General features: G+C 44.0%; 1 protein-coding gene across 1 annotated transcript; it reads right to left on the reverse strand.

Moving 5' to 3' along the window:
* Positions 1-360: 360 nt before the first annotated feature.
* golga7bb (golgin A7 family, member Bb) lies at positions 361-47,233 on the reverse strand. Its single transcript, XM_056272434.1, has 5 exons — positions 47,088-47,233; positions 34,429-34,554; positions 32,744-32,896; positions 19,098-19,199; positions 361-810 (listed from the first exon to the last, which is right to left on the reverse strand). Exons 1-5 carry the CDS (start codon positions 47,097-47,099, stop codon positions 727-729), a joined length of 477 nt encoding a protein of 158 aa, XP_056128409.1. The 5' UTR covers positions 47,100-47,233; the 3' UTR covers positions 361-726.
* Positions 47,234-72,089: the final 24,856 nt, after the last annotated feature.

Raw genomic sequence — 72,089 nt, forward strand, 5'->3', positions numbered from 1 at the left:
ACAAAGCAGGCACATACTGGTATAAACATAGATATCTATAGGTACAGTTTAATATGCGTCACATGACTAAACATGCGCTATCCTTTTCAAATACCTAAGATTTTACAGTTTACACTATAAAGTGAAAACTGCATTTTTACATTTATCTACTTGGCAGAGCATCTTCAGAAAGCTCTATTTAAGCGGGACAAAAACGCTGTCTCAGTGTGGACGAAAGGAACACACATATAAAAAAAAAATGCATTTAATGTACCCAGATTAGTGTAGACGTAGCCTGCAGCTATCAGTTGGTCATGCCATTATAAGGTTTCTTTTGGAACATGGTAAACCAGCTAATTGCCATCTTAGACTACCTAGACTACCTGTTGTTTCAAAACCATCTTAACCTGATTTTCCAGAGCTAAGGCACAGTGAGAAATCTGTAGAAAGCACTCCAATCATTTCTAGCCCTCTTTATTTCATTATTGAGGGTGTCTGATCAACTTATATCTGTCACTTAATAGAAATGCAGAGGAGGTTAAATTAAATGAGATGGGGAAGTTGTGTTTGTGAGTTAAAGCTCCTGGCTTTGCGCTTGTTGTTTGGAAGAAGCGAGTGAGTGAGCAGTACCTGTATCCTCTCTCTCTCACTCAGTATTTAAAATCTGGTGCTCTCATGTTTCAACATGCGGATCTTGGGGAGCGTACAGACCCCCCTGTACCCGTACCCCTGGTGCTGCTCCTCCAGTCATTGAGCCGTGCTACTGGTCGGAGAACTTCCACTAGAGCTGGAGCTGGTGGAGCCACTGTCCTCGAAGATGGAGATTTCGATCTGGACGGCCACAGTCAAGGGTTAAAATTTGCAATGTTGAAACATAACAGTGCTGGTATGAGAAGTCTAAATACTGCATTAAAAATGTGGGAGCGGAGCGAGGCCGGTGGAGCAAATGTTAAGGATAAAAGGAGGAGTGAAGACAATGGAAGACGAGAGAGTAAAAGGCCTGGGACTTAATGTTTTTTATTATGCTTACATGCGAAAGTCGAAAGGCTGCTGCTTACTTTCGTCTACTTTGTTTATTTTGTCATTAAAGTTACACTCATCTTTTGCCAGTTCCTGCCTCCTCCTTCCCATATCTATGCACTTTATTGCAATCAGTGTTCTTGTTTTTGTGGTCATATTTTAATTTGTGGACATTTGGGTGAATATATCAAAGCTTTCGAGCCTTGAAAAAAATTTAATCCAAAGTGACTTACATTGCATTCAAATACATTGTATTACTTCATGTGATTGAACCCATTAAATAGTGTTTCTTAAACCCTACTGTTTCATACAAGATAACAAAAAACAAACAAACAAACAGTACATTAGAGCTGCATATGCAATGCAGACACATCCACACATAATATCCAGATCAGATCTAAGTAACATAGTCCTTTAAGCAACTCTATATTAGGCTACTAAACATCACGTTTAGGTCTAGTGGTATGAGTGTGTGTGTGTGGTGAGCAGTGTTCTTAGGAGATGTTGGTGTCCATGGAAATGCAGTGAGAGGGGAAACATTCCATGTCATCATGATCATTCATTCCATGTCATCACTAAGAATGTATGTACCCAGCCCAAATCTTTTGGCAACTGAACTCAGTAAACTTTCGGTGAATATGCAAAGGATTCCATACCCTCACTTTATCCTCTTCCTGAAAGAGCAAGTGCCCCGCTTAAGGCCATTGCACACTGAAGTCCGAAATTTTTGCATGCGTTTTTCGTATTCGTGATTCGGTGCCTCTGAATTGTCAAAACACCATTCAAACTCCATTCAAACTGCTTGCTACGGATGCGAAAAACGCAGAAAATCGAACCCGATCCGATTTTTTTTTATGACGGACGAAAGTTTCGGAGGCAGTGTGCAAGCGTGATTGACTCAACGTGCGAAAATTTCGGATGCGAATTTCGGACTCAGTGTGCAATGGCCTTTAGCATCAGTGTACTTTTTCATTTTGTGTTGCAGCCACGTAAGCCTTCGACAAACAGTCATGTCCGTTAATGACTTCACAGGAGCAGATAGCAAAATAGACAGTTTTGTGCGCATTTGCCTGCTATAGAGTAGCGGAACAGGTGAAGCACCAGTTTCAGTATGTGGAGTGGAATGGTACACCTGTGAATGGTCGGTTACCACAGATTTCCATGGCATATTTTGCTGGATGGCCATTTGGACATTGTGTTTGAACACATGATTGAACCTCTCTACAGCACCATTAGCTGTCGGGTAGTATAGAGAGATATATACGAATATTCCTTCCTTCCAGACAAGCAACGAAAGCAGCAGATTTAAACTGACCACCATTATCAGTAACTATACTCAATGGATTTCCATGGCGACTGATGACAGAAACTAAACCACAGAAACTGTAGCAACAGTGGGAGCAAAGGAGACCTCAGGCCATTTGCTGTAATAGTCCGTTAAGGTTATAGCAAACCTGCAGTCAGATGCAGGAGTGTCAAATGGTCATTGAGCTGACACACGTAGCAGGAACGGACAGCATCATGAACCTGAGCATCCATCCCTGGCCACCAACAGAGATCACAAAGGTGTCGTTTGGCTCTCCCCTCTCCCCGATGTCCCTTGTGTGCTATGGAGACCAGCACAGACCAAAGAGAAGCAGGTGCAATCAGCCGTGAGCCCCGACATATGAAGCTGTCCTTAACAGACAGTTCCAGACAGTTTATAACACTGCGACAACTCAACGTCCAGTCCCTTTGATGATGAAGGCCATCCACTAGTAATCTGTGTACAAAGTTTGGTTAGAGCAGGACAAGAAGCACATGCAGCATCCACATCGGCAGCAGACAGAGAACCACAGGCGGCAGATAGAAAAGCAACAAATTTCTCATCAACATCATCAGCAGGAGCTGGAGCAACAGCACCATCCGCAGGAAAAGCAGGAAAGGGCAAACGTGATAGATAATCAGCAGGGGCATTTTGAATCGCCTGCACACGTGATTCATCAAAAAGAAGACCCTCTGCTGATACAGTATGACCAAAGAACACCAGGTTGGTTTGCCTGAAGCGAAACGCAGCTTCTAGTCGTAGTAAGAACGCTTAAAGTGCTTTGTCATGCATGTCATGCCCTTGGATGATAATGTTGTCCAGGATGACAGTCAGGATGATGGCCATCATCTTCTGAAATGCCGCAGGCGCTGAAGCCAATCCATAAGGAGCACGACAATAAAAGAACAGTCCGTTGTGAGTAATAAAGGCTGTGAGGTCACGACTGTCCTCATGGTAGTAATCATTAGCCGGGTTGATGGTAGAGAAAACAGTTGAAACCTTTAGAGCAGAGAGTAGTTCATCCATGTATGGCAATGGAAAAGAGTCCATACTCACTGCTTTATTTGGCTCTCTGAGATCAACAACAATTGTTCTGTGACGCCCATGCAGAGGTGTGAATACCTTCTATCACCCAAGTTGTTTGCAAGCGATTTAATTCCTCTGACACAGCACTACGAACAGAGAGTGGCAGACGGCGAAGTTTTTAGGGCATAGGTGTGACGGTTTCATCCAGCTTTACGCATTGTATAAAGTTTTTAGTACATCCAAACTCAGTTGACTCAGGAACAGTGCACTGAAAGACTGGCACAGGAGAAGCAGGCACAGGAAGGGCTTTAGGAGGCAGGACTTGATTGTTTTCAATCCTCTCATGCAGTGCAGACATTAGATCCTTCCCCAGGAGTGGTGTCCCTTTGTCCACAATGAAGAACATAGCAATAACTGAGTGGTCATGTAGGGAAACCTTTGCTGATAAACATCCAACCACCGGAATTTGGGCTTTTGAATAATCAGTCACAATCATTTCACTGATCACCAACATGAATACTTTAGTCAGTACTGGTGCCGAACACACATGAAGCAACTGTAAAACGTTCTTGTGAGTCGTGAGGCACCTGACAGCATTTACGGAAGGTGTGGCGTTCAGCTACTATGTTGGCTTTTGGCACAAAGTAGGCTTTCAATGGATCCTCTCTGTTCTTATACTGTACGTCGCACCTGTATCAGGCAATGAGTAGAAAATCCGTTGTCCATCTGTACTGAGGCAGTGAAGCTGCACTGCTCTCCGTCTTTTGTATGGCCAGACAACCCCTGTGGGATCAGTAACCCACAGATCATTTTCAAAAATCCACAGCCATGTGCTGAACGGCATAGCGGGCTCACAGGGGCAATGCTAGTCTCAGCCTCAGACGTCACACCCACGGACCGTTGGCTGAACGCCTGATGCATATGGCACACAAAATGGAAAACTCTTCAGAAGTTTCAAAGTCGTCATTTGATTGGTTGAATTCTACAGGATTTCCGGGAGATGTGTGTTCCACGTGTCTTTAACGGTCCGCCTGGAAACAAAGCCGTTGTGACGCCGAACCCCCTCATGGATTTACAACTGTGACAACGAGCGCTTATCAGGATCAACTAAACACTGGATTTTCAAAAGTATGTGAAGTTTGCGGCTCCATTGCAGTAAACATGCACAACATTCTTGAATGAATCATTTATTAGATGCACGCAATCAGTCATAGGGACATTGACTTTACATTGTCACGCCCCTAAACATGACGCGGAACAAAACAAACTGAGATTGGTTGCTTTGGTCAGACGTCAGACGTCCTCTTGGGTGGTCCTTGGCCAATGAAAGCTGCAATGGAGTCCAGACCTTCTGCGGTCAGTCTGAAGGACTAGCTACACAAGACTAGGGCAAGCCAGGAAAAAAACTTGTGAAAGGCACGTTAGCAACAGCCATCTTCATGACCAACGATAGCAAAAAAACAAAAAAAGTACCTAATCCTTGTCACCAATTTGGGGTGTCTGGCAGGAGTTAGTAAAACAGCAATAAAGCACATGAGACAGGAGTAGCAAACTTCATCCATCTTGTTTATTCTTCACTTTCGTTCTCACACACACTATTTCATTACACAACACTTTTCAAAATAGTAGTCAACACAATTCATAACAATTTTATAATTTTATTAAACAAAACCAATACGCCCATGAGTTCAATATCAATATTCATCAATATTGTTGGTCTAATTTCCCAGAAGATAATTAAAATGAGTGCACAACTGTTCAAAAGTGTAAGGTCAATTTGATTTTTAAAGAAATGAATAATTGAAAATAAAAGAAGATAGATTCAGGGTTTCCACAAAAATATTAAGCAGCACACCTGTTTCCAACAAAAATAAGTGTTTCTTGAGAAGCAAATCAGCATATTAGAATGATTTCTGAAGGATCATGTGACACTGAAGACTGGAGTAATGATGCTGAAAATTCAGCTTTGCCATCACAGGAATGAATTACATTTTAAAATAATATAGAAAAAACTAATTTTTACAGTGCAATGATATTTCAGAATATTACTGTTTTCTGATCAAATAAAAGCATCCTTGGTGAGCATAAGACACTTCTTCTATAAACATCGAAACAATCTTACCGACTCTGTACAAACTTTTTAACGGTAGTGTAAATCTGATAAATGTTTATTTTGCAAAGTACACATAACCTCAAAGCTGACAGACATGCACTAAATGCCACAAGACTCCAATCTGGATCCTAAAATGGATTTAGATGAGAGTTGGACAGCTGGTAAATGCATTCCCTCTCCACAAGAAAGTTAGACCTAATCAGATGTTGAGAATATGCAATATTTTGCAAACTCGGTAGCATGGCAATAATGGAATTTAACCCATCAACTGTTTCATTTAATTTAACTTGAAAATATCTTTCCTGTGAGCTAAACCAAAGCCCTGCGATGAGTTACTGGTGGTCAGTGTGGTAGGAACTGAATGGCAGCTATTGTTTGCCCATTGCTCCTAAGGTGACAGCTGGTTGGAATCCACAGGGCTGTGAGCTGACGAAGGCCTGCCAAAGCCAGACGGTCCTGCAGTCAGCAGGAAGGAGAAGAACCAGGATTGCCAAGCTAGCTTGATGGTCCACTGGATAGATTTCCCAAAAGGAATCACCCAAAATTATGGGATCCAAGAATAATATGTTCCTGGATGATCTTTTGAGGGTGCATTTACTGTCATACCTCAACAATACTGACATATATTAGACCTAGAGAGAGAGGAAACACACCCAGATCTCTCTTTACAGCAGGGTTTCCTAAAGTGTGGGGGCTGGTTGCTTGAAAGACACTGAAATTTCATTACATATGATAATTCTTTTTATACACATTCTGGAAAAAAGAAAAAAGTTTAAGCCAAAATAATAATCAAAAAGGGAATGGGTTGCCAAGGCAACAAGTAGGCTATTGGGGAACATGCTGTGTGTTGAGCCTGATATCTGCAAACTGACAAACTGACAAGTATTCAGCCATGCATCAAAAGACTTGACAGGAGCAATGCATCAACATCTCATTAGGTTAGTAGCTTAAACACAATTAGTCTAGTTCCCACTGACCCAACAACAGCAACATTTCAAACACTCCCATGATACCGGTTGGATTTATAATGTTGAGAAACATATCCATAATTTTCAAACAGCTTAAAAAAAAAAAAAAAAACAGGTTTTACACACTGATCTGTTGTGATTTGGTGTTTGTTGAAGAACTAGTCCCAAGGTTGCATTTATTTGATCAAAATACAGTAAAAACAGTTATATTGTGAAATATCATTACAATTTAAAATAACGGTTTTCTATTTTGAAATGTTTTATAATGGAGTTTTAAAACATGATATGGCAAAGCTGAATTTTCTGCATTCTTACTCAAGTCTTCGCTAGCTATGTTTTCATCCAAAGTTGCGAATTTAACTTATGTGCAAAATTGGAATATCACATAAAACATTTGAGAATAAAGCAATTTCCATCCCATGTGTTCAAGGGAACAAACTTGTCTGTAATATAAATGGACTGAAAAGCCACTGTGGCTCTTTTTGTCCTACATCATAAATGCAGACGAAACGCAATAAACGCTGTCATGTTATCTTGTGTTCGGATGCTTGGTGTTTGGGAACGCAATCATGTGAGACACTTTTGGGATGATTTTGGGACATTTTTATGGCTCCAGCATTTCAGAATGATCCAACCAACATTTGAGATGCTGTGCAATGCGATTGGTCCGCTGATTAGTCCAGTAATCAAATCACATCCACTGTTGAGGTTAAGTCAAATTAGTTTTTTTGTTGCGCATTGAGGGATTTATTTGGTAAATGTGTTTCCATTGTAGTTTATGCCCCTCTGGGGACCAAGGTGTTTTTGGGGTCCTTGAGATGTTTTGACATGCTCTGACATTTGTGCTTTTTTCAGTTGCTTATAAACATATTAATGGCACAGGTGAAATTACACTCTATTTAGCACAAACAGGACTACCATAATGTGTGAGCAACATGTATGTACATGTTTGTATTTTTGAGAGAATATTGTTTATGCGTGGTTATTGAAAAAACTAAAAAATAAAGTTTTTGAAATAAGGACACAAAAAACATACTAAATATGAGTCCACAAGACTTTTGACTAATGTACGTTGTCGCCTAGAGTTTTTGCTTCAAAATGATCTGAAAATCATCCTTCCTAATCATTCACATAAAACAATAGATTGTTTTAAATTGTGAAAAACATTTTTTTGTTTGCCAAGGCAATATGCGGATGGGCGGAACGGCCCAACCCCTATCATGAATAATTAAGTAGTTCTCAGACAGTGACCCTGCATAATAATGAGCCTTTCAGGGGTGTCACACAAGAAAGAATGTAAGGACAATATATATATATATATATATATATATACACACACACACACACATATATATATATATATATATATATATATACAAACAATCAAATATAAATGAAAGCCAAAAGCACATTTTTAGTCATACCTGGAAACAAATCCTGGTCAAATGCTATATGGGCCAGTCTACAGAATTGGTTCAAAGTTACAGTTGGAAACATCTTGAAAAGAAAATAGTCTTTTCCCATAAATGTCTTATAAAGTATTATTTTTTAAAGTAGACCAATACAATAAAAATAAACCAGTCGCATTTCAAAGTCGCTCGCGAAATGACCGCCAGGTGGCGCAAAGGGACATTTATCAAAACGTAAGTGGGGCTAATGTCAACTAACGGTAAGGATGAAATTCTACAAGTTATGGTAATTTACAAATAAGCCTACAACAAACATTTATTTTTAAACAAATATTTTTAAATATGCAACATGCACGTTTAAACAACAAACAATATAATCTGAACCAGCGCTTCCTGTATTGAGACATGCAGCGCGTTTCAGTTATGATCCTGGTTCCAGTGGCCTTAATACATTCACGGCTTTTTAAAATGTCACAAAGCGTTTTGAGATGGTTTTGAATGAAATATTGAAGTTTATAATTAGGGTATTTTGGCACACCACGCCGAGTGGCTATGCATTTTTCTAAAATCTGGCTTTATTCTGGCATGTTGAATTAGAGTTTGACAAACGCGGCGGCGCGTTCATTTGGATTTATTTTTCTCATAACAGCTAAAAGAACTTACTGCGTAATTGTTGGTCATACAGATAAGATATCATCTTTTAAAACTGTAAAAGGTCTACTTTTATTCATGTAGGCTAAAGTAGGCCTACACTCACAGGCTAACGACAAAACGTTTTCTCGCTCATGTGAGAAACAAACGTTTGGGCATTTCTCAGTAAGAAAATTCATAGCCGAGCGGTAGAACTTACGGTTCGATCATCAAGATGACACGGGTTCAAATCCCGATCAAACATGGTCTACTGTAAATTTTATATTTATTAATGCAGAGAGATTTGTCTAGCTCTAAAACTCTGTTACACCATACAGTTTTTTGCTTATATTTATAAAATAAAATTACCATGCATTTCCATTTTACACTAAGGAACAATAGTATCCAACAGAACGACGTTGCATCTGTACCAATCGTACGAGGCTACCAATCGTAATTTCAAAAGCAGTTCTGTAAAAAAAGTAATTTTACATATATAGCCTATATATATATTTTTTTTTTTATTAGGCCTATTATTATTATTATTTTGATTCCCTACAACCTACAGTTTTTAAAAACATGGTTTAAGTGTGATTTGCCAGGGGGGACGGGGATTTCCTTCTGGTCTAAACATCCCTGCTTCTGCTGAATTATTTGAATCCCCACACCCCTCCCTCCACAGTAATCAATGCTATAGGCTACTTCACCAATAGACCATATCAAATATAAAATAGAGATATGCAACAAGCACGTTTAAACAACGACAAACAATAAAATCAAAACCAGCGTTTCAGTTGTTCATTAGTTCAAGTGGCCTTAATGCATGCACGGCTTTTCAAAATTTCACAAAGCGTTTTGAGATTATTTTGAATGAAATATTGAAGTTTATAATTAAGTGTTTTGGCAGACCACGCCGAGTGGCCCTATGCATTTTTCTAAAGTCGGGTTTTATTCAAACTTTTGCTAACGACAAAAGTTTATCTGTCGTCTCTGTCTCCAGGAACTGCGCGTCACAAAAATTAACCGAAAGCCACTTCAGCTCAGTCACTATAAGAAATCGGCTATGTCTAAAGCCTTTAAATGTCTAAATATTCAGGCTAATAAATGTTATCTGATTATGTAATCCATATGAAAACGAGAGGTACAGAGGATGTACTCAAACGTGTAGCCTGTAAGCGCTTCCCAATGAGAAAATGACAAGGGTGAAAATCTCGCTCTAATTAAATGTAGCAGGCTAAATCGCCCTTAATTAAAATGTAAAAACAGATCAAATAATGTATTTGTCGAAATGTTGCGATATTGTTTCATTTAAGTTCATAATTATTCTATACATGTTATTTAATTTAGCAGCATTACCACGAAGCACCGTGGTTCGATATTTATTTGAATAATAAAAAAAATAAAAAAAACTTAATTCACAAATTGCATGCCTGGTTGAAAGGATCCAAAGATCCCTGTAGACTTTAATATTGAGTTGAACATTTTGTTCATGACAACAAATTAACATGCGTTTTTTCAGATTATATTTAGTTTTGCTTGGAAAAAGCTGGCCCAAACCAGTTTTATTTCATCAATTATTGAAATAATGAAATATTTAGTAATAAAATTTTATGACAGAAATATCACTAGGCTACATGTAACTTAAATCATTTAATTCCTTCATTATCAACACTGTCTAGAATAGCGATTTAAGTGTGAATTGCGACTTCTCTTTGTGTTAAATCAGCCTGCAGACTCGATAGCCGGTGGGGGGTTGGAGGGACAGTTCAGTGTATCGTGCGCGCAGGACAATAGGCCTAGGTGTTAATGTTCCTCTTTCATATGGAGAGCGAGGGAGACTAAATAAACTTGTTAAAAAGAGATTCAGCGCGAGAGAGGCAAAGAAAAACGCATGTTTTAATTTAATTATGTTGCTTTGGACAATTTTCGTTTTTTAGGCCTACTGTTTTAATTGTTTAATACAGCTGTCATTTCTTTGGCAATACAAATTTAAAATGTCGCAAGAATAAGATTAGCCTAGTGTTTCTTATTTGGCATCGCAAAAGAAATAAACTCCAAACCCGATGCAACCCTGTTTTAAATAATAAAAAAAACTGTCCCGACACTTTATTTAAACCTTGAAATGTTCGAACTTGGTTTCAAACTTAAGTAATTTTAGTGTTCTTTCACTTGTTGAATTCATCTGCTACCAGCTTTCAATCGCTCTGAATGAGCCGCGGTGCGGCGGCAGGCATTAGAAAGAATAAACGAACACTTTTCAGAGTCTATGATTGTAGCGCCTCTTAGCGGTAAAAGGCAGAAAATACACCCCACATTTTACCGCCGCGGTGGAACGGCTGATGTGTGCGTTGTCATGGCTTGCCTCAACATTTGCGTTTGAATAGCGCGCGTCCTCCGTGGGCGTGTCAGATTAACGCGTAATGAAGTGTAATGAGCTGGGGAAAAAAATTCTGACAGCACTCTCTTTTCATACAGATTACATAAACTGAGAATATTTGTTTTTTATATAAATTACTTCATTGAAAAGAAGAGAATTCAAGCTTCATAAAGAAAAATCTCTCGTGCCTGTATGACAAGTATTTGCAGAGTTAGAGTTAATTTTTCAGACGTGTTTCAGAATGGACTGCACTGACAGAGAGAAGGCAAAACTCGCATCATGTTTATTTTTCTTTATTTGACAAAAAGCACAAAACTTTGTTTTTATTGTGAGTATACAGAAAAATAATAGACAATTAACAGGATCGATTGATGTATAACACTTATATGTACGATCAAAATCAACAGAGTATTTTAAGTCTATTTTTCTGCTATGTGAAAAAAAAAACGGCAAAACGCGCCGGCGCTTTTCTGGTCCCCAGAGGGTTATGCGCATGTCTTCTTATCAGATTAAAAAATATTCCGCCTCAATAGAGCACATAAGTTTTTTATGCGCTTTTTAAAAATGTATGTGAATCTTCGCATTTACATAATCCATACAGTGTTTTTTATGTGATATACCAAAATGCATATTTTATAATAATATACTGTAATATACTGTATATTATATAATATACTGAAGCTAGAGTCACACAATCCTTCAGAAATCATTATAATATGCTCATTTGCTTCTCAAGAAACATTTCATATTATTATCAATGTTGAAAACGTCTCGGATACGTATGTAATCCTCGTTCACTGAGTAGGGAACGGAGATGTTACGTCGGATGATGACGAATGGGGTTTCGCTTAGAAAGCCTATCAACTTCGAGTATTACAAAATGAGCCAATGGCAAAGAAATGCCATGGGTCTGCGGAATTTGCATGGCGCAACTCCGCCCCACCTCGTGGGTATAAAAAGAGGACGCCGGCAATATGCAGATATGTTTCTTCGATGAGAAGCCAAGACTGAGGTCAGGTGATCCCCACGGTACAGCGGAAGTGGCAGGCAGACGTAACGTCTCCGTTCCCTACCTTCACAGCTGTCTTCCAGTGCCCTGCGTAAATCTGAGATCCCTGTCGTGAGACTAGCAAGGAAGAAGGACTCCTATTTAGCACAGGAATACCAAGGTACACTGGGGAGCATATCTCATATCTCAGAGAAATATGCAATTAATGCCAGCCCAGAGGGGGGGACTTAGAGAATACCCATATGGCCCAGAGCAGGGTTTCTCAAACTCGGTCCTGGAGGGCCGCTGTCCTGCAGAGTTTAGCTCCAACCCTGATCATACACACCTGAGCAAGCTAATCAAGGTCTTCAGGATCACTAGAAACTCACAGGTAGGTGTGTTTGATCAGGGTTGGAGCTAAACTCTGCAGGACAGTGGCCCTCCAGGACCGAGTTTGAGGAAGCCTGGCCCAGAGGGATGCATATGGAGAACACTGGGGTGTCCAGCCGCAGGTGGAATATTTCAACCTCAGGGGTGGCAAGGTGGCTTGCCGAGGGAAAGACACATGCTCAGAGAGGCTTAAGGGGGTCGCACACCGGACGAGAAGCGCAGTGCAGCGCCGCGCCACGTCTAGGACAACTCCAGGTATCACACACCGGACGCGCACATTCTAATCGCGCGAGCACAATTTTGAATCAACTCCTGGTAGAAGAGCTGCACGATGTGTGTTTTATCTTGATTTATTATTTATTTTTTTATGTTCATTGAATAATAGCTGATGTTTGAACGTTAATCAAGTAAAAGTGTCTATCACGTTGAGTCTGTTATTTTGTTGTAACGTTATCCGTTGTCTAGGCAACTATGTCACATAATACAATAGTATTTATTTAGCTAGCGTTTAGATAACCCGAGTGAAAACAGCACAGGGTGAAGCCATGTACATTAACGACGATTTGAGACAAATAAATGCAAATTTAATATAAAACTATGCAAATGGCGCTCTGTGGCGCGGCAGGGTTTTGAACAAGATCCTGAAGGGGGTCGCACACCGGACGAGAAGCGCAGTGCAGCGCCGCGCCACGTCTAGGACAACTCCAGGTATCGCACACCGGACGCGCACATTCTAATCGCGCGAGCACAATTTTGAATCAACGCCTGGTAGAAGAGCTGCACGATGTGTGTTTTATCTTGATTTATTATTTATTTTTTTATGTTCATTGAATAATAGCTGATGTTTGAACGTTAATCAAGTAAAAGTGTCTATCACGTTGAGTCTGTTATTTTGTTCTAACGTTATCCGTTGTCTAGGCAACTATGTCACATAATACAATAGTATTTATTTAGCTAGTGTTTAGCTAACCCGAGTGAAAACAGCACAGGGTGAAGCCATGTACATTAACGACGATTTGAGACAAATAAATGCAAATTTAATATAAAACTATGCAAATGGCGCTCTGTGGCGCGGCAGGGTTTTGAACAAGATCCTGAAGGGGGTCGCACACCGGACGAGAAGCGCAGTGCAGCGCCGCGCCACGTCTAGGACAACTCCAGGTATCGCACACCGGACGCGCACATTCTAATCGCGCGAGCACAATTTTGAATCAACTCCTGGTAGAAGAGCTGCACGATGTGTGTTTTATCTTGATTTATTGTTTATTTTTTTATGTTCATTGAATAATAGCTGATGTTTGAACGTTAATCAAGTAAAAGTGTCTATCACGTTGAGTCTGTTATTTTGTTCTAACGTTATCCGTTGTCTAGGCAACTATGTCACATAATACAATAGTATTTATTTAGCTAGTGTTTAGCTAACCCGAGTGAAAACAGCACAGGGTGAAGCCATGTACATTAACGACGATTTGAGACAAATAAATGCAAATTTAATATAAAACTATGCAAATGGCGCTCTGTGGCGCGGCAGGGTTTTGAACAAGATCCTGAAGGGGGTCGCACACCGGACGAGAAGCGCAGTGCAGCGCCGCGCCACGTCTAGGACAACTCCAGGTATCGCACACCGGACGTGCACATTCTAATCGCGCGAGCACAATTTTGAATCAACTCCTGGTAGAAGAGCTGCACGATGTGTGTTTTATCTTGATTTTTTTTTATTTTTTTATGTTCATTGAATAATAGCTGATGTTTGAACGTTAATCAAGTAAAAGTGTCTATCACGTTGAGTCTGTTATTTTGTTGTAACATTATCCGTTGTCTAGGCAACTATGTCACATAATACAATAGTATTTATTTAGCTAGCGTTTAGCTAACCCGAGTGAAAACAGCACAGGGTGAAGCCATGTACATTAACGACGATTTGAGACAAATAAATGCAAATTTAATATAAAACTATGCAAATGGCGCTCTGTGGCGCGGCAGGGTTTGGTCCTGAGCCGTAGCTGGGCGCCGCGGACAGACGCCGAATGGCGCCGCCGGTGTGTGTACACTCATAGAGAATAATGTGTTCGAATTTAAAAGATGTGGCGCTGCGCGACGCGGCGCTGCGCTTCTCGTCCGGTGTGCGACCCCCTTTACAGTGGAAATACACGTGGGGGTCGCCCAGCGCTGTCTTAATTGACAGGAACTTAAGCTCTACTGATTGCAGAGGCTCAAAGGGAGCACTCTGCAGAGCAGTTAGAACCACAGAGAGGTCCCAAGAGGAAACGAGAGGAGGGCGAGGAGGATTCAGTCTCCTTGCTCCTCTCAGGAACCTGATGATCAGGTTGTGCTTTCCCACGGACTTACCCTCAACTGCAGGATGATGTGCGGCGATAGCGGCAACATAGACTTTCAGGGTGGAGGGAGACAGCCTTCGTCCCAACCCCTCTTGCAGGAAGGAAAGCACGACACTGATCGGGCATTTTCTGGGGTCTTCTCGGTGAGAAGAGCACCAGGAGACGAAGAGGTTCCACTTCAACGCGTAGGCATGTCTGGTGGACGACGCTCGAGCGGAAGTGATGGTAGCCACCACCGCTGGTGGTAGGGTACTCAAACCTGCCTCGTCCCGTCCAGGAGGCACACGTGGAGGTTCCAGAGATCGGGACGAGAGCGGCATAGGGTGCCTCGTCCCTGAGAAAGGAGGTCCTTCCTCAGAGGAATTGGCCAGGGAGGTGCTTTTCGCGAGGAGTACAAGTTCGGAAAACCAGGTCCGGGTGGGCCAATTAGGCGTGCCTTGTTGCCATGCCCACCTCGGGACTCGATCGCGAAGCCAGTGCTGAAGCGGCCTCATATGAAGCAAACCAAGCGGCGTTGCCGTGGCTGCGGATGCCATATGCCCCAGGAGCCTCTGAAAAATTTTCAGTGGAACCGCACTCTTGCCCTCGAACTGTCTCAGGCAAGTAAGCAGTGACTGTGCGCACTCGCTTGTAAGCTGCGCGCACATGGCGACCGAGTCGATTTCCATACCGAGAAAAGATCCTCTGCACGGGGCAAAGTTTGCTCTTTTCCCAGTTGACCCGAAGGCCCAGACGAGCTAGGTGCCGGAGCACTAGGTCCCTGTGTTCATAAACATGGTCTCGAGAGTGAGCTAGGATCAGCCAGTCGTCGAGATAGTTCAGGATGCGACCTTCATGAAGACGCGTGGAGACAGGGCTAGCCCAAATGGGAGAACCGCGTACTGGTATGCTTGCCCCTCGAAAGCAAACCGTAGGAACGGTCTGTGTCGAGGGAGAATGGAGACATGGAAGTAGGCGTCCTTCAGGTCGATCGCTGCAAACCAATCCTGGGGCCGCACACATTCGAAAATGCGTTTGGCTGTGAGAATCTTGAATGACAGCCTGTGAAGGGAGCGGTTCAGGACGCGCAGGTCCAGGATTGGCCGTAACCCATCGGATTTCTTCGGGACAATGAAGTAGGGGCTGTAGAAGCCGGACCTCATTTCGGCTGGAGGGACAGTCTCGATCGCACCCTTCGCCAGTAGGGTGGCGACCTCCGCTATTCTTGACAGGGGCATTGCCACCGACCATAGTGAAGCGGACTCCCCTGAAGCGGGGAGGAGACCGTGCGAACTGAATCGCATTGCCGAGCCTGATGATTCGGGCGACCCAGCGGGACAAGTTGGGAAGCTCTAGCCAGGCTCCCAAGGACTGTACCAGCAGGGTCATGCGAACCACAGAGGTCCCCTCGGTGGTGCAGTGAGGCGGAATGACAGGCCCAGACATAGGTGGCATAGCGGCCCGGTGCGGGGGCACGGTCATTAGCCGCATCCTGACAGAGGAGGCCAGGGAAGGACCAGCATTCCATGGGGACCTGCTCTGCCAGGGGTCTGGCGACAGAGGGGGACGAGAGTGGCGAGGCCCGTGGGTGGCGCACACTGTCATCCGAGAACTCTGTCACAGAGGGGGACGAGAGTGGGGAGGCCCTTGGGCGGCACGCACTGTCATCCGAGAACTCTGTGTGCACAGAGATGGGTATGTCAGTTCTTTCTTTAACCACATTAGGGTGCTGCCCACCCGGGGGTGAACAGTGGGGAGTGGAGAAAAAAAAAGATTCTCCCCTATTCTCAAGGAGTGGCCCTGCTACCATCTCCTGGAAAGAACTGTTGGCCATCTCTGAGCAGCCCGTATCAGAAGCGCCGCTTGGCCTGGCGTTTAGTGGGGCGCGGGGCTGGAGAGGGCTGTGGCGCCTTCCTGTGGCTACCTCCACGACGTGGCCCGGGTGAAGGCTGCTGCTGGGGCCGTGCGGGAGGGGCGGGTGTGGCAGGAGGGCGCCGTCTGAGAATTCTGTGCCGACGGCTGGGTGGAGGCAGCAGCAGGCTGTCGGGGCAGAATATACTTGATATATATACAGAATATACAGCAGCCGAAGAGGCCAGCCTGGGATATGGGAGCGTCGAGCAAACGAGTTCGCTCGGTGTCCCGCATATCAGCCATGTTGAGCCACAGGTGTCTCTCCTGGACCACGTTAGTGGACATCACCTGACCCAGGGAGTGTGCGGTCACTTTCGTCGCCCGGAGAGCGAGGTCAGTGGCGGCACGCTGCTCAACAAAGAGCCCTGGGTCAGTCCTTCCCTCGTGCATGTCCCTGAGCATCTGTGCCTGGTAGACCTGCAGTGTGGCCATGGCATGTAGAGAGGCGGCTGCCTGCCCCACGGCTCTATAGGACTTCACCACCAGGGTGGACGAAAACCTCCAGGCTTACAGTGGTACTTTGGGTCACAACGGGAAGAAGTACTCTGCGGACACAGTTGCATCGCAACAGAGCGTTCCACCATGGGGACCCCAGTGTACCCTTTGGCAGCAGCCTGATCGTGGGGAGGAAAGGTGGAGGAGGTCGCCCGGGAAAGCATGGCCGTCAGCTCGGGATCTGACTCGGGCAATGCTGGCGCACCCGAAGGTGGCATCACAGCGGAATCATCATCTCCCGAGGACTCCTGCCCACCTTGTGATGCTGCAATCGACATTGCATCCTCCTCTGGAGCGCCGAATGACACCCGTGGCCTGCCCGTGTCATGTGACTGGGACGACCGCGGGATATCATCCGGACGGCTCGCGGGTTGCAACACTGGAGAGCGGGATGTGGCCCGAGGACGAATCGTCGGTTGGTTGTGCCACACCGTCACCCTCAGGTCACCCTGGCCACCAGCCGAAGTACCAGCTCCCGTGGGAACGGTAGATCGGGGTGTGGATGAGGAGACTCTCACTTTTGCAAGATCACTGAGTCTCGACCAAAGTGTTACGATGGCCATGTTTCCGCAATAAAAACATGAGTTATCCACAAGCGTGCTCTAAGCCCAAACACACAAAGCAACGATTGTGCCCATCAGAGTCGGATAGAAGTCGACCGCAACCAGAAGTGCACGGGCGATGCATCTTTAAAAAGACGTGCCACGCGCTGCTCTTTTAGAGAGGATTAAATCTCTGCAGAGTGTTGAAGCGACCAGGGAGAAAACACACACACACTGGCAGATCCCTGCACAGATCGCAGAGAATGTGCACTCGCTGGGAATCGCCGTCACACCAATACCTGGAGAGAAGCTCGTCTCGAAGAGGAAGAGAAGATCTCAGGATGGCTTTGGGAGTGAAGCATACACTTGGCTCCGAAGCGAAAACATATCTGCATATTGCCGGCGTCCTCCTTTTATACCCATGAGGTGGGGCAGAGTTGCACATGCAAATTCTGCAGACCCATGGCATTTCTTTGCCATTGGCTCGTTTTGTAATACTCGAAGTTGATAGGCTTTCTAAGCGAAACCCCATTCGTCGTCATCCGACGTAACTCGGAGTGACAACGAAAGGGAACTGTTTTTTTGAGGAAACTTTTTTTGCATTAAGGTACTTTGATAAAGTTGACTTTCAATCAATTAAATGCATCCTTTCTGAATAAACGTATTCATTTGTGAGACTATTAAAAAAAGAAGAAATTAACTTACTTGCCCAAACTTTAGAAATGGTAGTGTAACTAATTTATTTTAGAAGAAGGGCTTATGGGAATTCCAGCCTCAATTTTGTACTTAATTATTATGAGTTATTAAATTAGAAGTTAAAATAATGTAGATTTGAGTTATTATTACAAATACATACATCTCAAGTAATATTTAATTAGGACACATTTCATTAATGACACCATTAGGGTTAAATGTGCACTGGAAACAATCAGTTTGTTGTGATGCAACACAACTAGATTGTTCCCTTTTTGATAATATTATTTTCCCTTTTGTTTATATCGATTTGAAATGTTATCCCAATAAATCCCACTGACGGATGTTCAGTTTGGCTTAAAATATAAATGACTTCAAACTCCAGCTGTCAAAGACTTTAAGTTGTTTGTCTTGACAAACTTTCCTTATTCTTTAATCACACAGACAAAGTGTTTCCAATCAGGTCTGGCCTCAGGCAGCTTTTTGGTCTTACACAGTTTCCTAGCTACAACCATGGTGCTGGGAAATGGAAAGAAATGTCTACAAAATAAGGAAGATTTTCCTCTCTGCTTTATATCAACATATCAAAGTGTCACCTCTGCTGAACGGCTGAAGGTGAAGTTATATTCTTTGTATAGTATGTAACTCTTATGAAAGTGTGACTTCCCACTTCGGAACGAATAGAAGGCACACAATCACAACAGTGTTGACTGACATCATGCTGTGCCAAAGCAAATCAGAAGTGAAAGGAAAACATGGTCATGAGAAAGTAAGTGACAGCCAAAAGAACAAAGTCGTTTCAGCAAACAAACTGAATAAGTCATCAAAGTTCACAACTAGATCATGCTCAGCTGTTTGTGGCAGTGCCAACACTTCAAAAAAGCATAACATAAGACTGAAAACCATCCCGGACTGTTTACAAAGGATACCACTCTCATACCTCTCTCGATGGGGTCTGTGAGGAGCAAACCTCTGGGTGCATAGACCTTCTCATTTTGCTCTTGAATATACATGCTGATCTTTTTTAGTATCTGTGGGAGTCAGAGAAAGGACAGGAGTTAGGAGGACAAACAGAGGAAAAGAAAGGTTATCATAATTCCCTTACTAATCTAATTCCCTTACTCGCCATAGGCCAGTTCACACCAAGGCCAATAACTATAACGATAACAATATAGTTTTATAAATCGTTCTAAATAAAATAAATATTGTCCATATTTACTTAATACACTTTTCTGGTCTTTTTGTGCATGATTGAAACAACTTTCCTTGCTGGTTGAGATCATTAATCCCTCTTCACTTTTCATCCGCTCCCCTCCAATCAGCTGGCTCCATTTTGGTAAGCAACGCCCAAATTCCACAATCCATTCAATTACGACAGATACAAAGTTACTCCCTAAATTTATTTTCTAATGGAATAGCCTTTTTAAATACATTAAATACATATTTTTATAACTAGAATTAGTAATATGTTTTTTCTTTAAAATAATAAGTATTATTATTACTTTATAATGCCATATAAGCCATATAATCCCCTTGTACAAAGCCTTGATTTAGTTGTTGAGGTCTTCAAGAATGTTTTCATGTTTGAATGTTCAAAACACATTATTTTTCACATATTTTACATTATTGTAGAACCTCTCTTCCAAGGTCTGTTTGTACCGCTCAGGGGTGCGTTTCCCAAAAGCATTGTTAGCCAACTATGGTCGCAAGTACCGTCGTTATCAGCATAGTTCAACGAGTTAATGTTTCCCGAAACAATAGTTCAAATGAACATTCAAACTGAATTGCAAAGTTGTGTGGTTGGAAAGACAGCTCTTGACCTGTGGTTAGAAGCATAGTTTCTTGTTTGTATGACGTGGACTCAATAAATATTTATCTTGAGCCAAATAAGCAAGCTGACATACGGTACAATCTATATCTGTCATTTATAATACATACATATGTAATTTTCGTCGGTTAGTTTGTCAAGAGATTTAAAGCATCGTTTTTGAAGAGTGCACGTCTGCATAGTGCTCTAGTATGTGAAAACGAGCCTATGGTTGAAGCTGGAAATGAAGCAAAATAACTTAGAAAAAAAGAGAATTAGTTCTCAGATGTCACGTCCGTAATTTATAGAAAAAAATCTAGCATTATTTTGATCTCAAACAGATTCATTAAAATAAGTTATTACTCCACCACCTGTGTGACATAATTAACCAACATGGTTGAAAGACAAATTTGCGACAGTGCAGTTACGGGAAACAGTCGTGACTAGCTAGTTGATTTCTTCAATGATGCTTTAAATGATATGGTAGTTAAGCAGCGAGTTATGTTGTTGTTGCAGTGGGGATTTCTTTATAACTGCAAGGGAAGCTCGGCTTCCCCTATAATGTAAAAAAAAAATAATGGTCATATATGTACTATTGTGCTAACATTTTATTGACTAAAAATGCGTTAGAATACGTTCATCTTAAAGACGAGTTCGTTCAGAATCAGCTACATATAGCAGGTCGGCTGACTCGATTTCCTTCTCATACATTCCCGTACCGTCACAGTGGATTTCCCTGTTGAAGCCTATTGAAGTTTTGTTTCCATTGACTTCAATGTGGCTGCTTTGAATTTTTTTTTTCAGTGCTTCGAGACTAGACGTTCATTGGATAAATGCTGCGATTATGTCCCGCCCACGGACGCTCAGTGTCTCTGAGGGTTAATAGAGGAGTGGGCTGGCCTGGACCCCCGGGCTTCTGCGTGATGATTGGTGGGTCTGTCGAAAGACTGCATCTCCTTTTGATTGACAGCGATTTTGTACTATAAAAAGTCGCTGACACTGAAGCTATTCGAGTTCCATCGCGGATTTTGCAAGTGTAGTCGAAAGCCAAACTGCTGCAACCTATTTCTTGGTATTTGCTTGGCGAAATTGCTAGCCAATTTTCTTCATACATTTCACACAATTATACACCACATTCCTTGTTTCAGTTTAACCTAATTCCCACATTTCCCCCTGCTGGCCACTGAGAGGACACTGGTCAAGTCACTGACAGGGTCACAGAGCATTTTCCTTAAGGAACATAGGGCAGAATTTACGTAGGCCTATAAATAAATTGAATTTTTTTATGATGTAGGCCGAAAATGAGCTTCCCCTCTTTGAAAGACCAGCAGCCGCCACTGTTGTATGGGAAATGCACCCGTTTAGTTCCTGTCTCTATAAAGCCCATACTTCCGAAAAGTGCAGTGTGCTCTGATTGGACAGCTGGACCAGTGTGTTGTGATTGGTCAACCACTCTTGAGTGTGTTTCAGAAATGTCAAGCTCCTTACCATAACCAAAATGTTCAACATAGGCCTACTACTAATGCAACTCAACCAGGTCTTGCCCTCTTTTTTTGCGTATGGCTTGGGTGGAAATTTTTTAAATGAGGAATATTGTGATGTGATCATTCCCAGAAATAAAAATACAAGACTACAAACAAGGCGTTTCAGGGAGTTCAGCAACAGTGCTTACTGATATAGAGAATACCTCCCTTTGGAGTGATTTTGTGCTTTGTAACTTTGCAGACCCCTTTCATGCTCGAACAGCAACATTATACAATAAAGAATGTTGAAAATGTAAAAAAGCATTAAAAGGTCCTTTAAAAATAAATCTAATTAGTTAATGGGTCATTCCGTGTCAAATCAACCAGAGGTCCCCAGCTCAAATTTTTGATTTTGGTTCATATATTTTCAGTAGAAAGACAAACATGAATAGTGATGAAAGCCAAAATATTAAAAGTCATGGATGTATATTTACTGAGTAATCCACAGTTTTGTAGAGGGGAAGAAAGAAAGCAGCATCAACATTTTATTTTAGGTTTATTAATAAAATCTGTTGACTTTAGCCATCTTTGTTGCATTATATGCCAACGGTGACAGTTCAAAAATGTGAGAAAGCACTTCTGTTTTTTTTTTTTTTTTTTTTGTCTCAAGTTTGGCCTGCTCAAGAAGTATTAAAGGTATCTCAATATCCCTCTAGATTCTGGTTCTTCACAAACTTTCCTTTTTTAATATTTTCATTTTAAAGGCCCTCGATGGTTCAATCCCAGAGATATGGAGTTCTTAATGTGGCTTCATCAGTAAATTGGTAAATTGTACACATTTTCAGTGGTCGAAAACGTACTCGGTTACTAACGTAACCTCAGTTCTCTCTAGAAGAGGGAACGAGTACTGCGTAATATCTTACGCTCGGGGAAAACCTCTTTTCCTCGAGATATTGAAGCCAAAAAATTATCCTTAATTTTGAATTATTGCAAAACGCGTTGCAGCAGCATACAGACATAGGCAGGCGGCTCAGCGTGCCTATTGGCTGTCCTGCGGCAACTGCAGCAGCCTATCGAGAGCGGCCCTTTGGTGACCGTCCAATGGGGGCGCTTCGTGCCCATTTTGTCACGCTCACGCCCAAAGGGCGTGGTCTAGCCCTATAAAGATAGCTCGATGGGCTGATCTCACTGGTTTTTCATCACCGAAGCGAACCAGCACGTAGCAGGCACGGCAAGATACGCAGTACTCGTTCCCTCTTCTAGAGAGAACTGAGGTTACGTTAGTAACTGAGTACGTTCTCTTACGAGAGGTTCTCTCGTCATGCGTAATATCTTACGCTAGGGGAACTCTATGCAAAACGCGTGCATGCGGGGATCCAACACCAAGGTCCCAAGGGCAGGTGCCCTGGGCTCATATAGTGCATAATCACCATGAACTCGGAGAGTCCGAGAAGAGAGGCTAGAAGCATCATTCTAAATAATTTAGCTATAAGAAGGGCTATTTATTATAATAGTGCTACACACAGTTAGGGTGAAGAGAACTTCAGCCTGTACTGAGTGATAGTGTGGGCATTATTTTTCCTCAGGAAAAAACTCACAGCCCGTTGAGCAGTGCCCAAGCGAGTGCAGTACTCTGCGCCGAACGACGGGGCATGTGGTGCTTGACTTTAAACCGATAGCAATTTAGCTTGTAAGGCGGGAACTTCTAGGTTATAAAACCTTATAAATGTAGATGGGGAGGCCCAGCCTGCCGCCATACAGATATCTTGTAAGGAGATACCACTAGACCACGCCCACGATGAGGCCATGCCTCTGGTGGAATGTGCTCTAACACCCAAGGGGCACTCCAGTCCCTTTGTAGTGTATGCCATTGCTATGGTATCAACTATCCATCTGGATAGGGTCTGTTTCGAGGCGGCTAGGCCCCTAGGCCGAATGAAATGAAAAGCTGCTCAGTCTGTCTGAAAACAGATAAGCGAGATACGTAGGCCTTTAACGCCCTAACTGGGCAAAGGAGGCCTGTGCTCTCCTCATTATGAACCGGTAGGGCAGACAGGGAGATAACCTGGGGCCTAAACGGCGTGTTGAGGGATTTAGGTACGTATCCGTGTCTGTGTTTGAGTATGACTCGTTAGGCCCAAATTCCAGACACGTTGCGCTTATTGATAGCGCTTGTAGATCCCCTATGCGTTTTACTGACGCAAGAACCAAGAGAAACACTGTCTTGAAAGACAAGTGTTTCATATCCGATGTCCGAATCGGCTCGAATGGGGCTCCTTTCAGGGCTTCTAGCACCATGGAAAGGTCCCACATGGGGATAGATGGGGTTCTGGGAGGATTCATCCTCTTAGCTCCTCTTAGGAAACTAATGACCAGATCATCTTTCCACAGTGACAGGCCAGACATGGGTTTCGTAAACGCTGCTATGGCCACCACGTAGACTTTGAGCGTGGATGGGGACCTGCCCTTATCCAGTAGCTCTTGAAGGAAGGAAAGTACTTCCGTTACCCCGCTGCTTGTAGGTGGAAAACCTCGGGTTTTGCACCAGTTAACAAACACTGACCACTTGGAGGCATAGAGGCGTCTGGTAGACGGTGCTCTGGCCTGCGTGATGGTGTTTAGCACTCCCTCGGGGAGGTTTGCGGGTACCCGTTGATGGCCCATGTGTGCAGGGCCCACCGTTCCGGGTGAGGATGCCAAATTGAGCCCCCGGCCTGAGAGAGGAGGTCTTTCCTCGTCGGAATCGGCCATGGGGCAGTGCTCGTCAGCTGCATCAGGACTGGGAACCATGCCTGGTTCGTCCAGAGCGGAGCCACGAGGAGCACAGAACATCTGGTTTCCCTGATTCGTTCCAACACCTGAGGCAGGAGCGAGACCGGGGGAAAAGCATAGAGCGGGCAGCTGGGCCAGACGTGGGCCAGTGCATCCTTGCTCTTTGAGAAGAATTTCGGGCACTGAGCGTTCTCCTGGGACCTGAATAGGTCCACCTGTGCTCTGCTGAACATCTCCCACAGCAGGAGGATAGTCTGCGGGTGCAGAGACCATTCCCCAGCTGGTATATTGTTTCTGGACAGTCTGTCTGGCCCCAAGTTCAGAAGGCCAGGCACATGTGCTGCTCTCAGTGAGCGCAGATTGTGCTGAGCCCAGACCAGAATGCGCTCAGTCAGTCTGGAAAGGTTTCGAGACCTGACACCGCCCTGGCGATTTATGTAGGATACCATCGACATGTTGTCCGAGCGGACTAATACGTGGTAGCCCTTTATTCGGGGACAGAAGTGCCTCAGCGCGTTGTCGACTGCCAACATTTCCAGACAGTTTATGTGAAGGAGCTTTTCTATTTCTGACCATAGGCCGAAGAACGGTCTGCCCTCGTGCAGCGCTCCCCATCCCGAGGTGGAGGCGTCCGTGGACACCACCTGCACACTCGAGGAAGTCCGCAGGTTTACACCAGACTGGTACCAGTCGGTCGCTCTCCAAGGTTTCAGGGCTGTGATACATTCCTGATTGACCTTGAGGCGAAGTAGACCGGAAGCCCAGGCTCGAGGAGGTACTCGTGCTTTGAGCCAAAACTGCAGCGGGCGCATGCGAAGCAGGCCTAGCTGAAGTACCGAGGATGCTGAGGCCATCAAGCCCAGCATTCTCTGAAACCTCCTAAGCGGGACTATAGTGCCTCGGCGGAAGGATTTCGTAGAGCGCTGAATGTCATAGACAGCGAGTTCAGCTCTGTGCCCAGGAAAGTTATTTTCTGACTGGGGACCAGCGAGCTTTTCGCCCAATTGACTGTTAGACCCAGTTTCTTGAGGTGTTCGAGTAACACGGTCTTGTGTTCTATGAGCTCTGAATGAGATCGAGCTAGAATCAGCCAATCGTCCAAGTAGTTCAAAGTTCTCATGCCCTGAAGTTTCAGGGGTGCGAGCGCCGCATCAATGCGCCTCGTGAATGTACGGGGTGCAAGAGACAGGCCGAACGGTAGGACTGTGTATTGATATGCCTGGCCCTCGAAGGCGAATCTCAAAAATCGCCTGTGACGTGACGCTATTTGTATCTGGAAATAAGCGTCCTTCAGATCTATTGAAATAAACCAGTCCCCTTGGCAAATCTGCGCAAGGATTTTCTTGGTTGTGAGCATTTTGAACTGGCGTTTCATAAGCGCTTTGTTCAGCTGTCGTAGATCTAGAATGGGTCTGAGACCCTCGTCTTTTTTCGGTACCAGAAAATAATAATAATAATAATAATAATAATTCATTACATTTATATTGCACTTTTCTTGGCACTCAAACCGCTTTACATAGAAGGGGGGATCTCCTCAACCACCACCAATGTGCAGCATCCACCTGGATGATGCGACGGCAGCCATATTGCGCCAGAACATCCACCACACACCAGCTTACTGGTGGAGAGGAGACATAGTGATGAAGCCAATTGGTATATATATATGGGGATGATTAGGAGGCCATGATGGACAGAGGCCACTGGGCAAATTTGGCCAGGGGTTACACCCCTACTCTTTCGAAAGACATCCTGGGATTTTTTGTGACCACAGAGAGTCAGGGCCTCGGTTTAACGTCTCATCCGAAGTACGGGCCTTGTCCTGCTGTATATCTACTGTACATGCCCCCTTCGCTCTGAGCTTGAGATAAAGGCTCTATTGCCCCTTTGCTCAATAATGTTGCTATTTCGGCTCGAAGTAGCATAAAACATTTACATTTACATTTATTCATTTAGCTGACACTTTTATCCAAAGCGACTGGAGCAACTAGGGGTTAAGTGTCTTGCTCAGGGACACATTGGTGTCTCACAGTGGATTTGAACCCGGGTCTCTCACACCAAAGGCATGTGCCCTATCCACTGCGCCATCACCACCCCGATAATGTGATAGATGTGCTACTTCTGTTTTTACCGAGGATTCGACGCACGAGATTCAGCGTAGAGCGAACTGCAGCGAATAGCCTCTTTTTATAATGTTCAGCACCCAATTCGAGACCCCGGGAAGCTGTGCCCACGCGTTTGCGTGAATGGCTAGGGGTAGAATGGGTTTTGGGCTCTGATCGTAAAATAGTGACGACACGGGAGCTTTTGTGCGCTGTAACATGGGCACCGTGTTTACAGTGAGTGAGGCGGGGGGCGCGCCTGAAATGGCGGGCAGCCTGGCCGCGCTCGCTTTCATTATAGCAGTATGCTGTGTAAGAGTGAGCGGGGCGAGCCCCGTGGGGCTTAACATGTCTGTGAGTGAATGAGGGCGCAGCGAGGCGGGCACATTCACAGCACTGAAAACACCGTCTGCATGAGCTGACTGTAAATGTGTTAGTTTCGTTTTTACAGAAACCTTGCGACATGTATTGTGTAGTGTTAGTGGGCACTGGGGCGTGGGCACGTTCACTACACTTAATGCACAACCGACATGAGTCGATTTTATTTGTGCGAGCCCTGTATTGTGAAGGGCTGTGCTTGGGTGTAGAAATGGGCACTGTATAGTGGGCATTTTTATTACACTCATAACACCTTCGGCCGAAGCCGGGACACCAGAAAAAACATTCTTTTTGTGAGTTATCTGGGTCGCCGTGAAAACGGCGTTTGTGTGCAGGCAAGTGGGCCGTGTTACCGACTTGTTTACTGCTGAATACACTGGGACAGTCACAATTCCTGGAACTGAACGAGCGAGAAGTTTTGGTAAAAATCCGGCCGCGGCGGGATTTGAACACCGTTGTTTTCCTAGGAGAGCTAGGACGATTTCGGGGCCTCGGGCTTGATCTCGATCTTTGGCCGGGGCCCGGGCGGCGGGGGGCGGCAGCCAGCAGAGCAAGAGTGCAGTCTCTGATCCCTGTCGGCGCTGTGCAGCGGCGGCGGGAGATGGCTGTGGCTGTGAGCTGCGAGCAGGCGGCGGTTTAGGGCGACCTGCTGCGGAGCTAGAGCGCTTCGGGAGGAAGTGCTTCAAGGCCTGTGATGTCTTCTGGACTTCTACAAACCTTTCCGCAAAATCCTTGACGGAAGATCCGAAGAGGCCTGTCGAGGAGATGGGCAACGACGAGAGAAGCCATAGTCCGCCCGATGGCCTGTGCAGCGGATTTAGCAGCGCGAAGAGCGAGGTCCGTGGCGCTGCGCAAATCCGGTACGCTGATCACTTCCGGGCTTTCCTCGTCCATTTTTTTGAGAAGGTCGGCTTGAAGGATCTGCAGTATGGCCATAGAATGTAAGGCCGAGACAGCCTGCCCAGCAGCGGTGTAGGCGTGGGTGTGCATGGCTGACGTAGTTCGGCAGGCCTTAGACCAGGGGTGGGGAACGTTGATCCTGGAGGGCCATTGTCCTGCAGAGTTTAGCTCCAACCCTAATTAAACACACCTGAAGCTAATCAAGGTCTTCAGGATTGCTAAGGTTACAGGCAGGTGAGTGTTTTTTCAGGGTTGGAGCTAAACTCTGCAGGACAATGGCCCTCCAGGATCAACGTTCCCCACCCCTGCCTTAGACGGTAGCGCCAACTTAGCACGCGGTCCAGCAGAGGGCGGGCAAAGGTGGGTTGCTATGGCCTCTTCCGAGGGGGGGAAGCAAGAGGTATCCTCTGTCCTTCGCAGCGTCCACCCTGCAGGTGAGTGTTTTTTCAGGGTTGGAGCTAAACTCTGCAGGACAATGGCCCTCCAGGATCAACGTTCCCCACCCCTGCCTTAGACGGTAGCGCCAACTTAGCATGCCGTCCAGCAGAGGGCGGGCAAAGGTGGGTCGCTATGGCCTCTTCCACGGGGGGAAGCGAGAGGTATCCTCTGTCCTTCGCACCGTCCACCACGGAGAATGCAGCCGAGAGAGAGGAACGCACTCGAGCAGAGAGAGGGGCGTTCCAGGATTTCGCGACTTCTTCGTGAAGCTCAGGAAGAAAAGGCGCTGATCTGGAAGGCGGCGGGGCGCGGTCTCCTCAAAGAAAACACCCATCACCCATCGGTTACGCGCTGGCTGCGCGGGCGCTTCCCACTCGAAGCCGAGGCTCGCCACGGCCTGCGAGAGTAGACGCATTAGCTCCGACTCAATGCTAGCTCTCTTGCCAACTGACTCAGGAACAGTGGGGGGGAGGTCCGCAGAGCTCGCCCAGTCCTCACTGTCCGACGCCAGAAGGGAACAGCTAGCCTCCTCATCAGATCCAGCTGGCTCGTCGTCCTCGATGACGTAATCGGCGGCGGGCGGCGGCTGTTGAGCGTCCGGGAGAGAGCCGAGAGAAAGCGGCGAAGCTGGCGGGCGAAGCGGCGAGCTGTCGCGAGCTTGAGGAGGCTCAGGGACCCGCTGAGTGCGGCGCTTTTTACGGCGCGGTACTGCAGCGGGCGGGGTTGCAGACTCGGAGAAGGAAGCCAGGCGAGTCCTCAGAGTCACCATCGGCAGTAGCTCACAGTGAGGGCATCCGCCGTCATTGAGCGTGAGTGCTGCATGATCCTCACCCAGGCAGGAAACGCAGATGACATGGCGGTCCCCGTCGCTGAGTTGGGCTCGGCACGAGCCGCAGGATGACGGCTTCTTTAAAAAGACGCAGCTCTTTTAGAAAAAGTGAGTTGCGGGGGCGAACACACAGTGAGCAGAGTGTAAAGGATATGAATGCCGGATAGCGTAGCAGGAAGCGGCGACTGAAGGCGGCGAGATGAGGCCAGCGGCTTCAGGTGATGGCTTGTCCTGCAGAAGGCTTTTTCCACGGCGCGGCTTCTTCACTCGGGATCCAGCGATGCAAAGCTTAGCTGAAGAGATGAAAAATCAGTGAGATCAGCCCATCGAGCTATCTTTATAGGGCTAGACCACGCCCCTTTGGGCGCGAGCGTGACAAAATGGGCGCGAAGCGCCCCCATTGGACCGTCACCAAAGGGCCGCTCTCGATAGGCTGCTGCAGTTGCCGCAGGACAGCCAATAGGCACGCTGAGCCGCCTGCCTATGTCTGTATGCTGCTGCAACGCGTTTTGCAATAATTCAAAATTAAGGATCATTTTTTGTCTTCAATATCTCGAGGAAAAGAGGTTTTCCCCGAGCGTAAATATTACGCAGTACGAGAGAACCTCTCGTAAGAGAACCAAATTTAGATCACTTTGCACACAGCTGATACTTTTTTCATTTAAAAAGGAATATCTGAAGAACAAATAATGTTGAAACTAGAAATGTATCTAGTTTTTTGCTATCAAGTCAATTGCATAGAGCATACCTGTCTGAGTGCCATAAATAGTCTTTTTTCCAAAGTTTGAATGCCTGCATGTCTTCTTATCGTCGTCTTTATATATATATATATATATAAAAAAACAAAAAAACATTAAAAATACATTTATGAAAGCATCAAAGGCATCTAACAGTAGCTTATTTAGATTATTTGTTTGACTTTTCAAGTGAGCATTGCAAAGGCTGTCTGTGTTTCTCTACCCCAGTGGGGTGAAACTGTGCATCACTTTGCTTCGCTTTGCTTTCCACTCTACAGAACCGGCCATGAAAAAATGTTTGTAATAAGGAAAGAAAACGGATCTCTGTTCAGTGGAGTTCAGTGGCCATGAACAAACTTCCAAGATGACTCACAGGAGTAAATCCAACACATGCTGCTAATATGCTACTTGGCGCAACACAAGGTGAAATATGTTTTTCCAGAACAAAGTGTACAAGCACACGTTTATCCAAAAAAAAAATGACATTCATTTATCATGATAAAAAATTCCATGTAAATATGGAGGGAGGTCCAAAAGCATGAGACCACCAGTGGAAATGATTTTTCATTACAACTTATATCAGCATAATAAATTGAGTGGAAAGTTGAAGTGAAAAATTAACATGAATGTCTCAGTGTCTGGTACTGTTGCCCTTTAGCTTTATTGGCAGCAGCCCTAAAGCTGCAGGAGCTTTTACATTACCAAACTTTTTTTTGTTGTTGTTTTTGCATTTGCTTATTTCATTAGTGACTTAGAAATGTTACAGAAAGCTTAACTTTTTTTATTTTACATTATGATTTGAAAAACCATTAAAAATAAACCATTTTTTAAAAACCTTGAAACCTCCTGTTTATTTACAGATTTAAAGGGGTGGTATAATGCCCTTTTCACAAGATGTAAAATAAATCTCTGATGTCCCCAGAGTGTGTATGTGAACTTTTAGCTCAAAATACCCCAGATATTTTTAGCATGTTAAAGTTGTCACTTTTTTAGGGTGAGCAAAAACGCACCGTTTTTGTGTCTGTCCTTTTAAATGCAAATGAGCTGCTGCTCCCGTCACAGAGGGCGGAGCTACAACAGCTTGTGTCCTTAGCAGCTTCGATTACCTCACACAGACATGCACTAAACATTTCAAAAACTTTTAGCCTTTTATGTTCAAACCAGAGTCAGACAAAGATGGAGAGACTCAAGCAGAAGTGACAACATGTAGACAACATTTCTGAATGGTTAGTTGGTGAATTTATGTAGCTTTTAATATGTGTAGTTATCTTCTAGTCATTGATTACCATATTCTGTCTTGATAATCTATAAATCGTGTTGCGGGGGCAGGGTTTATGTACATTTTAGGGTTTGTGATGTCACTAACCCGGGAGGAATGTCGTGTAGTCCCTACCAGCCGTTTGTTGTAGTTCTTAAAAAGCAATTTCTTTAAAAGGAAATATCTCCCTTTGCTTTCAACTTTGAGCATCGTAACTGTGTTGTTTATGCTCAAACAGCAACATTACAAACTAACTACAGTTAGAAAAGTGAAATCATAATCAACCACCCCTTTATATTGATTTTCAAATTGTCAGTATACTCTTACACACACACACACACACACACACACACACACACACACACACACACACACACACACACACACACACACACACACACACACACACACACACACACACACACACACACACACACATACATACATAATATATATGTATATATATATATATATATATATATATATATATATATATATATATATATATATATATATGCATGTTGGTGCAAATATAATGAAACATTTTTTGCTGTAATATTTTAGTTGAAACTATGATATATATTTTTTCATGATTCTTTGATGAATAGAAAGTTAAAAAAGCATATTTCAAATACAATTTTTTTTTGAATATTTACTGTCACTTGATTAATTTAATGCATCCTTTTTAAATAAAAGTATTAATTTATCTTTTTTTTATCTTAAAATCACAGGAATAAATTACATTTTAAAACATATTCAAATAGAAATCATTTATTTTAAATGTAACTTTTACAAACGTTTGACCAGTAGTGCATGTATACACACACATTGTTAAACTTTATTATTGTTTTAAGTTGACTTTACAGTAAAAATGTGAAATGTACTCTTTCAAATTTCCAACTAGTGTACCACAGGTTGAAAACTGCTGCTTCTGTACAGAATGAAAGGTCATTCTGTGATTTACCGTCTCGAACCTAGACGTGTGACAGTGCAGCACGCTCTAAATCTTTGTCTCCGCTGCCCTGACTTGTGTGTGTAATCACTCGTCTTTGATGAGGAAGATGCTATTATGCTAGCCCGGGGCATGAGGGAACTCATCCGTGTCCACTCATGTGTGGCCTCCTGTCAGCTGGAGCAACAAACAAAACTGCTCATCATGGGTGGGTGCAGTTTATCAGAGTTCGCCATTAAGGTGGGCATTTTTATAGACTGGAGTTTACAAATAACTCTCTGAAAAAGCCTGATGTGACCTCAGAGTTGCACAATGCGGGTTAGGCATGAACGATGTCACTTCTCAAACATTTTAAAGCATGAAGATGAATATAGTATGAGAGAGAGAGAGAGAGAGAGAGAGAGAGAGAGAGAGAGAGAGAGAGAGAGAGAGAGAGAGAGAGAGAGAGAGAGAGAGAGAGAGAGAGAGAGAGAGCATGGACTTTACATCCGCTCTATCTCAGTGCAGGTGATGCACACCTGTGTGGAGAAATTAGCTGCCCTTTGGAAGTACGCAGCACTGAATGTCATGTTATGATTCGGTCAGGTTTTCCCATTGGTGGACAGGTGCTCACCACAATGGAACTATTGTCTAATTAGGGCATAAGCACGCATATCAAACCTTATCTCGACTTCGTTTGACTGCTATTCAAAGAAAGTGATTTCCATCTGCCACATGCGAACGTGTGTGGTCAGATTTAAATGGGCCGGCACATCAAAAATGTTCAAACTCTCTAATGTTTTGTTTCTTTGTGAATCCTTGGGTGACCAGGCCTGAATGCTCTTCTTTGATCTTCAAAGGCGTCCATGGGTTGCAGTTGTTCTCAATCTTACATCTCAGAATTGGCATCTTGATAAATGCTGAGTGTATTGTAAATGAAACAGGAGAAGATTATCTCGATACCTTTTCATAGCGTGTCTCCATGCACAGGAAGATGATGTAGGCCGTAGCACAAGCCAGGCAGCCTTCCAGGTAGGACTGACCGCCAATCTTTTCAGCCTCTGCATAGTAGCAGTTGAGCGTCTTCATCGTTACTTCAAACAGGCTCCTCTCGATCTGTGCACAACAGTCAGTTCAAACCAATGTTTTCATGGACGGAAAACTATTATGAAGACAAAAATTATTCCCATGGAATGGATTAACTGATAAAATGCATTAAATGAAAAAAGAAAAGAAAATGTTTTTGTAAAAATACAAGTAATATGCATTACTGTTCCTAAGTTTGGAGTCGGTAAGAAGCCTCTTATGTTCCCAAGGCTACATTTAGTAAATATGGTAATATTGTTAAACATTATTACAATTTAAAATAACTGTTTTCTAATTTAATATATTGTAATTTATTCATATTGAAGACTATAAATTGACTGTTTAATGTTATTTTTTTGTATTATTTTTCTTTATTAATTTTCATAATAATTTCATAATTTATTTTGTGGAGTCAGAGTATGTTTGTGAGCTGGGAGAGTTATATATTTTGCTTAAAGGTATGTGTGCAATGCAACGTTCACTGAGCAGAGATGTTCCAATGATGATGATACTTCAAATGTGTGCAGTTGGCATGTTCTTTACAAGGAAGTTAAAGGAACTGATGCAAATGTACCATTAATGTATACACAGAGGGATAGTGGATTGCACCATGTGTAATCATGAGGTATACATTCCATTTTAAAAATAAGCATCATGTTTTTCTACCTTACAAGGAAGTTGAAAGTCGCTCAGTGGTGTATATAAGCTCAATCCTTACTGTACTGACTCAGAGAAACATAAAGGCATGAGGGGGGTGAGAGGAAGGAGAAACACAGAGAAACCATTACAGCTGGCATGATGGGGTGAGGGGACAGAGAAATGGGGAACAGAGGAATCTGGAATGAAGACCACCTCGCCTGTAGCCTTATTCTTATACAGCATGATTTTCAAATCTACAATATGATGGAAAAGCTGAATTTTCAGCATCATTACTACTGTCTTTAGTCAGAAATCATTAGAATATGCCGATTTGGTCCTCAAAAAACATTTCTTATTATTGTCAATATTAAAAACAGTTGGTCTGCTTAATATTTATTTGTGGAAAATATGATTTTTATTTTTTTTGATTCTAAAAAGTAAAGTAAAAAAAAATTCAGAATTATTTGAATAGAACATTCTGTAACAATTTAAGTATTTACTTTCACTTTTAATCAATTTAATGCATCCTTGCTGAATAAAAATGTAGTAAAACTTTTGAATGGTAGTATAAAATTGGGCAAGTTGCTGAAGTGCTTTTGATGTGTAAACACGGATCGACTTGCGTCAATACAGTATATCCATCTCTATGACGTCAGAAATTTCCCAAAGTTCAGAGGGAGCCATTTTTACAGCTTAGTGTCAGTAAACGAGGGAAGGCATTTTGAGTATGATAAATTACAATATGTTTACATTGACCTTTTCATTTCAAAAGATCAAGGAAAGTTTGATTTGTCATTGTATGATCCCTTTAAGATCGATGCAATCAAAAGTTTTAAGAAAAAAGCAATGCCTCATGGGATGTGCGCCTACATAAAGGGCAGTAACACATCAGACGTCGCCCCAAACCCTCATTTAAAACTTACCCTGCTCTCCAGCTCTGCGGGAAACTTGGTCTGGAATTTGCAGATGGTGCTGTCACTGTAGTCTCTCTGAATGAAGACCTTGGTGGCCAGAGACGCACTGTGACGCAGCTCCTGGAGGTTGTGGAACTACAAAGAGACACAAAATAGACAGTGGTCTCAAAGGCGGCACTCTTAAGCACGTATCTGAAACTTAAAATGACAAATGCTGCAGTCACTATGCCATTGATATAACTAGAGCCTTGTGTGTATCGTTTTATACGTTTTCCTTGTACTTGCACGGTTAAATCATTGTACATGTGGAAAAGAATGGCAGATTTGACACTTAAAATTGAGAGGGTCCGGACAGTATGGCATTGTGTCAATTCATTTAATGATTTATGATTTATATCTCTTCCAAGACACACAGAAAACCTACAGTATAAAATGATAGAGCCTGGACCTTCATCAAGTGTCTCAGTCTATCAAAATGAAAAACGGATAAGGGTCTCTGAGGCAATAATATTTTAAAATATGAAGGTACATGTATGCATGTTTATAAAATTGGGGCCAGAAAGAAGACAGAGCATCAATCAAAAGAAGACAAAGAAACACTCAATGAGTTGTTTTAGGACTTTGTGTAAAAACCATATTCACCAGCTCTGGAAACATAAATTTAGAGAGCCAAGAGAGAGAATGAAACCTGATGAAACCAAGACGCAAATGCAGCTCTAATGATTTTGCTGTGTCCTCTTTCTCCTGATTCTCTAATTGACAATACAGTCGGACATACATATTCCAAAACTCAGTCTATCTATAGTGGCTGGAGGCAAATATGTTTCAGAAATTTCATAATCAAATAAAAACTTTCAAAAACAAAAAAAGACTTCCTTCAGGTTTTACTGCTGTTCATGAAGCTTTCTGTCAGACACTGAGCACAATCATGCATCAGTTTCTTTCTTTCTTTCTTTCTTTCTTTCTTTCTTTCTTTCTTTCTTTCTTTCTTTCTTTCTTTCTTTCTTTCTTTCTTTCTTTCTTTCTTTCTTTCTTTCTTTCTTTCTTTCTTTCTTTCTTTCGAGACCTTGTTTCCCCCTTATAAACAAATCCATATTTTAACAGATCAAGATGTAAGACAAGGCTCACAGCTTTATTTTCAGCAAAAATTAATTGGCCTCAGTTGCGGTCTCATTAGTATAATTGCTGAAAGCTTTGATGCCAAAAATAAGTCTATTGTTAATGGTCTATTGCTACCATACTAACGTTAGCCTACTCTGTAGGGCCAGTGCTGAAACATACAGAACGAATTATAAAGGTTAAACGGTCCTTTACAGGTGTAAATTATGACTTCATGGACAAAATACATACAGTTGTGTGTGCATTCACAGAAAATAGTGTATAAAGTAGATGATGGAAAAATCACTTCATATTAAAAAAATCATATTACAATCTTTTTAATTTTTACATTGTTTCACCCAAAAAGCAATAATATTAAATTTAAAAAAAAGGAGACTGTTGTTTAATAATCTGACATTTCATCAGTAGGCTATATCTCAATCTTATCATGATCTGTCTGTCATTAGTGTAAATCAAACAAAACAGCTCTAACAAAGATTAATCTATAATACCATAGAGTTATTTTACATTTAGGCCAAACTATTACAGTTCGGTCGAATACTACAGTTATACTTTATTTGCAACTTTGTTATAATGTATTTATATATGCTTGAAATTAATGTATTTGTTCTTATTTTTTTACTGACTGTTCACTTGCCTTTAATAATGTTTGAACTTTATTATTTAGACTAGTAGTTTTTTATTAATGAGTTATATTTATTTCTTCTGATACTTCAATCGTTAATAGGTATAAATGTAGTTATGCCTACATGTAGTTATGTCAAGCTCACAAATATTGTATTAGGTATAAAATTGCTATTTTTGAGTAAAACCTTATCCTGTTATCAGTAAAGACTGTAAGTTATCAACATCTAAGGCTAATGACATGGGTGTCCCACAAGGCTCTGTTCTTGGGCCATTGCTGTTTGCGCTTTACATAAATGATCTTCCTTCAGTGTGTGGTGAGGTGGACATGGTAATGTACGCGGACGATATTGTAGTTTACTTGCATGGAAGTGATGCAACCATTGTAGCTAATAGGTTAACCAATGTTATGGGAAAAATCTTAGGTTGGCTTACTTCTGCCTCGCTCACACTGAATGTAAATAAAACAGTAGCAAAGTATTTTTACCAAAACTAACCGATTGAAGTTCTCCTTGCCATGCATCTATGCAAATCAGAGTCAAATAAAAGTAGTGAAAGAATTTAAATATTTAGGTCTTGTTTTGGATTCTACTTTTACTTTTAAAAAACATATTAAGAAAATTTGCAGCAAGCTAAAATACAGTTTGTCTGGTTTTAGACATATTAGGAATGCATTGACTCATGATGCTGAAAAAATTTACCTGGAGGCAATGATAAATCCTTTATCCTAAACCCTAATATTAATAACTGTATGTCTTGTTGGTCACAGACGAGTGAAACAGCAATAAAACCTTTAAAATCTTTATATAATCAAGCTGTTAAAGTATTAGATAAAAAAAAACACTGATATATCATCACTGTCTGGTTCTTGGAAAATACAGTATGTTAAACTTTGATAATATAATTGTGTATGCCAATGTGCGATTAGTTTTTAAAATTTTGAATAATATTGCGCCTCCTCCCCTGAAAAAATGTGTACAGTCTTGTTCAGAACAGATGACTAGGAGTACCAGGTCATTGCAGGTTTGCAGGCTGCCTAACCGTAGCTCGGCCTTTGCACAGACAGCCTTCTCATTCAAGGGCATTAAAGAATGGAACAAACTCCCACAGAGTCTGAAACTTACTTTTGACCTGAAGGATTTTTTCTTGAAATACAAGGAAAGTGCTATTGGAAAACCAGTTGTGCCAGCATAGATAATTGTGTATGTAAATATGACTTTTTAGTGAGGTTTTAATGTAGTAATCTTGGTATGATTTAGTTGGACTGATGGTTGTAATGGGGAATGGTTAAATGAATTAATTAATAGCTGTATTTGAGTGATTAATTATTACATTTTATATTGTATATTTTGTATTGTAACTTACCTGCTCGGGGACTGCAGATGGAAATTAGCTTAAGCAAAATCTGGTGCAAAGCATCTTTAATTAATGTTTTTTTGCACATTGTCCATGTTAAAAAAACAAACAAAAAAAAAACATGTAAATCCATTGGTCATTAAGAACCTGAAGAACATTCAGCTCTGGAATTACAGTATTTAACTATTTCAATTTGAAATATATAATTAGTGTATTTGATGATTTTAATACAGCACCACTTAAAGGGACAGTTCACCCAAAAAAAATTAAAATTCTGTCATCATTTACTCAGTCTCAAGTTGTTCCAAATGTGTATGAATTTATTTCTTCTGTTGAACACAAAATAAGATATTTTAAATAATGTGGGATATCAACTAGTTAATGGTCCCTACAAATATAATTGTGACGTAGATTCTCCGTTTGCTTTGCGTTCTCCTTTCACAAACTTGTCCATGCTTGGTGCAGAACCATGCATCCATTTATTTTTTTACACGGCTCCCTACAATATTATATTCTGATACTTCAATCGTGCCATCTACCACTCAAGCGGGTAATAAAATATGTCAAATTAATATGTCCTGTTCAGTTATTTACTTATGTGGCAAGTTGATACAAAGCTGATATTTAAATGAGGTGCAACTAAAAGCAACCTCTGGGCAAGATTTCATGCAAATAGCAATAAAATGAACTACATGGTGTCATTATGACTTCACAATGCCTACCACTGGAAAATATAAAAATAAAGTCAGAATTAGCAACCAAAGCTTCATAAGGATGGAAGGTAATGATAATTAGTCTTTATTGTTGCCACGAGACACAACGCCTTTTAGTTCATGCCAAATGAGACGAGCCTAATTATCTCTGCACTCCTCCACGGAGGCATCGCTCAGGGAGAATCAGGTTGAAGACGCTCATAATAGCTGTTCTGCTGTCTGAAATCCCATAGCAGCTGTTAGCATTACCACAAGCAAGTGGCTCATCTGGCCACATGAGTGTCCACAGTTGGATTTCTCCCAGAAGACATGATCAATTATTCACACTTGGGAGGTCATCTAAACTGTCATCTAAAAGTTATAAGCAGAGAAGTTTCATAGTAAGACTGTTGAAGTATTGTACAATTTGCAGCTTATTCTGGTCAAGATCGGAAGTTCTGTCTGACCAACATGAAAAGTGACCAATCACAGTTGGGTTTGTTATATGTGCCATTTGGGTTTATCTTAAAAGGACAGAAATGTACATCCAAAAAATGTAAATTCTGTCATCATTTACTCACCCTCATGTCATTCCAAAACGAGAAGAAGAAAGTCAAAAAGAAGACATGTCAAGTAAAAAGAATGGTGAAGAAACTAAAAAGATGATATTTTGAAGATTGTTGGTAAACAGACAGTTGATGGCACTCATTGACTTCTATAGTAGGAAAAAAGATTATTTGGAAGTCAATGGCTACAGTCAACTGTCTGGTTACCAATACTCTTTGAAATATCTTCTTTTGTGTTCAACCGAAGAAATAAACTCATACAGGTTTAGAACAACATGAGGGTGAGTGAGCAAATGATGACAGAATTTCCACTTTTGGGTGAACTGTCCCTTTAAAGGGATAGTTCACCCCGAAATTAAAATCATCATTTACTCACCCTCAAGTTATTCCAAACCCGTAAGACTTTTATTCATCTTCGATACACAAATGAAGATAGTGTTAATAAAATCTGAGCCAGTTCTGTCCCTCCATTGACAGATAAGAAACTACCACTTTGACGCTTCAAAAAGTTCATAAAGAGATCATAAAACTAATCCTTATGAACTGAATGGTTTAGACCAAATTTTCTGAAGAGACAAGATCACTTATGATAAACAGATTGAATTTAGGCTTTTATTCATAAACAAGCTCAACCGTACTTGTTTGAAGCGTGAGAACAAACCTCACTGCGTCACACACGAGAATGAACCTCATTGGTTCTTGCTGAAGCTCAAACGTGCTGCGTAACACGAGAATGAAGCTCACATCTGATGTTGAGTTGAAGTTGAACTGAGTTGATGAATGTTAAAAGCCTAAATTCAATCTGTTCATCATATAAAGCGGTACTGTCTCTTTTTGAAACGTCAAAGTAGTTGCGTGGACTGCCAATGGATGGACAGAAATTGCTCAGATTTTATAAAAAATATCTTCATTTATATTCCGAAGATGAACAAAAGTCTTACGGGTTTGGAACGGAGGCTGAGTAAATTATGACAGAATTTTCAATTTTGGGTGAACTAAACCTTTAACCAATGTTAACAAATGAGACCTCATTATTACAAGTTTGTAGGGTGAATAAATGACAAATTATTTATTTATTTATTGGAAAAACAAAAAAACAATACAGTGTTGTCCACAACTGATCAGGATAATACAGAGGAAATGAACATAAATCTGTATATTATTTCACTATTATTCAAATGAAATCAAAACAGTGGAATACAGAATATATTAAAGGCAGAATATAGTGGATACCTTGTTTACTTGCAACTAACTCTGCCTCAAACAAAACACCTTGAATAGATTTCAAAAACTTGACTCACTTAGAAATTTCTGCCAATTTGTTACCAAAAGCAACTGGTGTAGTCCTTAAAGTTGTATTGCTTAGAGCTGCATCATTCTGGATAAATTGACAATCACAATTCTTTGTTGTTGTTGTTTAAGATAGAGATCACGATTCTCCCACGATTCTAAATAGACAACTAAGCAACATATTTAGTCTACAAATATATTATATTTTAAATAGAGTCCATTTAAAAACTATTTAAATAATTTGAATTACTTTTTTTTTTTTTTTTGGTTTGAATGAATGATTCGAAAGCCCCTTTCACACATGCAGTCTTTACTGATTAATTACCGTTAAGATATCATGTGTGCAGCATATTTGTGTATTTAACGGTAAAGTCATTCTGGTAATATTTACTATAGGATTACTGTGTGAAAGAGGGATAATGACTCACTCATAAAGACTTCACTTGTTTTATTACTGGATGAATCAGAATTTTTTAACAAATCTATTGAAAGTGTGATTCAATGACAAATACATTTAACAGTCATTTGTCACCACCCACTGGTGTAACGATGTAATTTATTCAATTTATTAGGTAATTTACTCTATTTTGATTGCTACCGTAGACATCAGGATTTATATCTGAACTACAAACTTTTATTCCAGTACTTCTGCAATAATTTGGATTATTGTAACAGAAATAATGATACTGTGTGGTTGAAAAGACTGTTTGCAGAGCTGTTTCATACCTATACATGAAAGTCTTAATAGACATAGGCGAATTATTGTCTTTTAAGATTGCGTGGGTGTTCTCTATTCTGTATAGGGCCTATAACAACACACAATTTTTTAGCCAATCTGATTGGAAGTGTCAATTTCTGCCAGATATTGTAATTTTTTGTGTCCAATTGGCATCAGACAGTCAGTAAACGAACTGTAGGTGGTTAGTGGGCTTAAGCTGAGGCGAGGAAGAGAAACCATCCGATTTCTGCTGAAGTCCTGAACTGTCAAAGTTAGCACTGCAGTAATTGGTGAATAAGTCTGAAAGGTGAGCAAGGGTACAGTGACTTTCCTGAAGTGAGACCATTAGCATCATCGGTCATCACAACCCTCCGCAGAGAGATGGTCACGGCCAATTAAAATTCATCAGTTCAGGAAAAGGATGAATGTTAATGAAACGGCCTGTCCAGCAAAACATCTGAGGGGGTCAGAGGTTGATTCTAGATGCTGCCAACACGGAGACATATTTCATATGTAGCTGAGCAGATCTGCAGAGGCATATTAGGAAGAAAGATGTGTACCTGCAAGACTTCATAGGCTCTCGGGGCATTTCCTCTTCCTTCCTTTGTGAATGGGGAAGATGATTTTAAACAGATGTGACAGAGGCAGAACATTTCCAGCGCTCGGGTTTCTTCCCACAGAAAAAGAGAAATGCTGATGTGCTCTCAAACCCTTGAGAGACACCGTAGATGAAGCAAAAATATAGGCTTGCTTCAGTTTAATAGTGGTTTATAGGCCCACGTGTCATAAGTGAAGGACTCCAATCGACTGAGAGACAAAAAAACAAAAAACTCTTTTCTGCCCTGCAGGGCTGGGTGTTTAGCGATATTTTGTCTCATTACAGAGAGAAAGAGCAAGTCAGATTATATGGGCTCAGTTTTAAGCAGCATTTTAAAGGCACTGAAACCATTCAAATGCAATGTAATACATATCAATCATGTCATGTTAGTACTCACTGATGCACAGGCCAGCTGCCCAACATCCCTAAACTCTTCACTGCTGGTGTACTGTAATACTGCATGTAGCCATTTAGGTTCATTATGTAGATCCACATAGACAAGAAACCTGTCAAAATGTGATCGTGCACATAAAAAAGAAATAAAGGAAAACAAAAATGGTCTAAGGTGTTAGAGGGTTGAATCTCATGAAATTTCAAAACAAATGAAAAACAAAAGAAATTATGCTTTTATTTATTTATATTTTTATTATTTATTAGATTTTAGCATTTCGGCAAAACTAATTTTTATTGGTGGTGAAAATGGACTATGGTGTGTAGTTTTATATAGGTTCTTGACAGTTATGGCTAATTAAATGTGGTTGGGGGAAAACACAATGCAAAAAACAAACAAAAAAAAAAGTCCCACAAATCTTTCTACAATGTGTGCATTTACCGTTCAATAGTTTGTGGTCAGTACGAGTCAGCCTATTAGAATGATTTCTGAAGGATCATGTGACACTGAAGACTGGAGTAATGATGCTGAAAATTCAGTTTTGCCATCACAGGAATAAATTACATTTTATAATATATATTAAAATACAAAAACAGGTATTAAAAATCATAGTTATATTTCACAGTATTACCGTTTTTTTTTCTTTTTTTTTTTCTTTTTTTCTTTTTATCAAACACATGCAGCCTTGGTGAGCATAAGGGACCTTCTTCAAAAACATAAAACAAAAATTACAATTACAAACCAAAACTATTGAACAATATATAATATGTATAAATGTTTTATTTTTAAATGTAAATTCTAAAAAAATAAAATAAAAAAATAAATAACTTAAAGAGATAGTTCACCCAAAAATGAAAATCACTCACCCTTAAGCTGTTCCAAATCTGTATAAATTCTTTCTTCTGCTGAACACAAAAAAAATATTTTGAAGTAGATGTCAGTAACCAAACAGTCGATAGGCCGCATTGACTTCCATATATGGATAAAAAATAATAATATGGAAGTCAGTGGGGACCAGAAACTGTTTGGTTACCGGCATTCTTCAAAATATCTTCTTTTGTGTTCAACAGAAGAAAAAAAATCATACAGGGTTGGAACAACAATGTTCCAAACAACTTTGGAACAACTTTTTTTTTGTACTTTATGCACAAACAGATCAATAAACATTTCCTGTCTTTCGCACAGATGCCTTTATAATCAAACACTCTGATCTTAAGCACATTCTGTTGTCCATGTTAATTAAATACCAGGAGATTATAAACTGACTTTCCCATCCCCCAAGAGATTTGCTTTTTAATCGAATGCGGCTGCCTTTTGAAGTCTGTGAATGATTGTCATACCAAACAGATTTTCACATAAAATCAGCTGAACAGCTATGGCACAAAATAAACTGGAATTGCTTTGAATGTATTTAGCATTAAGTACAGAATATTATTTGGACCCTTAAAAATATCTTAATCTCATTGCAGTAGAAAACAAAATAGCAAACCAAATGGCATGCATTTTAAAGAAAGGCAGCACAAGTCTCTACAAGCAAAACATGTATATAATATAAAGCTAGCTACATACTGTTCAAAATTAAGTATCTGACTGCTAAAAGTCTATAATCTGGAATAGAGTCAATTTTTGTCAAGTATTCATATTCTAAGCACCATTATGCAATGTTATTAATGCATAATTGTGCAGGTTACATTCAGATTGTCAACTTTTAACTGACCTCCTCACATTTGCTTAACATCTGCACCAACCAAAGACTGAACAGAGGGAGAACATCAGAACGATTCATACGATTCATTGAGAGTAAACAGTGCATGGATGCCATGCCTTAAAAAAATAAAGCAGCTCTTGGAAGGGCATATGTTGTTCTCTAAACTGTAGCAGAGATGCTGAGTGCACATGGCCTCAGGGTCACATGAAACAAATTACAGGTTGCTTTAGCTGTGACACTTTAAAAGGGCTGTTACACAGTAGAACTGCTCTCTGTCCTGCTAGTTCATTTATTCGCTTGTCCACCCTCTCTCGCTCCTTTTTTCTAGATGCAAATATATTTTCATCAAGCGTTCAGTTAGTCTTATAACTGTAAACCTGTTTCAGATCAGCATAATTTTCCTGGTTAGGTTAATTCAGTTCAATATGAGCAATATGACTGCTTTACTGAAACATTGATTTACAATCTTGTTCTGTCATGTCTATTCACTTCTAATGAACTCAAGATATTCTGGAGATCACAGTTAACAAGTAACACAAGTAAAAACAGTTCATTGAGTTGTGTATAATTAATTGGGATTGGCAGAGGGTGCAAGTGTGTAACCGGAGACGGCTGTGTTTCTGTGTGGATTTACTTAGCTATACTTGGGGGATAAAACTACCCTAAGACGTTTGCTAAATCGGACAAAAGCTTCATTTCATTGCTCTAAATAATATAAATAAATTAACTTTGCGATTAACAAACAGCATTGCATTACAGCGTGTGCCCCCTTCTGGATTGGAGAGTGGATCACATGTGACTGACTTAATAGGGTTAAGACTAACCTATAGTAAATAAGCAAATTAATATATTATACATAGTTAAAATTACAGCTACCTTGGAGACCCATGTGGACAAACAAAAAAACAAAAAAACAACAACTCATAAATATGTTTTTAATTCTAAAAATGCAATAAATAAATAAATATGAGCTGTAAGTTTTAGGGTTAACCTACACTTGTTAATAATTAGCAATATATAAACTATCAAAAACATATTGTATCCCTATATAGCTAAGTAAAGCGTGAGTGTCTCTCTCTCTCTCGCGCTGTGTGTGTGTGTGTGCACGTTTGTGTGTGCGTGCGTGCGTGTTGCTACCGAACGCAACAAATCAATGTTGGGAGTATTTTGTTGTGGCCCCTGCACAAGGGTAAAAACATTTTGGAGTCTCATTTAGACAGATAAATAGCAAGCAATCCTCTAAAGACTGTCTATTGCAGCAGCTCTGCATAAAAACAGAAACACATCACACATCAGTTGTCACAGAAGCCCCAGAACATAAGATTAACTGAACTTGATTTGAGGTGCTTGTTCAAAGAAGAAACTACAGATCCATCTAAAGACGCCTCAGAGTTCACTGAATGCTAAACTGACCAGTGAAGCGGAGGAAAGGCACTCGGAGCATTCTTGGAACATTCCAATGACTCATTACAATATGCTTAAATGAAAAAGAGCCTGATGTACGACAACAAGACCACAAGATGCCCAGAGCAAGTGCATGACAGCTCTTCTTGTGACAGCAAAAACTATTTTTTCCCCAGCGAATGTTGGCTAGGTGAGAGTCAACAATCAGTTTTAATAACCTAGTAAAAGTAAATCTAGGTTGCTGTGGGAAAGAATTGTTTCTCTGAATACATTACAAACTGTGGAATCTCTTTGTGTATTCTCACTGGAGGGAGTTGCCTACCGTTTGAATAAATCTGTAAACAAGATGGCTGAGTAAACAGGAAGTGCATGCAATCTAAACAGATGCCAAATATAAACCATGTATTATGCAGTTTGGATAGGAGTTGATTATGCATTAAGGATAGAGCAGCTACACAGACATTATTCTTAAAGAGAGATAATTGATCTGGAAGATTTGCCAATAAAACAGGAGAAAAGAGATGTGGATGCTTCTGCATATTAAAAAAGAACACATTTTTAATTTATGAGTAAGTGATGCTTAGCCATGCATAACACCATGATGCTAGACAGCTAAAGCATTGCAGGTGGTTGTCAGGGAAATGCTGTGTGGATGCTAACAGTGGTGGTCAGTGAGGGAATTTTTAGGGAGGCTGATATGTGAAACAGTATTGATTAAAATCAATACAATTTTGCAGCATTCTCTATTTTTTTAAATAAATTACTAATAATTAAAATGATGATATCTTAAAATTGTATTGATAATTCATGATTTGTTATAATCCTCCAATCAGCAACAGTGGTCAATACAGTAGACTAAATCAACAAAACAAATTGAGCACCATCAAGAAAAATGTACACACGACGAAACAAGTTCTACTCCATCTAACATCTACTCACTAATGCATAGATGAAGATCCTTCATTCATTTGGATTTCATCGATATTTTGGCTAAAAGTTTTTCTTCCACAGATGTCCACAAGCAAGCTTGACGACGCATTAAATTGAACCTGGAAGCTGATTGGCTTGAATTATTACCAACGATAGTTGCGTTAATTCTGATTGGTCAGATGCTGTCAGTCTCCTCATTTTTTTGTTTTACAGGTTGGCCTATTAACGCGGTTAGCGCTTATGAACAATGTAAACCCTATGTAGGCAACATAATCATATTTCATTTACATCTGTATGCTGAGTCACGAACATGTTGGTAAACTGATTAAAGAAAATCGTTAACTTTAGATGTGTCCCAATTATAGCGAAAAGTGCAATTCAAATAGATGATGCATTTTAAATATAGAACCTCGCCAAGACAACGAAAGCGGTTCAACCAATCAGAGTCTCAATCGCCGAGGCTTTCACCTGTAGGCTACACAGTAAAACACGTTGGGTTATTTTTAACCCAACATTATTAAGTGAGTAGCGACGTGTGCGCTTTTTAATAAAAGCAAAGAAAATACATATGGTCGTTGCATTATGGTTTAAATGTAAGGCATAATGTTGCATAGCCTAATAAACTCGTGATCACGGTATCAATTGACTATTTATTTTCTATCCATTTTAACATGGCTATTTACCAAATAAATAGCCACGAAATACTTATTTGAGTTAAAATTATTTTGCCAGCTTACTTGGAGAGACATGAGGTAGAAATGTAGGATTCCCCGATCAATATTCGGTTACACAGCGTTTTTACGGTTATTAATAACCGTGTAGGCTATACGAATGGTGCAATTGACCAATCAGAACCAAGTATTCCAGAGAGCCGCACAATAAATACTTTTACTTTTTCATCTGTTGGGTTATTAAGTATGTATATTTGTGTCTCTGTCCAGGGTGCTGAATAATACATCAGTCCGCCTGTGTCATTCACTCTTTCTTCTGTAGATCCTCTGCTTTTGACCACAAAATAATGATGCTTCACTTTTGGCTGATTTCAATGGAAAACTGTCATGTCGACGAATCAGCCTTTAAATAAACAACGTCTCCATTTCTTAATTGGTTTCTTTGAACGTGTCTCATCTAAAGCGTTTACAGGAAACGTCGTGATTCACCCCCACAGCAGGTGTCAAAATAACTTCACACAAACGATACGAATGAAACGGACCCACTCTCCTGTCTGTTCCTCTAGCATGCAGCTCAAATGAACATGTTATTGATTCTTACCTCTGTCGCCATGATGCCTGAGACGGTGGCGGATGTGTGGTGGATCTGTCCCGGTGCTGAAATCCTCTCCACTCGTGGGACAGTAACGGACGGAGAGATGAACGCACTGGATAGGGTGGAGTAGCGTCCTACTGATGGAGGAGGAGTGACTAGTACAGAAGTGCTTCACTTCATGCCTGTACAAGATATTTGTAGAGAATATCCGAGGACACAAACACTGGGATAAAAAAAAAAATGTCATCAATACAAATGTTTTTTTTTTTTTTTAGATGTTTTCAGTGCCTACATTGCAAAAATGGGTGTTCGGCAGAACCTTTAACAATATAAGATTGACTCGTCCCACTTTATATTAGGTGTCTTTAACTATACTTACATACAAATAATAACAATAATTGTTAGGTACAGTGTACTTATTGTGTTGATGTTCTATTGCAAAACAATCTTGCAGCTATTGTGTGTTGATGTGATATGGGTAAGTATATTTGTAAAAGAGTCTGTATGTTATGCTAAAAACAATGTTGTTTAATCAAATAACAAATTGTTCAAGGATTGTAGGTCAGCCTCGAAGTTAAATGGTTTAGTTTATTACAACAATTTGTTCGGGTTACCGGTTTAGTTCACCCAAAATTGAAAATTATCCCATAATTTACTCACCAGCATATGACTTTCTTCTTTCAGCCAAACAGAATCAAAGTTATATTTAAAAAATATCCTGGCTCTTGCCAGCTTTATAATGGAGTGAATGGTAACTGAGATTTTGAAGGGACAAAAAAAAGTGCATCCATCCATCATAAAAGTAATCAATACGGCTCCCAGGGGTTAATAAAGGCTTTCTGAAGCAGAGCGATGCATTTTTTTAAAGAAAAAAATACATATTTATAACTTTATAAACTAGAATCACTGGCTTCCGTATGAAAGTCTAGTTCTGGCGGAACTCTGACCGGACGCATGACGCATTGACGAACGCAGAAGCGCAGAGGATAGAGCAAAAGAAAACACTGGTCATGAATTAGAAGTCTAAAGTGAGAATTTTTAAAGAAAAATGTCAGAGGAGCTTGAGTTTGTTGAACAGCCCTATTTGTTTTTAACCGTAGTTTTAAGACGTCATGCGCTGGAACTCGACTCTCTGGTGAACGTGCGGATGGACATTAGCGGAAGCTAGTGATTACAGTTTATAAAGTTCTAATTATGGATATTTTCCTTCAGAAGTCCTTTATTAACCCCTTGGATTACTTTTATGATGGATGGATGCGCTTTTTTGGGGGGCTTCAAAATTTTAGAAACTGGGAATTATAAAGCTGGGAAGAGCCAGGATATTTAATATAACTCTGATTGTGTTTGGCTGAAAGAAGAAAGTCATATACACCTATATGGCTTGAGGGCGAGTAATTATGGGATAGTTTTCATATTATGAATGAGAAAAATATTCATATTTAAAACTTTATAATGTAAAATAACTAGCTTCTGGCCAAACGAACATACAGATCCGACTTAAGTCTAAAGCGCAACTTATGCGAGTAATGCGACGTAATACTGATAATTACACGCCATGACAAACTATGCTACTTCCGACATCACAAATTGCGCAAGTTGCGCTTTTGGCATAAGTAGACTGCGTATTGCCGTTTGGCCGGAAACTAGAATTTTACTTTGTAATGTGTTAAATATTCATATTTTTCGTACACAAACTCATCGCTTTGCTTCAGAAGGCCTTTATAAACCCCCCAGAGCTGTTTGGAGTTTGTTTATGATGGATAAATGCACTCTTTTGAGCTTCAAACTGATGGTTGCAATTCACTGCCATTATAAAGCTCGGAAGCATCAAGGTGTTTATTAATATAACTCCGATTGTATTCGTCTGAAAGAAGAAAGTCATTTACACCTAGGATGGCTTGAAGGTGAGTGAATCGGGTAATTTTCATTTTAAAGTGAACTACTTATCTTGTGAGAAATAGTGAAAAAATTCAAGTGAAAAATATTAAAACACTCACTTATATATTACAATGGAACCAGCCAGAATGAATTAGGCTACGCCAACCAAAGTAGGTCAATTTTTAAGAGGCATATAAGGTAAGAAAAAGCTTTTAATATACAAAACAGACGCAGGAACAGGCAGACAGGTAATCAGGTTGGAGCCCCACACATTACACATCACGTAGATCGGACAAACACTGACTGAACTGAAGGAACTTAAATGCAAACACAGATGATGATAATTAGGTGAACACAGGTGACACAGATGAACCGATAATGACGGTGATGAAGACACGTGACAACTGAAAACAGGCAGACAAGTCCAATGAAAACAAACTAAACAGAACACAACTATGACAGAATGCTCTCAGCAAGGCGCGTCATCGCGCCGTGAGGACAGAGATGAAGGTGGGGGTTTGGGAGGAAGGAGAGGGGCAGGCGAAGGGCAGGAGACAGTAGTGGGCGAAGGGCTGAAGAATTCAGGCAGATTGCAAGGAGTGGAAGGGCTTGGCTGAGAGGTGATGGGTCCAGAGGGAAGGATCACGACCCATGGTGGAGCCGATGGAGGGAGGAGCCATGGAGGCTGAAGGGCAGGAGGTTTTAGGGGGATGACGGACAGAGGCAGAACCGATGGAAGAGGATGACATTCGCCGGGCCATGGTGGAGCAGAGGGTTCAGAGGGACACGGGGAAGCTGCTGGCTCGGGCGACTGAGGTGTAGGCGGGGACAAAAGAAAGGCGCAGTGAAATCAGAGGGACTGAGGACCAAGGAGGAGCAGAAGGGAGTGAGGAGTCCAATGGAGCCGGGGGGATGAAGGGACGGGGCGTAGTCAGAGGAGTGCAGTCCAGAGGTGAGGGTAGGTCGATGAGCGACCAAGGCGGATCCGGGGGGATGAGGGAGCCTGGCAGAACTGGTGAACTGATGGGCCACGGCAGAGATGAAGGAGGTAGGAGCCAAGGGTGAGCCAGTGGACTGATGGGCCGATGAGGAATCCTGGACGCGGTGGTTGGAGTCGGATCCAGGACATCCACTGTCCATGATGTCCATGAGGACTGGAAGCCCCTCAGGGAGCCCACCATTCCACTGGTGACTTGAGGGTGAGTGACGGGGCTGACAGGAGGCAGAGGAGATGAGGATGACGGCTGGATGATGAGAGGAGGTGGGAGAGGGAGGTTGGGTGGTGATTCAGGAACAGACTCAGGAACAGACTCAGGAGTAGCGGCGGCCATCTCCGCTGAGGCCTCAGGCGGCGAAGCAGCGACCATCATTGCAGACGGCTCGGGCGGCGAGGCGGCGGCGGCCATCTTTGTTGAGAGCTCTGGAGTGGCGGCAGCCATCTGGGGACGAGGCTCTGGAATGGCGGCGGCCATCTTGGGACGAGGCTCTGGAATGGCGGCGGCCATGATGGGACGAGGCTTCGGAAAGGTGGTCTCGGCGGGACGAGACTCTGGAAGGGTGGTCTCCATCTTGGCCGATCGTGCTGACATCAGCGGTGGATCTGTCATGCTGGATATCAGTCTTGGACGCCCAGATCGGTATCTGGTGGCAGGCTTGATGGCTGGCATGTCGTGAAGATTCTCAGGCTGGGTAGGCATGACATGAAGCTCAGGCTTGGCAGGCATGACGTGAAGACATTCAGGTGGTGCAAAAATTTCGATGGCTGCTGGTGATGGTTGTTTTCTGGATCGAGACGCAACACTCACCAAACACCAAACAACTGGCTTCCATTCAGTTCAGTCCATCTGTGTTTGGGAGGTCGGTGACCTGGTGGAAATTGGCCCCGATCCAGAAAAGCAGCTTGAGAGTTTCGTCGTTGAGGGGGCTAGTGACGGCTCGACGAATAAAGTTCTCCGCGAAGGAAAACAAATCTGTGCTCTCTTGAGCAATGCCGACAAATATAGCCCCGTCGTCGTCCATATGGGCTGGTTCGATCTTCTGTAACTCTGTGGTTCTCTCAGGATTTAATATTTAATTACATTTTTAATAGGTGTGTGTGTGTGTGTGTGTGTGTGTGTGTGTGTGTGTGTGTGTGTATATATATATATATACAAACATACAACAGGCTGTGCATGTAAGCATGTTAGAGCAACACACATTACACATCACGTAAATTGTACAAACACTGACTGAACTGAAGGAACTTAAATGCAAACACAGATGATGATAATTAAGTGAACACAGGTGACACAGATGAACTTATAATGACGGTGATGAAGACACGTGACAACTGAAGACAGGCAGACAAGTCCAATGAAAACAAACTAAACAGAACACAACTGTGACACCAGGGGCACGTTCAAGTTCAAAACGGTGCGCAACGTTTTGCTACGGTTTCCGGGTTGAACATCATGTTTCCTGGAAACGGCGTGCACCGGTGTGCAACAGGGTTTGAGATACGTTTTCTCTTGTTTGGTGGGTGTGTCAGAACTGCAGTCCAATCAGCAGCAACATGTATATAAAGCACGTGGTATTAAAATGAACTCGCACAATGGGTTCAAGGAAAGTAATTTACAAATGTGTTCCATGCAGCTCGGTATACGCAACAACTGAGGATATTAGGTGACATGTTTGTCGTAAGTTTTATTGTAAAAATATAGGATATCAACATAATGATGTAGTTGTTTATATTTTTAGCTTCATTGCAAGTGTATGACATTTGGTATAGAAATAAACAATGGTAATTAAGTGCTTTTCCTAAAAATGAGAAAGAAAATGCAGGGTATTAAAACAGTATGAACTACAAATAAAGTCAGTATGTGAGGCTAAATAGATGTGTTTTAGTCTGAATTAGGTAAGATGTGTGCTTCCATTTCAGTTTCCACAAATCCCTTCACTCGATTGGGATGTTCTCTTGTGTTCTGGGCGGCAAGTGCAGTAACTGTAACATCGGGCATATTTTGTAGTATTAAACACATATTTTTACCGACTTAATCAGGCTCTGAAAATTCTTCACAAAGAACACAAAGAATGGCCTTCTCGGCTGCCATATTTGCAACTCTTGCGTCATCAGAACAGTGTGTTCAACGCATCACCGTTTCTGTTTAAAAAACGCTGTGCAACGTTTTGTCGGGGCTGAACGCAGCCCAGGGGGTTATGCAATACAGGTGACAAATTAAAGTATTCACAATCTACGGTATGCATGTAGATAGAGGACTGTACTGTGTAAATTGGGATGGTATGGTGTTGCTGTGTCTGATGTAAATCAAAGTTAAAAAAAGAGGTATATTTCATTTTAATTTAATGAACATTTAACATTCCATTTGAAATAAAATTATGACAGATTTATGGTGTGCTGGCATTTCCCTGGCTCCGTTTGTTTCAAAAATATATTTCTCTGGCAATCATTGCGGTGGCTCAGCCTGAGTCATACATGCATAAAACAGACTGCATAATTCACAGGGAAAGCAAAGACACTTAAAAATAAATTGAATGCGCTGCTGTTGTTTGGACGCTCCTGGGCTTTGACCAGTAGCCTATGTGGACTGGAGAGCAGTCATGTTTTAACCATGAGCATGTTTAATAATACACATTGCAAGGTGCAGGCAGTGTATGTATGTTAAAGGGATTAACCAAAAAAAGAAAAAAAAAAAAGTCATCATTTACTCACCCTCATGTTGTTCCAAACCTGTGTAAGTTCATTTCTTCTGTTGAACAAAAAATAAGATATTTTAGAATGTTGGTAACCAGAGAGTTGACTTCCAGATTACCATTTTGTTTTCCTATGGAAGTCAATGCATGACAAAATTTTCATTTTGGGGTGAACTTTCCCTTTAAAGTTAGTGATGAGTGAACAATTCTAGAGAGAAATCTGCGCTGTATAAGACTGCTGGTGTTGGAAAGCACACCTATCCTAAAGATCTTGAATAAAAAAAAAAAAAAGATATTCTTGAACAAAACACACTCATACTCACTCCAAACAGTCTGAGCATGTCATGTTTTTATTGCCGGAAACTCAGAGATAGCTAATCTGAATCACGTTGGACACAGAACAATACCTTCGGCTCTTGTCTCTGACTGAAAACTGTAACTGCACGCTACATAATCATAGCAAAAGAACTTTGCCTTGCATAGAAAAATAGCAAAACAATTTGCATTGCGGGGCCACGTGGGCTGACATAATCAAAAAAGCTAATTGCCTAAAGCACATATTCGCACACACGTTCCCCGATTCGGGCATGATATATCTGGGAAAAGACAGAGTAAGTGTATTTATTTGATAAATAAAGCTCATTTGACAAGACAGCAAAACGCCTTTGGGAATGTGAGATAATAAGGTCAAATTTGAACAAACATGCACAGAAGCAAAGCTTCTTTATTTAATTTACACATTTTTTTCTTCAATATCAAAGGAGATTATAAATGCAGTTATTTAAAGCATTTTGTATAAAAGCCTTTTTGAATTACATTTTTTTGTCTGAATGGAAATAGAAATGGAAAGCATGACGAACTAAGAGCATTCATTTATTCTTGATACTCTAAATTGTGTGAATGAAAATCCAGAGGAATGCCTACGAAGGGGAATCTTCCTCTTGTTTTTCATCTAGGCCAAAAATGTCTTGTGCAGATGCCACCATCCCTTGGCACAGGAGCGTCGTGTCTCACAGGAGGGAAACGGGGAAGAAAAAAAAGGGTTTGATCCACGAGATAAATAAAACATGAAAAACGTCTTTGTTTATTGTGTCTTTTTATAGAGGTGTTAAAAATAAAGCGTGTAATCTCACTGTGCCTCCTTACTAACATTGCAGAAAGAGAGCTATAAATAGAACTCCCTAAATAGATGCACACAGGCACCTTTTATAAGAGATTTCTATATAGCAGCCAAACAATACTGTGCAGTACATCTTCATGCCTCTATCCTACAACTTTTTTTTCCAAAATGTAAATAATGAGTCATTACATCATCAATCCTTCTTTCAAAACATATTTTTGTCCCACCCTGACTCACTATGGTAAGCCTATTATTTTATTTTTGACCTGTCGTCGGGGTGGTTTTTGCGGGAAATTGCGTACATGCGTCACTCTCCTGTGCGTGTCTCATCATATCTGTGAATAGAGAAAAGTTGCTCAGGCTATAATTTGTGGTGTGGGTGTGGCTGAGATTAGTTGTCACAGCGAGTGTGAAAGGTTGACGGAGCACACTATATCACACATGGAGCACACCGTATCTCAAACCTCTCAAACCATAGAGCACACTAAATGTCAAACCTCCAAGGAAACAACAGATAAAAAAAATAAAAAAAACTTGAACAGAAGAGAGTCTGCTGGTAAAAACAGAACGTAACAGAGCTCATAATAAAACGAGAATCAACTTTGGCTTTTCGGAGATGGCGAGAACTGAGGGATTTGAAATGTACTGCAATTACTCAACAGGTCAGCAAGATATTTTATTGAACAGATAAATTGACATAGGTCTCTAGTTTATTGTAAAACATTATCTATTGTGAAGGGTCATATTCATCCGCACAGTCACAAAGAGTGGAAGCACAACCAAAACAATGCTCTTCTGCAAAATTCATGCAGTTTTGTTTTGTAACCGCTAGATGGTCAAAAGTTACATAGTGAACCTTTAGACTAAGAGAACACGGTGTGAATTTCATATTGCTTGATGGATGAGTGGATGTTGATAGAAATATTCAAGATATTTTTTTTTATTGCTTAAGTGATGCAAGAAAATCTATCTATCTATCCATTCATCCATCCATCCATCCATCCATCCATCCATCCATCCATCCATTTTTTCTTCCCAGAATGGAATCCATCCTGAAATCTGATAAAACATGCTGATTTCTGAGAAAATATGGTTGTCTGCACAAAGGTCCTCAATGTCCGATTTTCTTATTCGAGTAGTAACTTAGAAATACTGCAGATAACAATAAGTCTTTCTTTTTAATTTAATGGCATTACATTTCTTTAATAGGTTTTTTTTTTTTTTTTTTTTTTATCCTAAATCCCTCTGTTTTTTTCCAGGTTTAAATTTAAATATGAACCCCATATTTTCAAAGTGATCTCAGACTTTTGGACCTCACTGTACATACTTTCTTGGAAGTGTCTAAGGACAACGAGAACGTCACTGTTACTAAGGAAACAGAACAAAATCAGATTCCTTTTTTTATCATCTAACCACCTGGAATGATCTTTGGATCGCACTAAAATCTCTGTAGGATCCTCAGGCATATTCGGATGGAGAAACGTGTGAGAAAAACGTATTGCAACACTTCACAGGCCGTGGAACTATTGACTTTGGTGCGTGAAGTACATTCCTATGTTGTTTCCATTCTCTTGGCATATTGTTTACGAAATCTGGCATTTCTTTCGGTAATATTAGACTGGTGTTGACATGTACGGCCAGTGTTAGTGTCTTGTAGTCAGGCGCATTATCATGACAAAACACAACTATTGATTTGAAAGATAGTTCACCAAATGTCTTTGACTTCTTCCTACAAACTCATACTACTCGCGCTGCGCCTAGGAAATGCCAGTCAGTCACGTCCTGACATTTCCACTTCTAAGGACAAAACGCACATGGAAAATAGGACACGGAGCGAGCTGCTGCGGGAAAGGTACATGATAAGTTGTCCGAAAGAGAATGCATTTTATTTAAGCTTTTTTATATATATATTTATAAGCGCTTTAAACAAGTAGTGCCTATAGCGTTTACAGCGTTTTGCCCTGTCGTGCATCGGCAGATTCGCGAGCTGTTTACTGCTTCTGACACGTGTTCTCCTCAGCTGCTTATCTGTAAATGTAAGAAAGTCCCACACGCAACAAACAATCTTGTTAAACCACAAGTGTTCAGTGAACGAGCGCTGGTGGGCGCATGAGGGTCAAACATATGCGACAAAACGAATCGGTTACCTAACGTAACCTCGGTTCTCTCTAGAAGAGGGAACGAGTATTGCGTAAGCTAGCTTACGCTGCGGGAAAGATTCATCTTTGCTGAGATATTGAAGCCAAAAAAATTATTTCATAATTTTGTATCCATACACAACGCAGTTCCTCTGCGGCAGACCTAGAGCGGGCTAGCTAGCAGCTCATTGGTTCGCTCAGAGAGAACTGCTTAAGCCTATGGGAGAGCGGGGCTGAACCCGCTTCCAATGAGAGGCGCCCGCGCGCTCATTGCGTCATGACCCGCCAGAATGGGCGTGGCCATGGTGTATATAAGGCGCTCTCCCAGGCTTATATGTTGATTTATTTCAGCGTGAAGCGAAACGCTAGTAGCGCAAGCACGGCCGGGAACGCAATACTCGTTCCCTCTTCTAGAGAGAACCGAGGTTACGTTAGGTAACCGATTCGTTCTCTTACGAGAGGTTCTCTCGTATTGCGTAAGCTAGCTTACGCTGCGGGAACACCTGGCCAACGCCGTGCGCGCTACGAATCCACTCATGAAAAACCCAGGGATATACCGGGGGAATTTCTTAACGTGGAGTGAATGTACAAAGAGGCCGCAGAGCGGGCTCATGAAGTGTACACATAAGCATGTATGGGGCCAGCAGAGCGGGCACATGAAGTGTATAAGCATTACAGGAGAGCACAAGGGGCGAACCGGTTGTGAGGGACCTCCAGAAATGCAGCTTCTTAGAGAGCTGTTCGTCAGACAGCTAGTAATTTTGCCTGCAAGGCGGGAACTTCCAAGTTATAAAACCTGACAAAAGTGGACGGGGAGACCCATCCCGCGGCCACACAAATGTCATGAATGGAAATTCCACAGGACCATGCCCACGATGAGGCCATGCCTCTAGTGGAGTGCGCCCTGATGCCCAGAGGGCAGGGCAGGCATTTAGATGCGTAAGCAGAGGCGATAGCGTCCACTATCCATCTAGACAGTGTCTGTTTTGAGGCGGCCAGACCCTTGGTGCGCCCCCCAAACGACACGAAAAGCTGCTCAGCGCGTCTGAACGCGGCAGCGCGCGTAGTGTACAATCTCAGAGCCCGCACCGGACAAAGGAGATTGGCATCGCGCTCACTATCGGATGAAGGCAGAGCCGATAGGGAGATAATCTGAGCCCTGAACGGGGTACCAATCGCCTTCGGGACATAGCCATGCCTAGGTTCGAGAATGACAATCGAATCATTCGGTCCAAACTCAAGACACGCGGCGCTGGATGAGAGCGCGTGAAGATCCCCAACGCGTTTAACTGAGGACAGAGCCGTCAGGAAAACGGTTTTGAGCGAGAGGTATTTCAGATCCACAGACTCGAGCGGTTCGAACGGGGGTGCTTTCATAGCTTCAAGGACTATAGAAAGATCCCAAACCGGAACCGACGGGGGCCGCGGAGGGTTCATCCTCTTAGCTCCCCTGAGGAAGCGGATGACTAACTCGTCTTTGCCCAATGACTGAGCGCGTCGGGGTTCCGCGAACGCCGCGACGGCTGCCACATAAACCTTGAGAGTGGAGGGGGACCTGCCCTTGTCCAGCATCTCTTGAAGGAAAACAAGCAAAGACGGCACCTCGCACGACCGTGGGTCCAGCTGTTTGTCGGTGCACCATTTTGAGAACACAGACCATTTAGACGCATAGAGCCTTCTCGTGGAAGGTGCTCTAGCCTGTATGACAGTGTTTCTTACTCCCTCTGGCAAATCAACGAATAGTCGTTGATCACCCATGCATGCAGCGCCCAGCGCTGTGGATGGGGGTGCCAGATCGTGCCGCGAGCTTGAGAGAGGAGATCTGCTCTGACTGGGATGGGCCACGGGGCTGTCTGTGACAGCTGCGTGAGCTCCGGAACCCAATTCTGACTCTCCCAACGCGGGGCTATGAGGAGCACCGAGTGGCGTGTGTCCCTGATCCTCTGAATTACCTGTGGTAACAGAGCGATCGGAGGGAATGCATAGAGCGGGCGGCGAGGCCATTCCTGGGCTAGCGCGTCCTCGCTCTTCGAGAAATATATTGGGCAGTGAGCGTTCTCTTCTGACGCGAAGAGGTCTACTTCTGCTCTGCCGAATAGTCGCCACAGTAACTGGACCGTCTGTGAGTTCAGGGACCATTCTCCTGTGGAGATGAGGTTCCTGGACAGTATGTCTGGACCGTCGTTCAGATGGCCCGGCACGTGCGTCGCTCTGAGCGAGAGCAGGCGGCTCTGAGACCAAACTAGAATGCGGTGCGTCAGTCGACAGAGATTTCTGGATCTGACACCGCCCTGACGGTTGAGATAGGAGACCACGGCCATATTGTCCGAACGGATCAGGACGTGGTGTCCCTGGATGCGCGGGAGAAAGTGCGAGAGCGCGTTCTCGACCGCCAGCATTTCCAGACAGTTTATATGTAATGGGCTTTCCTGAATCGACCAGTGGCCGAAGGCCGGTGAGCCCTCGCAGACTGCACCCCAACCCGTGTTGGATGCATCTGTCGAGATGACTTTTCGGCAGGAAAAGGTCCCCATCGTGACGCCTAGACGAAACCATTCTGCTACTGTCCATGGCTGCAGCGCCGTGAGACACGTTTGCGTAACCCTGATCAGCTGGCGACCCGTGTTCCACGCGCGGTGGGGTACACGGCTGTTCAACCAGAACTGAAGCGGGCGCATGTGCAGAAGGCCCAGCTGAAGTACAGCGGAGGCTGAGGCCATGTAACCCAGCATCCTCTGAAAAGTTTTCAGAGGCCTGCGGGTGCCCATCTGGAACGAGGCGGCTAGACGCTGAACACTGCGCGCGCGCTGTGTAGACAGGCGAGCCGTCATCGTGACCGAGTCCAAATCTATTCCTAGGAAGGAAATCGATTGACTGGGATGAAGGGAGCTCTTTGTCCAGTTGACAGAGAGGCCCAGCGTTTCCAAATGGTCGAGGAGAACTGCGCGGTGCGACAGAAGCTCCGTCTGTGATTGGGCCAAAATCAGCCAGTCGTCCAGATAATTCAGAATGCGCAGCCCCTGGCTTCGCAGGGGGGCGAGCGCCGTATCCATGCACTTCGTGAATGTACGGGGCGCCAGAGATAAGCCGAACGGGAGAACGGCGTATTGATAAACAAGACCCTCGAAGGCGAAACGTAAGAATGGCCTGTGACGGGGATTTATCTGGATCTGAAAATAGGCGTCTTTCAGGTCTAGAGATATGAACCAGTCCCCTTGGCGCACCTGCGCGAGGAGTTTCCTGGTAGTGAGCATCTTGAACGGTCTCTTCATGAGCGCTTTGTTCAAAGACCTGAGATCTAAGATCGGTCTGAGGCCGCCGTCTTTCTTGGGAACCAGAAAATAACGGCCGTAAAACCCCGACTCGGTCATAGATGGCGGGACTCTCTCTATCGCGCCCTTTTGCAACAGCGTCGCAATTTCTGAGCGGAGCGTGCCGGCGGCCAGCGGGCTGACAGAAGATTCGAGCTGCGCGCGCGCACGAGGCGGGCGGCGGCGAAACTGTAGCAGGTAGCCGTTCTTTATAATGCTTAACACCCACGGGGAAATGCCTGGAATGGCTTCCCACGCTTTGGAGCATGCGGCTAGTGGCCGAATGGCTGTATTGCCCTGATTGCTGCACATAGCGGGCTGGACACAGTGTGTGGGCGCGCTTTGAATGTGTGTGGCAACGGGATTTGCACTCAGAGAGGAGTCTATGGGCCGTGACACAGAGCGAGCAGAGAGGGGACACGTGCACGAGCTCGTGGGCGTGTTTATGTTCTCTGATATTAGAGCGGGCTGTGCCCGTTTCATGTGATGGGGCTCTGATAGAGACACGGGATATGTTATGCTTGTGTGTATGGGTGAACACATGATTGTGGGCACATTTTCTACACAACTGGCAAAATTTCTCTTTTTGAGATTTCTCTGGGTAGCCGTAAAAACGGCTTTTTGTCGCTCGCAAGCGGGCTGGGACACCGGCTTGTTTGTGGCGGTCAACACTACAGCAGTCGGCGAAATAACGGGGACTGGCAGAGGGCGAAGCTTTGACGGCGGTCCGGCCGCGGCGGGAGAGCACCGTCGTTTTCTTGACATTGTTAGGCAGACTTCTGATGATCAGGCTTCAGCGTGATCTTGGGTCGCGGGCCACGGGGGGGCGGCGGTCTGCGGCGGCTGTCAGAGCGAGAGCGAGGGCGAGGGCGGCCGCTCTGACTGCGCTGAGTTGTTTGAGTCTGCGGAGGGGGGCGCTGTGATGGGGCTCTGGCGGAGGGCTCGTGAGAGCGGCCCGCTGAAGAGCTAGCGCGGCGGGGTAGAAACAAGTTCATCGCCTGAGAAGCTTTCTGTACTTCAGAAAAGCGATCGACAATTCCCGTGACGGCAGATCCAAACAGGCCCGTCGGGGAGAGGGGCGCGTTGAGAAACGCGGCGCGCTCAGAATCTCCCATGTCGGCGAGCGTGAGCCATAAGTGTCTCTCAGCAACACAAAGGCTGGCCATGCATTTCCCCAGAGCTTGTGCGGCGGCTTTAGTGGCGCGAAGGGCGAGATCCGTAGCACTTCTCAAATCCGTGACGGCGGGGGGGGGTTTTCTACCGCCTTCGGCCCATTCACGGAGAATATCGCTCTGTAACACTTGGAGGACAGACATAGAGTGAAGCGCAGCGGCGGCCTGACCGGCGGCGGCGTAAGCGCGAGCATGAAAGCTCGAGGTCGCTCTGCAAGCCTTCGAAGGAAGCGTGGGTGAAGAACGCCATCTAGCGGAGGGCGGGCAGAGGTGTGTGGCGACCAAGTCCTCGACGGGCGGCATGGCTGCATAGCCTTTCTCGGCGGCTCCGTCCACCGAGCGCAGCGAGGCGGATACATCGGAGCGATTTCTAGCCGAGAGCGGTGCATTCCAGGATTTTGTCAGCTCTGCGTGAAGTTCAGGCAGGAATGGAGCAGCCCGGGTGCACGCGGGGGTCGAGCGCCGATGAAAAAAGCTACCGTCCATTCGGTTCGGGGCCTGCTCGGGTGGAGGAGACCACTCGAGACCGAGGCGTTCGACGGCCTGTGAGAGGAGGCGCATCAGCTCCTCTTCTATCCCGGCGCGGGTCCCCGTCGACTCTCTCGCGGATCCGAGAGATGACCAGTCTTCACTGTCAGAAGCGAGCAGTGAACAGGAGTCCTTCTCCTCCGCGGCGTCATCGGAAACAACAGAGCGGCCACTCGGCGGCAACTGAATGTCCGGCAGGGGCGGGGAGGGAGAGCGGGAAGCGGGAGGCGGCGGCGGCGGCCCGCATGTTTCCGCTGGGGGCTCCGGCGGCCTTTGAGAGCGGCGTTTCTTTTTACGCGGCGAGAGAATAGGCGGCGCGGGAGCGGTTTTCACTGCCAGAAGTCGTGCCCGCAGGGACGATAACGGCAGGCTTTCACAGAGGTCGCATCCTCCATCAGCGAGGGCGAGTTCTGCATGCTCGAGTCCCAAGCAGAGAGCGCAGATGACATGGCGGTCTCTGTCCTCGAGACGAGCGCGGCAAGAGCCGCAGGAAAAACGAGACATCTTTAAAAAGACGCTCGGCTCTTTTAGAAATAGAGAAAGGATACAATCGTCGGATGGCCTAGCTTGCTGGGCGGCTGAAGGTGGCGAAGACGGCCGGCTTCTTCAGGGTCCTTGAGCTCGCTAGAGGATGCCTTCTTCGACGGCGATGGCTTTTCTCAGGAACAGCAGAAGCGTGCAGCTTGCTGAAGATGAAATGAATCAACATATAAGCCTGGGAGAGCGCCTTATATACACCATGGCCACGCCCATTCTGGCGGATCATGACGCAATGAGCGCGCGGGCGCCTCTCATTGGAAGCGGGTTCAGCCCCGCTCTCCCATAGGCTTAAGCAGTTCTCTCTGAGCGAACCAATGAGCTGCTAGCTAGCCCGCTCTAGGTCTGCCGCAGAGGAACTGCGTTGTGTATGGATACAAAATTATGAAATAATTTTTTTGGCTTCAATATCTCAGCAAAGATGAATCTTTCCCGCAGCGTAAGCTAGCTTACGCAATACGAGAGAACCTCTCGTAAGAGAACACATTTTGCTAACATATTTTTTTGTTACAAATTAAGTTGTAGGTTTAAAATTCTACATGTAACACAAGTTATTATATTTATGAGCGAAGTAACAGTAAATACACAATTGTTGGTTGGCTATATAGCTCATTAATATAATATAATTAATTAGGCTATATTTTCAGAGTGAATTGTGCTCTTCATACATTTTGTGCTTTTATTTTTGTTTATTAACATTTTACTTTAGTCGTTTTAATTTCTGCTTTAATATATTAAGCAATCAGTTGATTTTAGGTTTAGAATGTAATGTTTGTATTTTAACACTCTTTTTTTTTGTTTATGTAGGGCCTACCCATTTGCTATATTTGTTTTCATAGACTTTATATTACAGTTATATTATATGTTATATCATTTGTTTGAAGGATGACTTTTGGCAAGATCTGGAATAACATTGTTTAAAATAATGGATACAAATACATTTTTAGTTAAAAAGATGTTTTATAATGTTTAGTTTTTCCATCCGATTAATCGGAAAAAATAATCGACAGATTAATCGATTATGAAAATAATCGCTAGTAATTTTACCTACAGCATAGCTGGAAAAACACAAAAGTGTAGACAGCATGAAAGTGTGTGGCCAATCAAATGATGCTGTCCAGCACATTTACGGTTTGCTCAAGTTCAGGAAAACCTAAAAATTGCCCCTTTACCACATAATGCCTTGTAAGATTTTTTAGGACTCATATGCTTCAATGCAAGGGGACATTTTCAGATTTTTGCAAGTCTGTGCAATTACTATGTATCTGTATGTCTGTGCTACAGGACTGGTCAGGCTGTTTGCCACATTAAATACCCTTCGCCTGTTGACTTAACAACAGGAGGAGACGACTGGAATGTGATCAGTGTTCCGTTCCAAGAACACAGGAAATGAGAATTCTGAAAATGCAGATATAAAATATTATTAACTTTGAATTGTTAGACAAGCAAATAAAAAATGATCAAAGTCAACACAGAGGTCAAGTGAACTTTGTCACTTTCACCCAGATCTACTGGATGTGACAGAACTTGACAAGGCATGTGGTATTGCTTCATCAAAGTATTTGACAATACAATATACACATGATATCAAATTACTCTGGCTGTTAAAAGGTTTTAGATAAATATGATGATTAAGTGTTTCTCCTAAATTCCAATGACAACACTTTTGAGTTTGTGAGCGAATATGTGATTTAAAGTCCTTGTTTGATAAATGGGATTTGATTACTCAAAGTCAAATCTGGCAGAGTGTTGCTAAAGTGTTAGATGAAGAGAGACAAATGGAGTAGTAGAAAGATGAGATATTAGAATTGTTATGGCCTTCTTGTCATTAGCTGTGTCCCAAATGACGCTCTATACACTATGCACTTATACACTATGTACTTGTGCACTATGTACTCGATGTATGAATTTTATAAGTTTGTTTTGTCTTTCAACATCAGAGTGTGATAGCCCCTCCGCTATGTTATTAAAGCTGCAACAGTTGAGTGCATGAAGTGTCCAACGTTCCACAGTTCGTTTTTTTCGGTTAAATAAGTGCATCATCCGGGTACTTAAAGTGCACTTTTTCTTTTTAGAATTTTCAGTGTGAACCCACTACTCGCACTATTTATACTACAAAATGGCGTAGAAAAGTCCATAAGTACTCGATTTGGGATGCATCTATTGTGTCAACAATCACAAACATGTCCTATTACCATAAGGAGCAGGATTGGGCTTGTGGATTTTACACTACTATGACTGATATAAAATACCATTCAAAAGTTTGGTGTCAGTAAGATTTATTTTGTTGTTGTTGAAAGGAAAAACTTTGGTTCTCTTACGAGAGGTTCTCTCGTATTGCGTAAGCTAGCTTACGCTGCGGGAAAGATTCATCTTTGCTGAGATATTGAAGCCAAAAAATTATTTCATAATTTTGTATCCATACACAACGCAGTTCCTCTGCGGCAGACCTAGAGCGGGCTAGCTAGCAGCTCATTGGTTCGCTCAGAGAGAACTGCTTAAGCCTATGGGAGAGCGGGGCTGAACCCGCTTCCAATGAGAGGCGCCCGCGCGCTCATTGCGTCATGACCCGCCAGAATGGGCGTGGCCATGGTGTATATAAGGCGCTCTCCCAGGCTTATATGTTGATTCATTTCATCTTCAGCAAGCTGCACGCTTCTGCTGTTCCTGAGAAAAGCCATCGCCGTCGAAGAAGGCATCCTCTAGCGAGCTCAAGGACCCTGAAGAAGCCGGCCGTCTTCGCCACCTTCAGCCGCCCAGCAAGCTAGGCCATCCGACGATTGTATCCTTTCTCTATTTCTAAAAGAGCCGAGCGTCTTTTTAAAGATGTCTCGTTTTTCCTGCGGCTCTTGCCGCGCTCGTCTCGAGGACGGAGACCGCCATGTCATCTGCGCTCTCTGCTTGGGACTCGAGCATGCAGAACTCGCCCTCGCTGATGGAGGATGCGACCTCTGTGAAAGCCTGCCGTTATCGTCCCTGCGGGCACGACTTCTGGCAGTGAAAACCGCTCCCGCGCCGCCTATTCTCTCGCCGCGTAAAAAGAAACGCCGCTCTCAAAGGCCGCCGGAGCCCCCAGCGGAAACATGCGGGCCGCCGCCGCCGCCTCCCGCTTCCCGCTCTCCCTCCCCGCCCCTGCCGGACATTCAGTTGCCGCCGAGTGGCCGCTCTGTTGTTTCCGATGACGCCGCGGAGGAGAAGGACTCCTGTTCACTGCTCGCTTCTGACAGTGAAGACTGGTCATCTCTCGGATCCGCGAGAGAGTCGACGGGGACCCGCGCCGGGATAGAAGAGGAGCTGATGCGCCTCCTCTCACAGGCCGTCGAACGCCTCGGTCTCGAGTGGTCTCCTCCACCCGAGCAGGCCCCGAACCGAATGGACGGTAGCTTTTTTCATCGGCGCTCGACCCCCGCGTGCACCCGGGCCGCTCCATTCCTGCCTGAACTTCACGCAGAGCTGACAAAATCCTGGAATGCACCGCTCTCGGCTAGAAATCGCTCCGATGTATCCGCCTCGCTGCGCTCGGTGGACGGAGCCGCCGAGAAAGGCTATGCAGCCATGCCGCCCGTCGAGGACTTGGTCGCCACACACCTCTGCCCTTCCTTCGAAGGCTTGCAGAGCGACCTCGAGCTTTCATGCTCGCGCTTACGCCGCCGCCGGTCAGGCCGCCGCTGCGCTTCACTCTATGTCTGTCCTCCAAGTGTTACAGAGCGATATTCTCCGTGAATGGGCCGAAGGCGGTAGAAAACCCCCCCCCGCCGTCACGGATTTGAGAGGTGCTACGGATCTCGCCCTTCGCGCCACTAAAGCCGCCGCACAAGCTCTGGGGAAATGCATGGCCAGCCTTTGTGTTGCTGAGAGACACTTATGGCTCACGCTCGCCGACATGGGAGATTCTGAGCGCGCCGCGTTTCTCAACGCGCCCCTCTCCCCGACGGGCCTGTTTGGATCTGCCGTCACGGGAATTGTCGATCGCTTTTCTGAAGTACAGAAAGCTTCTCAGGCGATGAACTTGTTTCTACCCCGCCGCGCTAGCTCTTCAGCGGGCCGCTCTCACGAGCCCTCCGCCAGAGCCCCATCACAGCGCCCCCCTCCGCAGACTCAAACAACTCAGCGCAGTCAGAGCGGCCGCCCTCGCCCTCGCTCTCGCTCTGACAGCCGCCGCAGACCGCCGCCCCCCCGTGGCCCGCGACCCAAGATCACGCTGAAGCCTGATCATCAGAAGTCTGCCTAACAATGTCAAGAAAACGACGGTGCTCTCCCGCCGCGGCCGGACCGCCGTCAAAGCTTCGCCCTCTGCCAGTCCCCGTTATTTCGCCGACTGCTGTAGTGTTGACCGCCACAAACAAGCCGGTGTCCCAGCCCGCTTGCGAGCGACAAAAAGCCGTTTTTACGGCTACCCAGAGCAATCTCAAAAAGAGAAATTTTGCCAGTTGTGTAGAAAATGTGCCCACAATCATGTGTTCACCCATACACACAAGCATAACATATCCCGTGTCTCTATCAGAGCCCCATCACATGAAACGGGCACAGCCCGCTCTAATATCAGAGAACATAAACACGCCCACGAGCTCGTGCACGTGTCCCCTCTCTGCTCGCTCTGTGTCACGGCCCATAGACTCCTCTCTGAGTGCAAATCCCGTTGCCACACACATTCAAAGCGCGCCCACACACTGTGTCCAGCCCGCTATGTGCAGCAATCAGGGCAATACAGCCATTCGGCCACTAGCCGCATGCTCCAAAGCGTGGGAAGCCATTCCAGGCATTTCCCCGTGGGTGTTAAGCATTATAAAGCACGGCTACCTGCTACAGTTTCGCCACCGCCCGCCTCGTGCGCGCGCGCAGCTCGAATCTTCTGTCAGCCCGCTGGCCGCCGGCACGCTCCGCTCAGAAATTGCGACGCTGTTGCAAAAGGGCGCGATAGAGAGAGTCCCGCCATCTATGACCGAGTCGGGGTTTTACGGCCGTTATTTTCTGGTTCCCAAGAAAGACGGCGGCCTCAGACCGATCTTAGATCTCAGGTCTTTGATCAAAGCGCTCATGAAGAGACCGTTCAAGATGCTCACTACCAGGAAACTCCTCGCGCAGGTGCGCCAAGGGGACTGGTTCATATCTCTAGACCTGAAAGACGCCTATTTTCAGATCCAGATAAATCCCCGTCACAGGCCATTCTTACGTTTCGCCTTCGAGGGTCTTGTTTATCAATACGCCGTTCTCCCGTTCGGCTTATCTCTGGCGCCCCGTACATTCACGAAGTGCATGGATACGGCGCTCGCCCCCCTGCGAAGCCAGGGGCTGCGCATTCTGAATTATCTGGACGACTGGCTGATTTTGGCCCAATCACAGACGGAGCTTCTGTCGCACCGCGCAGTTCTCCTCGACCATTTGGAAACGCTGGGCCTCTCTGTCAACTGGACAAAGAGCTCCCTTCATCCCAGTCAATCGATTTCCTTCCTAGGAATAGATTTGGACTCGGTCACGATGACGGCTCGCCTGTCTACACAGCGCGCGCGCAGTGTTCAGCGTCTAGCCGCCTCGTTCCAGATGGGCACCCGCAGGCCTCTGAAAACTTTTCAGAGGATGCTGGGTTACATGGCCTCAGCCTCCGCTGTACTTCAGCTGGGCCTTCTGCACATGCGCCCGCTTCAGTTCTGGTTGAACAGCCGTGTACCCCACCGCGCGTGGAACACGGGTCGCCAGCTGATCAGGGTTACGCAAACGTGTCTCACGGCGCTGCAGCCATGGACAGTAGCAGAATGGTTTCGTCTAGGCGTCACGATGGGGACCTTTTCCTGCCGAAAAGTCATCTCGACAGATGCATCCAACACGGGTTGGGGTGCAGTCTGCGAGGGCTCACCGGCCTTCGGCCACTGGTCGATTCAGGAAAGCCCATTACATATAAACTGTCTGGAAATGCTGGCGGTCGAGAACGCGCTCTCGCACTTTCTCCCGCGCATCCAGGGACACCACGTCCTGATCCGTTCGGACAATATGGCCGTGGTCTCCTATCTCAACCGTCAGGGCGGTGTCAGATCCAGAAATCTCTGTCGACTGACGCACCGCATTCTAGTTTGGTCTCAGAGCCGCCTGCTCTCGCTCAGAGCGACGCACGTGCCGGGCCATCTGAACGACGGTCCAGACATACTGTCCAGGAACCTCATCTCCACAGGAGAATGGTCCCTGAACTCACAGACGGTCCAGTTACTGTGGCGACTATTCGGCAGAGCAGAAGTAGACCTCTTCGCGTCAGAAGAGAACGCTCACTGCCCAATATATTTCTCGAAGAGCGAGGACGCGCTAGCCCAGGAATGGCCTCGCCGCCCGCTCTATGCATTCCCTCCGATCGCTCTGTTACCACAGGTAATTCAGAGGATCAGGGACACACGCCACTCGGTGCTCCTCATAGCCCCGCGTTGGGAGAGTCAGAATTGGGTTCCGGAGCTCACGCAGCTGTCACAGACAGCCCCGTGGCCCATCCCAGTCAGAGCAGATCTCCTCTCTCAAGCTCGCGGCACGATCTGGCACCCCCATCCACAGCGCTGGGCGCTGCATGCATGGGTGATCAACGACTATTCGTTGATTTGCCAGAGGGAGTAAGAAACACTGTCATACAGGCTAGAGCACCTTCCACGAGAAGGCTCTATGCGTCTAAATGGTCTGTGTTCTCAAAATGGTGCACCGACAAACAGCTGGACCCACGGTCGTGCGAGGTGCCGTCTTTGCTTGTTTTCCTTCAAGAGATGCTGGACAAGGGCAGGTCCCCCTCCACTCTCAAGGTTTATGTGGCAGCCGTCGCGGCGTTCGCGGAACCCCGACGCGCTCAGTCATTGGGCAAAGACGAGTTAGTCATCCGCTTCCTCAGGGGAGCTAAGAGGATGAACCCTCCGCGGCCCCCGTCGGTTCCGGTTTGGGATCTTTCTATAGTCCTTGAAGCTATGAAAGCACCCCCGTTCGAACCGCTCGAGTCTGTGGATCTGAAATACCTCTCGCTCAAAACCGTTTTCCTGACGGCTCTGTCCTCAGTTAAACGCGTTGGGGATCTTCACGCGCTCTCATCCAGCGCCGCGTGTCTTGAGTTTGGACCGAATGATTCGATTGTCATTCTCAAACCTAGGCATGGCTATGTCCCGAAGGCGATTGGTACCCCGTTCAGGGCTCAGATTATCTCCCTATCGGCTCTGCCTTCATCCGATAGTGAGCGCGATGCCAATCTCCTTTGTCCGGTGCGGGCTCTGAGATTGTACACTACGCGCGCTGCCGCGTTCAGACGCGCTGAGCAGCTTTTCGTGTCGTTTGGGGGGCGCACCAAGGGTCTGGCCGCCTCAAAACAGACACTGTCTAGATGGATAGTGGACGCTATCGCCTCTGCTTACGCATCTAAATGCCTGCCCTGCCCTCTGGGCATCAGGGCGCACTCCACTAGAGGCATGGCCTCATCGTGGGCATGGTCCTGTGGAATTTCCATTCATGACATTTGTGTGGCCGCGGGATGGGCCTCCCCGTCCACTTTTGTCAGGTTTTATAACTTGGAAGTTCCCGCCTTGCAGGCAAAATTACTAGCTGTCTGACGAACAGCTCTCTAAGAAGCTGCATTTCTGGAGGTCCCTCACAACCGGTTCGCCCCTTGTGCTCTCCTGTAATGCTTATACACTTCATGTGCCCGCTCTGCTGGCCCCATACATGCTTATGTGTACACTTCATGAGCCCGCTCTGCGGCCTCTTTGTACATTCACTCCACGTTAAGAAATTCCCCCGGTATATCCCTGGGTTTTTCATGAGTGGATTCGTAGCGCGCACGGCGTTGGCCAGGTGTTCCCGCAGCGTAAGCTAGCTTACGCAATACGAGAGAACCTCTCGTAAGAGAACGAATCGGTTACCTAACGTAACCTCGGTTCTCTCTAGAAGAGGGAACGAGTATTGCGTTCCCGGCCGTGCTTGCGCTACTAGCGTTTCGCTTCACGCTGAAATAAATCAACATATAAGCCTGGGAGAGCGCCTTATATACACCATGGCCACGCCCATTCTGGCGGGTCATGACGCAATGAGCGCGCGGGCGCCTCTCATTGGAAGCGGGTTCAGCCCCGCTCTCCCATAGGCTTAAGCAGTTCTCTCTGAGCGAACCAATGAGCTGCTAGCTAGCCCGCTCTAGGTCTGCCGCAGAGGAACTGCGTTGTGTATGGATACAAAATTATGAAATAATTTTTTGGCTTCAATATCTCAGCAAAGATGAATCTTTCCCGCAGCGTAAGCTAGCTTACGCAATACTCGTTCCCTCTTCTAGAGAGAACCGAGGTTACGTTAGGTAACCGATTCGTTTCACTTTATTTTGATGGTCCCTTTAGCACATTCTGTTGATTGTATTGCACCTACATGTCTACTAACTCTCATTAGAGTGTTAGTTGAGTATTAATAGACTGGCAGGGTTAGGGTTAGATTAAGTTGACATGTAGTTGCAAAATTACTTATAGTCAGTAAGAGTGTCTGTTGGAGGACCATCACAATAAAGTGTTTGCAGATATTAAGCAGAAATTCTACTAATAGCCTACTCTGATGAGAGTTAGTTGACATATAGTTGCAAAGTTATGGTCAACACGTTCAAAAGGGACCATCAAAATAAAGTGTTACAAAAACTTTTATTCAGGCACATTGAATTGATCAGAAATGACAGTAAATATAATTTGCTAAATATTTATGTGTCAAATAAATACAGTTTTAGAACTAGATTTGAGGACAGTTATATTGGCTATGCTGAGGGCGGTCCCCACCAAAGGAGAAAGGTGTTCACCTCTTTTTACGGTGCCCATTCTTCCTCGGTGCCCTCAGGGGCCCGTTCTGCCAACCCCGCCTTCATGCCGGGGCGCAGACGGTCCCGGCGAGCGCTTTCCCGAGGGACGCTCGCCTCCTCTGACACTGAGGGTGGTCCCCATCAAGGGAGAAAGGTGTTCATCTCTTTTTACGGTGCCCATTCTTCCTTGGGGCCCTCAGGGGCCCGTTCTGCCAACCCCGCCTTCATGCTGGGGCGTAGACGGTCCCAGCGAGTGCTTTCCCGAGGGACGCTCGCTCCCTCTGAGGAGGGTCTCAGAGCGGTCAAACCAGTTGTTCCCTGCCGGTGCGCCATTACAGGGCGCTGTGTTTGTTGCTCAAATTACACCAGAGACCAGTTTTGAGAGACTGGTACCCTTAGTAGAATTTGTTTGGCAGAGTGGAAAAGCCTTCCAAGAATATCTCAGTGGGTCCTGCAGACAGTAGTAAGAGGTTATGCGATCCAATTTAGGTGTCGTCCACCGAAACTCAGAGGAGTTCTGCCCATAGTGTGGGCCCCGAGCAGGCTCTGGTAATGGAACAAGAGGTGAAAACGCTCCTTCAAAAGGGGGCTATAGAACGGGTTCCTCCTCCCAGTTTGGAGCTAGGTTATTACAGCCGATATTTCATCGTTCCAAAGTAGGATGGGGGGTTGCGTCCAATTTTAGATTTGCGCCTATAAAATCGCTCGGTAGGGAAGCTCAATTCAAGATGCTCACTATCAAGCAGGTCGTGTCACAAATCAGGTCCGAGGGCTGGTTTGTCACGATAGATCTAAAGGACGCTTACTTCCACATTTCCATACTTCCACAACACAGTAAGTTCCTGAGGTTTTCCTTCGGGGGCGAGGCATTCCAATATAGGGTTCTTCCGTTCGGTCTAGCTATCTCCCCCTACTTTACGGGGCAGATGGCGGTTCGACATCGAGATGTCGTCCTCGCGCATATCAGGAAGTTGGGGTTGAGGCTGAACGCGAAGAAAAGTGTTTATCTCCTTCCCTGGAGACCACTTTTCTGGGCGTTGTTTGGGATTAGGTCACCCGCATCACTTCAATCCTTCAGCCTTGAAACAGTAAAGCTAGGCCAGCTACTTACTGTAAAGCAGTTTCAGAAACTGTTGGGTTTGATGGCAGCAGTGCCCAACGTTATACCTTGGCCTGTTGTACATGAGACCGCTGCGGTGGTGGCTCAGGACCAAGGGATTCTCCCCGAGGGGAAATCCACTCCGCACGATCAAAGTCACGCGGCGCTGCCTTCGTGCTCTGGTCTTGTGGAAAGAAACTTGGTTCCTATCCAAAGATCCTGTGCTGGGGGCTCTTTGTCGTCGCTTAAAGCTAACGACGGATGCTTCCCTCACAGGGTGGGGGGCGGTCATGAGTGGCCGTCCAGCCCAAGGTCTGTGGCCGGACCATCTATCATGGCATATAAATTGTCTAGAGATGTTGGCAGTGTTTCAGGCTCTGAAACACTTCCTAGCAGACCTGAGAGGTCATTATGTGCTAGTTCAGTCAGACAACACGTCGGTGGTCTCTTATATAAATCGTCAGGGGGGCCTGCGGTCTCGCCGGGTTTACAAGTTGGCCCGTCAGGTCCTCCTGTGGTCCCTAGGGAAGTTACTATCACTGAGAGCAATGTATCTTCCTGGGTATTTGAATGTGGTAGCGGACTCCCTGTCGAGGCAGGGGCCGAGGCCGGGGGAATGGAGACTCCACCCCCGAGGTGGTGGGGCTCCTTTGGTTGAGTTTCGGTCGCGCCGAGGCGGACCTATTCGCTTCCAAGGAGATATCGCACTGTCGTCTGTGGTTCTCCATCAGTCATCCAGCCCCTCTGGGGTTG

Source organism: Rhinichthys klamathensis, unplaced genomic scaffold (genome assembly GCF_029890125.1).
Source record: "Rhinichthys klamathensis goyatoka isolate OS25496 unplaced genomic scaffold, OSU_Roscu_1.1 h1tg000338l_1, whole genome shotgun sequence".
In the NCBI taxonomy this organism is placed as follows: domain Eukaryota; kingdom Metazoa; phylum Chordata; class Actinopteri; order Cypriniformes; family Leuciscidae; genus Rhinichthys; species Rhinichthys klamathensis.

What these genes read in the sequence shown, in the direction of transcription:
- golga7bb (XM_056272434.1), bottom strand. An exon ending in TGGAGACACGCTATGAAAAG is followed by an intron (nt 19,200 to 32,743) that starts GTATCGAGATAA and finishes TGACTCCCACAG; the next exon opens with ATACTAAAAAAGATCAGCAT. An exon ending in TCGAGAGAGGTATGAGAGTG is followed by an intron (nt 811 to 19,097) that starts GTATCCTTTGTA and finishes GTGGCCGTCCAG; the next exon opens with ATCGAAATCTCCATCTTCGA.